Source organism: Bos mutus, chromosome 1 (genome assembly GCF_027580195.1).
Source record: "Bos mutus isolate GX-2022 chromosome 1, NWIPB_WYAK_1.1, whole genome shotgun sequence".
Taxonomy (NCBI): Eukaryota; Metazoa; Chordata; class Mammalia; order Artiodactyla; family Bovidae; genus Bos; species Bos mutus.
This window is the reverse complement of record NC_091617.1, coordinates 128,895,440-128,967,528: the sequence shown is the minus strand read 5'-3', so window position 1 is coordinate 128,967,528 and position 72,089 is coordinate 128,895,440. Positions and strand designations below refer to the sequence as shown.

The following is a 72,089-nucleotide window of genomic DNA, read 5'->3' as shown; positions in this document are numbered from 1 at the left end:
TTCAAAACTCCATTTCTGCAAACTGCTTGTGGACCTCAGCCCCTGGTGTTACCCCCAGAACTAACCAGCTGGTCTGTGCCTTCCCAAGCCCCCTTCTGGGGATGCAGCTGCCTAGTCCTGGTCCTTCTTTCACCAACTCACTGGCTTATGTACTCACACGTCTTTGATTCACACACCATGTCAGCTTGATTCCACGGAGCTTTCCCAGCACCTGCTGGCACTACAGGGGAGGCAGCTCACTTTGTTCACAGATTCTCTCAGAAGTTTGCTTCTTCAGCTCACCACACACACTCAGCCAGGACCAGGCCTTGCTCTGGGCCCGGGCTGAGGGCTAAAGGGCAGTCTGAAAGAAAGCCATGCAGGTAGGGTTCAGGGAGAGCTTCCTGGGAGAGTCAGGCTGGGAAGGAATTTGTCAGGGGGTGTTGCTCTTCTTTCCCCTTCTCTTACCCCGTTTGCTCACTCTTTCCCAAGTGTTCTTCAGCCTCTACTCTGGCCTTTCATGGATATTTCCCAGCTTTAGCCTTAAGGAATAGAACTAAGAGGACCCTTAGAAATCTAGTCTGATACCTGCCCATTTGACAAATGGGGATAGTGAGGTCTGTATGGGGGAGGGATTAGCACAGAGTCATGCAGCTCAAGGAAACATGATGGCTAGATACTTGTATTGTTCCAGAGTCAAAGTGAGCTCTTTGACAAGGCCTCTGAAAAAGGGAGTCTTCTCTCTCCTACCTGATTTTGATGGACAGGTTGGTGGAAAGATGGGAGTGGAATTAGTGGACCACAGGTTGATAAGCAATAATGTCCTGGATTCTTTGCCAATTTGATGGGAAAAGGGAGAAAACTCCAAGAAGTGTCCAAAGGCCCTTCCTTTCTAATGAGCATGACAGGAGCTGGTGGTTCAGTCATTGGTCCTGGCTGTGTTTTCAGTGGTCTCCATATAGGCTTAGATTGCAGGGCTTTAAGCCCGTGACAGCTTCAGCTTAATGAGTGGATTTAGAAAGACTCCAGCTCCGAATAAAGTTCATGTTAGAACCAGGTCTCAGGGAAACAGGGTGACAAATGATTCCCTGGCTGTATTCTTTGAGCACATCCACCCCCCAGCAGATGAGCCTACTGGAGAAGCACATACTCATAAAGTGTCGCATGGTAGCAGGGGAATCTGAGCACAGAGACCCTGAGTGACCCTTGATCTGTTAGTTGAGCAGCTTGGACTAGAATCTGAGTTTATGGATTCATCTTTTCTCCCCGCCTCCTTTTTTTTCTTGGTAAGGAATTTGATTTTTAACTTAAAAGCTGAGAAACGATTATTTATAAGCTGGAGAGTAAGATGATATAATTTACATTAAAATAGCTTTATTGAAATATAATTCACATAACATAAAATACCCTTTATTTTTTCTTTGACTGAATTAGAATTCTCTAAAGCCGTCTTTTTCTTTTTTTCATTTTTCTTACAAAATGGAGTTTGTGTCTCCTGTTGTTTGTTGTGTAGTTGCCTAGTCCTGTCTGACTCTTTAGCGGCTCCATGGAGTGTAGCCCGCCAGGCTTCTCTGTCCATGGGATTTCCCAGGTAAGAATACTGGAGTGGGTTGCCATTTCCTTGGCCATTCCTTCTCATACCCCTCAATGAAACAATGAACTTTTTGTGACGCTTACCACATTTTTCTAAGACTATTTGCTTGATAAGGAAATCATTTAAAATACTTTTTCAATTAAAAATGTTTAGATAGAGGGGCTTCCTTGGCAGTCCAGTGGTTAAGACTCCACACTTCCATTGCAGGGGGCGAGGGTGGGGCCAATTTTTTTTTTTTAAGATAGAAACCTTGCTTTGCATTTCTATTCCCATCATCTTGCATTTCCCCAGGTCAGAAAAACCTATATTTCTTCCTCTCTGAAGCAAATTATTCTTAAAGAAAAACAAAAGTAGGTAAGATAAAGGGCACAACTATTTAAAAGAGTTAAATCCTTTTTAACTGTTATATGCTCTTAGATTTTAAAAACTAATTTGAAGAAGGCCATAAAATGGATTGTTGAGTCCTTTTAAAAAACACTATTTTAACAGTGTTGTGTGTGTGTAATTGTCATGCTCAGAAAGCATTCTTTGTGGAAGTGAAGTACTATAGGTTCTTGGTACATAAGAGTTTTGGAGACAAGGTACTTATGACTGACGTCAGAACTAAAAGTCCCAACAGGATTGTCCATCCAGCACAATAGTCTTTCTTTATTGCTAACATTGACTGTGTGCTACTGTAGTCCTGATTGTCAGCTTCTCCACTGCATGGTTATCCTGGCCTACAGTATCTCCACTCCCGGCCCCTGCCCAGTCGCATCGGTCTTACTGCTCCCTCACTCTGGCCAAAGGAAAACAAGTCAGAAAATAATCCTTTTTAAAAAGAACAAATTTGAAGAATCTGTTTTCTTTCTCAACAACTAGCACAAATAGATGTGGTAACCTCAAACTACAACATTATATATAGAATTATGTACTTATATATATAACATGACATTATTATATAGAGTAAGGAAAGTAAATCATGATCTAGTGTTTCAAAAGAACTATCTTTAGATTATAATTTAACATGGAGAGAAACAAATCCCACCCAAAAGGGTTAAAAATGTTGGATTAAAATTAAAAACTCTAAGAGGAAACAAAAAACTACCTGGAGACAAAGGAAAAAATGAAATGCAAGTGCAAAAATCCAGAATCTATGGGACATAGCAAAAACAAAAACTTATAATAAGGAAGTTTATAGTGATATACCTATCTCAGGGAACAAGAAAAACCTAAAATAACCCACAACAGAAGCAGCAGTTAGAACTGAACATGGAACAGTGGACTGGTTCCAAATTAGGAAAAGAGTTTGTCAAAGCTGTATATTGTCACCCTGCTTATTTAACTTATATGCAGAGTACATCATACGAAATGCCAGGCTTGATGAAGCACAGCCAGAATCAAGATTGCAGAGAGAAATATTAACAACCTCAGGTATACAGATGACACCACCCTTATGGCAGAAGGCAAAGAGGAACTAAAGAGCCTTTGGATGAAGGTGAAAGAGAAGAGTGAAAAAGCTGGTTTAAAACTCAACCTTCAAAAAACAAAGATCATGGCATTTGGTTCCATCACTTCATGGCAAACAGATGGGGAAACAATGGAAACAGTGACATACTTTATTTTTTGGGCTCCAAAATCACTGCAGATGGTGATTGCAGCTGTGAAATTAAAAGACACTCCTTGGAAGAAAACCTATGACAAACCTAGACAGTGTATTAAAAAGCAGAGACATTACTTTGCCAACAAAAGTCTGTCTAGTCAAAGCTATGGTTTATCCAGTAGTCATGTGTGGATGTGAGAGTTGGACCATAAAGAAGGCTGAGGGCCAAAGAATTGATGCTTTTGAACAGGTGTTGGAGAAAACTCTTGAGAGTCCCTTGTACTGCAAAGAGATCAAACCAGTCCATCCTAAAGGAAATCAGTCCTGAATATTCATTGGAAGGACTGATGCTGAAGCTGAAGCTCCAGTACTTTGGCCACCTGATGCAAAGAGCCAACTTCTTAGAAAAGACCCTGATGCTGAAAAGATTGAAGGCAGGAGAAAGGGACAACAGAGGATGAGATGGTTGAATGGCATCACTGACTCAATGGACATGAGTTTGAGCAAGCTCTGGGAGATGGTGAAGGACAGGGAAGCCTGGTGTGCTATATCACATGGGGTCACAGAGTCAGATGTAACTGAGCAACTGAACAATGACACCATCACCTAAAGAATATACATATATATGAATATATAAAAATATGAATATATATATGATTGTATGTGTGTGCTAAGTTGCTTCAGTCATGTCCGACTCTTTGTGACCCTGTGGACTATAGCCTGCCAAGCTACTCTGTCCATGGGATTCTCCAGGCAAGAATACTAAACTGGGTTCCCATGCCCCACTCCAGGGAATCTTCCCCACCCAGGGATCAAATCCATATCTCCTGAAGCTACTGCATTGCAGGGGATTCTTTACTGCTGAGTCACCATGAAAGCCCATATATATGATTACTTGTATATAGATGTGAATATATATTTATATGTGATATAAACATAATAATGATATATTTATATATGTATAAATAATGATTCAATTACATATATACACACACACATATATAAAGCACATATGTATATAATCACGGCACAGTGATTCAGTTATGTATGTATTTATATATCTATATATATAGATATATATAGATAGATACACACACTTATGGATATATATATATATATATATACTGCTAAGTCACTTCAGTCATGTCCGACTCTGTGCGACCCCATACATGGCAGCCCACCAAGCTCCCCTATCCCTGGGATTCTCCAGGCAAGAACACTGGAGTGGGTTGCCATTTCCTTCTCCGATGCGTGAAAGTGAAAAGTGAAAGTGAAGTCGCTCAGTCCTATCTGACTCTTAGCGACCCCATGGACTGCAGCCTACCAGGCTCCTCCATCCATGGGATTTTCCAGGCAAGAGTACTGGAATGGGGTGCCATTGCCTTCTCCAATCTATATCTATATCTATATCTATATCTGTATCTATATCTATATATTTACTTTGGGAAAAAAAGCCAAAAGTCAAAATGCCAGATTGTATGATAATTTCATTTTTAATTTTTTTGGGAACTACCATACTGTTTTCCAGTTATATATGTATAAAACTGAATTTGCTGAACTGTGTTACATGCATAAATTAACATAACATTGTGAATAAGCTATACTTCAATAAAATAAATTTTAAAAGATGTCTGTTGCATTTCTATACATTAACAGTGAATTATCAGAAAGAGAAATTAAGAAAAATATCCCATTTACAGTTGCATCAAAAGCTGTTTAAACATAAATCTAATCAAGGAGGTGAAAGACCTGTACTTGGAAGACTATAAGACACTGAAAGAAAAGACAGTCAAAGAAAGAAAGTGAAGATGACAGAAATGGAAAGATATAATGTCATGGATTAGAAGAATTAACGTTGTTAAAATGTCCATATAGCCAAGGCAATCTACAGATTTAATGCAATCCTTATTATCCTACCCATAGCAATTTTCACAGAACCAGAACAAATAATTCTAAAATTTGTATGGAAACACAAAAGACCCTGAAAAGCCAACACAGTCTTGAAAAAGAAGAGCAAAGTAAGTATCACACGCCCTGATTCAAACTATACTACAAGGCAACAGTAGTTGAAACAATGTGGTACTGGCATAAAAACAACATGTAGATCAATGGTAAGAATGTGGAGAGAAGGGAATCTTCACGCACTGTCGCTGGGAATAAACATCGGTGCAGCTACTATGGAAAACAGTATGGTAGTTCCTGAAAAAACTAAAAATGAAACTATCATATAATCCAGCAATTTCACTTCTGTTTTTTCCCCCAAAGTAAATAAAGACACTAGTTTGAAAAGATACATACACCCGTATGTTCACTGAAGCATTGTTCACAATAGCCAAGATATGGAAACATCTTAAGTGTCCATCAGTAGATGAATAGATAAAGAAGATTTGTGTGTATGTGTGTGTGCATGCATGTGTGTATGTATGTGTATACATGTATGCATGTATATATATATATATATATATATATATATATATATATATAAAAACGGAATATTCAGTTCAGCTCAGTCCCTCAGTCGTGTCTGACTCTTTGTGACCCCATGGACTGCAGCACACCAGGTCTCCCTGTCCATCACCAACTCCTGGTGTTTACTCAAACTCATGTCCATCGAGTCGGTGATGCCATCCAACCATCTCATCCACTGTCATCTCCTTCTCCTGCCTTCAATACTTCCCAGCATCAGAGTCTTTTCAAATGAGTCAGTTCTTCACATCAGGTGGCCAAAGTATTAGAATTTCAGGTTCAGCATCAGTCCTTCCAATGAATATTCAGGACTGATTTCCTTTAGCATGGACTGGTTGAATCTCCTTGCTGTCCAAGGGACTCTTAAGAGTCTTCTCCAACACCACGGTTCAAAAGCATCAATTCTTCTGTGCTCAGCTTTCTTTATAGTCCAACTCTAACATCCATACAATGACTACTGGAAAAACCATAGCTTTGACTAGACAGACCTTTGTTGGCAAAGTAATGTCTCTGCTTTTGAATATGCTGTCTAGGTTGGTCATAACTTTTCTTCCAAGGAGCAAGCATCTTTTAATTTCATGGCTTCAGTCACCATCTGCAGTGATTTTGGAGCCCCCCAAAATAAAGTCTGTCACTGTTTCCATCGTTTCCCCATCTATTTGCCATGAAATGATGGGACTACATGCCATGATCTTCATTTTCTGAATGTTGAGTTTTAAGCCAGCTTTTTCACTCTCCTCTTTCACTTTCATCAAGAGGCTCTTTAGTTCCTCTTCACTTTCTGCCATAAGGGTGGTGTCATCTGCATATCTGAGGTTATTGATATTTCTCCCAGCAATCTTGATTCCAGCTTGTGCTTCCTCCAGCCCAGAATTTCTCATGATGTATTCTGCATATAAGTTAAATAAGCAGTGTGACAGTATCCAGCCTTGATGTACTCCTTTTCCTATTTGGAACCAGTCTGTTGTTCCATGTCCAATTCTAACTGTTGCTTCTTGACCTGCATACAGATTTCTCAGGAGGCAGGTCAGGTGATCTGGTGTTCCTATGTCTTTAAGAATTTTCCACAGTTTATTGTGTTCCACACAGTCAAAGGCTTTGGCATAGTCAATAAACCAGAAGTAGATATTTTTCTGGAACTCTCTTGCTTTTTCCACAATTCAGTGGATATTAGCAATTTGATCTCTGGTTCCTTTTCTAAAACCAGCTTGAATATCTGGAAGTTTGTGGTTCATGTACTGTTGACATCTGGCTTGAAGAATTTTGAGCATTACTTTGCTAGTATGTGAGATGAGTGCAATTGTGCAGCAGTTTGAGCATTCTTTGGCATTGCCTTTCTTTGGAATTGGAATGAAAACTGACCTGTTCCAGTCCTGTAGCCACTGCTGAGTTTTTCAAATTTGCTGGCGTATTGAGTGCAGCACTTTGACAGCATCATCTTTTAGGATTTGAAATAGTTCACCTCGAATTCCATCAACTCCACTAGCTTTGTTTGTAGTGAAGCTTCCTAAGGTCCACTTGACTTTGCATTCCAGGATGAGTGATCCTGGAATGATCACTCAGGATCATTCCAGGTGAGTGATCACACCATTGTGATTATCTGGGTCATGAAGATCTTTTTTGTATAGTTTTTCTGTGTATTCTTGCCACCTCTTCTTAATATCTTCTGCTTCTGTTAAGGTCCATACCATTTCTGTTCTTCATTGAAATATTACTCAGCCATAAAAAGAAGTAAATCTTGTCATTGCTACAACATGGATAGACCTAGAGGATATTTTACTAAGTGAAATAAGACAAAGAAAGAGAAAAATATTGTATGACTTCATTTATATGTAGAATCTGAAAAATCAAACACAATAACAAAACAGAATCATACAGAGACCAGAGAAGTGGTTTTAGAGGGGAGGAACTTGGAGAGATGTGTAAAACAGGTAAGGGAAATTAAGAGGTACAAACTTCCAGTTAAATAAATGTAACACGGATGAAGTGTACGGTGTGGGGAATATAGTCATTAATAATGTAATATCTGTATGGTGATAGATGGTAACTAGACTTACCATGGTCATCAGTTTTGAAATGTATATAAATATCCAGTCACTATGATGTGCATCAGGAACTAACATAGTGTTATAGGTCAGTAACACTTCCAAAGCAAACAAACTCATAGAAAAAGAGATCGGATTTGTGGTTATCAGAAGTACACTCAGATAATAAAGAATCTGCCCGAAGTGTGGGAGACCCAGGTTTGATCACTGGGTGGGGAAGATCTCCTAGAGAAGGGAATGGCTACTCACTCCAGTATTCTTGCCTGGGAAGTCCCTTGGACAGAGTAGCCTGGTGGGTGACAGTCCATGGAGTCGCAGAGTTGTATACTGCTGAGCAGCTAACACTTTCACTTTTCATTTCAGAAGTAGGGGGTGCAGGCAAGGGTATTTGGATGAAGGTGGTCAAAAGGACAAACTTTCAGTTATAAGACAAATCAGTACTAGAAATATAATGTACAGCATGATTAATGCAATTATGTTGTTATATACGAAAGTTGTTAAAAGAGGAAATTTTAAGAATTCTTACCACAACAAAAACTGTTTTGTCTTTTTCTATAATTTTGTGTGTAAGATGATAGATATTCACCAGACTTATTGTGGCAGTCGTTTCATGATGTATGTAAGTCAAACCATTACGCTGTATGCCTTAAATTTGTACAGTGCTGTGTCATTATATATCAATAAAACTGGAAGAAAAAACTAAAAATAAAACGAATACTTTATTTGTTCATTTTTGTATCTTTTTCTGTGTATGTGTGCAACATTATTATTCAATATATGTATATATTGCAAAATGATTATTACAATAAGTCTAATTAACATCTGTCACTACCCAGAGTTACACTTTTTTTTTCTTGTGCTGGAGAACTTTTGAGTTACTTCTTAGCAACTTTCAAATATATACTACAGTATTTTTAACTATAGACATCATGCTTTACACCACATCCCCAGGACTTACTTATTGTATAACTAGAAATTTGTTCACTTCGGAAGGCTTTCTTATTTTTCCTTGCTATTCTTTGGAAGTCTGCATTCAGATGGGTATATTTTTCCTTTTCTTCTTCGCCTTTTGCTTCTCTTCTTTTCCCAGCTGTTTGTAAGGCCTCCTCAGACAACCATTTTGCCTTTCTGCATTTCTTTTTCTTAGGGATGGTTTTGATCACTGCCTCCTGTACAGTGTCATGAACCTCCGTCCATAGTTCTTCTGGCACTCTGTCTATCAGATCTAATGCCTTGAATCTATTTATCACTTCCTCTGTATAATCGTAAGGGATTTGATTTAGGTCATACCTGAATGGCCTGGTGGTTTTCCCTACTTTCTTTAAGTCTGAATTTGGCAATAAGGAGTTCATGATCTGAGCCACAGTCAGCTCCCGGTCTTGTTTTTGCTGACTGTATAGAGCTTCTCCATCTTTGGCTGCAAAGAATATAATCAATCTGATTTCAGTATTGTCCATGTTTAGAGTTCATGGTGATGTCCCTGTGTAGAGTCATCTCTTGTGTTGTTGAAAGAGGGTGCTTGCTATGACCAGTGCATTCTCTTGGCAGAACTCTGTTAAGCCTTCGTCCTGCTTCATTTTGTACTCCAAGGCCAAACTTGCCTGTTACTCCAGGTATCTCTTGACTTCCTACTTTTGCATTCCAGTCACCTATGATGAAAAGGACAGCTTTTTTGGTGTTAGTTCTAGAAGGTCTTGTAGGTCTTCATAGAACCATTCAGTTTCAGTTTCTTCAGCATTAGTGGTTGGGCATAGACTTGGATTACTGTGATATTGAATGGTTTGCCTTGGAAATGAACCTAGATCATTCTGTCATTTTTGAGATTGCATCCAAGTGCAGTTCTGTCTCTTTTATTGGCTATGAGGGCTATTCCATTTCTTCTAAGGGATTCTTGCCCACAGTAGCAGATATAATGGTCATCTGAATTAAATTCTCCCGTTCCCATTAGTTTTAGTTCCCTGATTCCTAAAATGTTGATGTTCTCTCTTGCCATCTCCTGTTTGACCACTTCCAATTTACCTTGGTTCATGGACCTAACATTCCAGGTTCCTGTGCAATATCATTATTTACAGCATCGGACTTTACTTTCACCACCAGACACATCCACAACTGGGCATTGCTTCTGCTTTGGCTTAGCCTCTTCATTTCTCCTGGAGCTATTTCTTCACTCTTCTCCAGTAGCATATTGGGCACCTACTGATCTGGGGAGTTCATCTTTCAGTGTCACATCTTTTTGCCTTTTCATACTGTTCATGCAGTTTTCAAGGTAAGAATGCTGAAGTGGTTTGCCATTCCCTTCTCCAGTGGACCATGTTTTGTCAGAATTCTCCACCATGACACATCCATTTGGGGTGGCCCTACATAGCATGGCTCATAGTTTCATTGAGTTAGATAAGGCTGTGATCCATGTGATCAGTTTGGTTAGTTTTCTCTGATTGTGGTTTTCATTCTGTCTGCCCTGTGATTGATGAAGATAAGAAGCTTGTGGAAGCTTCCTGATGCTTAAAACTCAATATTAAAAAAACTAAGATCATGGGATCTGGTCCCATCACTTCATAGCAAATAGATGGGGAAACAATGGAAACAGTGACAGACTTTCTTTTCTTGGTCTGTAAAATCACTGCAGATGGTGACTGAAGCCATGAAATTAAAAGACGGTTGCTCCTTAGAAGAAAAGCTATGACAAACCTAAGCAGCATATTAAAGCAGATGTTACTTTGCCAACAAAGGTCCATATAGTCAAAGTTATGGTTTTTCCAGTAGTCATGTACGGATGTGAGAGTTGGACCAGAAAGAAGACTGAGTGCTAAAGAACTGATGCTTTTGAACTGTGGTGTTGGAGAAGACTCTTGAGAGTCTCTTGGACAGCAAGAAGATCAAACCATTCAATCCTAAAGGAAATGAATCTTGAATATTCATTGGAGGGACTGGTGCTGAGGCTGAAGGTGCAATACTTTGGCCACCTGATGCGAAGAGCCAACTCACTGGAAAAGACCCTGATGCTGGGAAAGATTGAAGGCAGGAGGAGAAGGGGATAATAGAGGATGAGATGGTTGGATGGCATCACCTAGTCAATGGACATGAGTTTGAGCAAACTCTGGGAAGTGGTGAAGGATCAGGAAGACTCGTGTGCCATACAGTCCATGGGGTCAGAAAGAGTCAGAAATGACTGAGTGACTGAACAACAACCACAACAGAAATTTGTACCTTTGGATGTCTCTTTCCAAAAACCCTTCCCTGCTTGCCTACCCCTGGCAATCACCAACCTTCTCTGTGTATCTGGGTTACTATTTTTTTTCCTTATATTAAGCATACAAGTACAATCATATAATATTTGTCTTTATCTAACATTTCAATTATCATAATGTCCTTGAAATCCATTCATGTCACAAATGGAAGAATTTCTTTCTTTTCTTAAATGACTGAATGATATTCCATATATATGTGTACGTGTGTATATTTCATGTTTTTTAAATTGAAGTATAGTTGATTTACAATATTGTTTCATTTGTATAGCATAATGACTCAGTTATATGTGTGTTTGTGTGTATTCCTTTTCAGATTCTTACCCTTTGTGTTATTGTTCAGTTGCTATGTTGTGTTTGACTCTTTGTGACCCCGTGGACTGCAGAACATCCATCCTCCCTGTCACTCACTGTCTCCCACAGTTGCTCAAACTCATGTCCATTGAGTCAGTGATGCAATCCAACCATTTCATCCTCTGCCACCCTCTTCTCCTTTTGCCTTCAATATTTCCCACCATCTGGGTCTTTTCTAATGAGTCAACTCTTCACATCAGGGGAACAAAGTATTGGAGCTTCAGCTTCAGCATCAGTCCTTCCATTGAATATTCAGGGTTGATTTCCTTTAGGATGGACTGGTTTGATCTCCTTGCAGTCCAAGAAACTCTCAAGAATCTTCTCTAGCACAACAATTTTGAAGCATCAGTTTTTCAGCGCTCAGTCTTCCATATAGTTCAACTCTCACATCTGTCCATGACTACTGAAAATACCATAGCTTTGACTATACGGACCTTTGCTGGCAAAGTGATGTCTTTGCTTTTTAATACGCTATGTAGGTTTGTCATAGATTTCCTTCCAAAAAGCAAGCTAATTTTATGGCTTCAGTCACCGTCTGCAGTGATTTTAGAGCCCAAGAAGAGAAAATCTGTCACTGCTTCCATTTTTCCCCCTTCTGTGCCTGCAATGCAGGAGACCTGGGTTTGATCCCTGGGTTGGGAAGACTCCCTGGAGAGAGCAATGGCTACCCACTCTAGTATTCTTGCCTGGAGAATTCCACGGACAGAAGAGCCTGGTGGGCTACAGTCAGTGGGGTTGCAAAGAACTGGACAGGACTGAGTGGCTCTCACTTTCACTTTCTCTGATTACTTATAAGGTTGATCATGTTTTCATATATGTATTGGTCTCTCATGTAACATCTATGTGCTGTGTGTTTATGTCTTGCCCGTTTTTTGGATGTTACTGAGTTTTGGGACTTTTTTTGAGGGGGCTTTTTTTTAATTTATGTGTTTTGATATAATCTTTTCCCATTTTGTGGCTTGTTTGTATTCACATTCTTTATAGTGCCTTTTGATAAACAGATTTTCTTAACTTTAATGTAGTTTCAGATATATTAGTTTTGTTCTTTATGCTTTGTAAATTTTGTGTATTGTTTAGGAAATACTCCCTATTCCAAGATAATTTTTGTATCTTCAAAGTATTTAAGTCTTTACTTTTCAAAATTTAAACTCTTTATCCTAATCCAGATTTGTAAAAGACTGTTCTCTATGGATAGGACAGTGATTCAATTTCAGTTTTTTCCTCATTGTGTAAAACACGTCAGCCTGGTGCTTTTATTGGAAGGTTCCTTTCTGAGATTTGCCTGGTGGTCCAGCAGTAAGGCTCTGTTTCCCATATACATTACCAAACGTAAAATAGATAGCCAGTGGTAGTTTGATATATGATACAGGGAGCTCAAGTCTGGTGCTCTGTGACAACCTAGAGGGATGAAGTGGGGAAGGAGGTGGGAGGGTTAGTCAAGAAGGAGGGGACACGCATATCTATGGCCAATTTATGTTGATGGATGGCAAAAGCCATCACAATATTGTAAAGTAATTATCCTCCAATTAAAAAAAAAGACTCCATGTTTCCATTGCTGGGGACATGGGTCTGATCCCTGGTCAGGAAACTAAGAGCTTACAAACTGTGCAGTTTGGACCCCAGAAAAAGTTCTTTCCTTTGAAGTGAATCATTTCCTGGGTATACTTCTTTGTTTATGTGTGGATATGTTTTTGATTTCTTTTGTTGCATTGATTTAATTGTCTCACCAGAAGGAATTTCACATAGTACTTTTAATACATTGTTTGATGCAAGACATTTAATACATAATAATACAATACTAATTAAATTAGTATATTTTCATAATAAGTTTTTGGTAGACAAAATATTTGTTTATGATCATTTTTGAAAAAATGGGTTTATTAAGCAAAGAATTCCAGGTCAAAACACTTGTTTTCTAGCAATACTGCTATTTTATTCCACTGTTTACTGCCTCCCATTGCTGTTTCTGAGACGTTGGTTGTCTGATTGTTTTTTTATTGTAGTCATCTTTTCTTTCTGCCTATAAAAAATACTGTCTTTGGATTGGTATTTTGTGGGTTTACAATACTCTGTCTAAATGTGTATTTTTAAAAAATTTATCAATCTTGAAAGTCGTTGTGCTTCCAGAACGAGGACGCTGGACTGTGTTCCAGAACTATGTATATTCTCACAAACAGGCTTCTTTTCCCTTTCTTCCATGCTAAAGTCATGAAGAATCTTCTCAGCATGCCTTTTACTCCTGTTAATTGTAGGAAGCTGTTCATCCCTAATATCTCAGATTAAAAATCTTCAGATACCCAGGACATGGCCTTTTCTCACTACCTTATATCCTTCTCCTTCTGGAACTCATGTTGTGCTCAGCTATGTCTGACTCTTTGTGGCCTCATGGACCGTAGCCCACCAGGTCCCTCTGTCCATGGAATTTTCCAGGCAAGAATACTGGAGTGGGTTGCCATTTCCTACTCCAAGGGATCTTCCCAACCCAGGGATTGAACTCACGTCTCTTGCGTCTCCTGCATTGGCAGCACAATCTTCACTGCTTACGCCACCTGGGAAGCCCCTCTGGAAGTCAAACTCAATCACAAAACTAAAAAGATCTTCAACTTCCCTGATATTCCCTTTAACTTTCTATTATAACTGAAACCTGTTTCTTCTGAGTACCTCATTTTTCCCTGGAGTCTTCACAAGTGGAGGCTTTTCCTCCTCACCCATGCCTAGTATCCGTAGCTGGAGATATAGTGTGTGTTCTTGCTCTTCATTGATGTTTTCCAATCATTTCTCCATTCTTCCTGAATTGCACATCATCAGAGTATAACCACTCTCTAATCTGGCTTAGTTTCAAACTCTGAGATTCCTCTCCCTCACTCCTTAAATTTTTAAGGAGTCACAATTTTTGGTGATTTCAAAATGCACATAGGCAGTTCTTCCAAAACATGGATGTATCTCTATCCTGCACCACTCCTCTACCAACTAGACACCCATAGCTCACTTCCTAGTAAATATCTCCACGGAATATGTAACAGGCAGTTCAAAGGACATATGTCCAAAATTGAACATATTTTTTCTATAGTTACTATCCTCAGGGTCTTTCCAATTTCAGAAAGTAACAATTCCATTTCCCCCCCAACCCACATCCCAAACCCTCAGGTTATGATAGAATCTTCTTACCTGTTACATGAAGAAATCCTGTTTTCTGTCTTCAGAATGTATCCAACTATGTGCCACTTCATATCTTGCTTTACTTTAATGTAAGGTACCGTTATTTCTTGTATAAATTACTGTACCCCATGAATGCAGTGATTTTTAACTATTTGTTCTTGACTGAATTCCTGGAGTTTGGAAGGTGCCTGATACATAGTCAGCACTTAATACATGTTTGTTGAATGAACGATGAGTAACTAAATTTTTTCTGTCATTTCTGGAGAACTTCTCATTCATTATCTCTGTGAATAACGGGGCTTTCTGTTCTTTCAGTGTTCCCCCTATCTCCAACAGTCATATAGTAGAACTGCTCCCTCTCTGATAATGTCTCTTAGTCTTTCTTTCATATTTTATGTTTTTGACTTTCTTACCTTTATGGATGATTTCTCTATCTCAATGTTTCCATTTTCTTTTAAAATTTTTAAAAATTTTATATTGGGGTATAGGTGATTTACAATATTGTATTATTTTGCAGTGTACAGGAAAATGTTTCAATCATACATATGCCTATATCCATCCTTTTTCAGATTCTTTTCCCATATAGATTATTGGAGAATATTGAGTAGAGCTCCCTGTGTTATACAGTAGGTCCTTGCTGAATATCTATTTTATACATAGTAATGTGTATATGGCAACCCACTCCAGTACTCTTGCCTGGAAAATCCCACGGGCAGAGGAGCCTGGTAGGCTGCAGTCCATGGGGTCGTGAAGAGTTGGACACGACTGAGCGACTTCACTTTGACTTTTCACTTTCGTGCACTGGGGAAGGAAATGGCAACCCACTCCAGTGTTCTTGCCTGGAGAATCCCAGGGACAGGGGAGCCTGGTGGGCTGCCGTCTATGGGATTGCACAGAGTCAGACATGACTGAAGTGACTTGACAGCAGCAGCAGCAGCAGCAGCAATGTGTATATGTTAATCCTAATTTCTTTCTTCCTCCTTTCTGTTTGGTAACCATAAATTTGTTTTCTAAACATAAGTTTGTGTGTCTGTTTCTGCTTTGCACATAAGTTCATTTGTATCTTCTTTTTAGATTCCATATTTAAGTGACATCATATGATATTTGTCTTTATCTGATTTACTTAGTATGGTAATCTCTAGGTCATCCATGTTGCTGCAAATGACATTATTTCATTTTTAAATGGCTGAGTAATATTCCATTGTTACTTTACTGACTTCCTTTGTGGCTCAGACTGTAAAGAATCTGCCTACAATGTGGGAGACCTGGATTCAATCCCGGTGTCGGGAAGATTCCCTGGAGAAGGGAATGGCTACCCACCCCAGTATTCTTGTCTGGGAAATCCCATGGACAGAGGGACCTGGAGGGCTACATGTGATTAACAAGGGATTAATTTCCAAAATACAAATAGCACATGCAGCTCAATACCAAAAAACAAACAACCCAATCAAAAAATGGGCATAACACCTAAACAGATATTTCTCCAAAGAAAAAATAAACATGGCCAAAAAGTAAATGAAAAGATGCTCAAATCACACTATAATTATTAAAGAAATGCAAATCAAAACTACAATGAGGTATCATCTCACACAGGTCAGAATGACCATCATTTAAAAGTCTACAGAGAGTTGGACACGACTGGGTGACTAACACTTTTCACTTTCATCCCATTTTGTATGTGTACCACATCTTTGTTCCTCAGTTAATAAACATTTAGTTTGCTTCCAATGTCTTGGCTTTTGTAAATAGTGCCGCAATGAACATTGGGGGGCATGTATCTTTTTGAATTAGTTTTCTCCAGATATATGCCTAGGAGTGGGATTGCTGGATCATTTGGTAGTTCTATTTTTATTTTTTTAAAGGAACCTCCATACTGCTCTCCATAGTGGCAGTACTAATTTACATTCTCACCAACCAGAAGAGAGTTCCCCTTTCTCCACACCCTCTCCAGCTTTTATTATTTGTAGACTTTTGAATGCTGATCATTCTGACCCATATGAAGTGATACCTCATCATAGTTTTGATTTGCATTTTCTAATAATTAGTGATATTGAGCATTTTTTCATTTGTTTTTTGGCTGTTATTTTTTCTTTGGAGAAATATCTGTTTAGGTGTTATGCCCATTTTTTGATTGGATTGTTTGTTTTTTGGAATTGAGCTGCATGAGCTATTTGTATTTTGGAGATTAACCCCTTGTTAATCACTTTGTTTGAAAATATTTTTTCCTATTCTGTGGGTTGTCTTTTCATTTTGTGTATGGTTTCCTTTACTGTGCAAAAGCTTTATGGATGATTTATCTAGTTTAGTGTTTCCATTTTCAATTCTGTCTAAAATTGTTTAACCCATTCATTGTATTTCTCACTTCCATGTTTACATATTTAATCCCTAGAAAAGAGATGGGAATACCAGACCATCAGACCTGCCTCTTGAGAAATCTGTATGCAGGTCAGGAAGCAACAGTTAGAACTGGACATGGAACAACAGACTGGTTCCAAATAGGAAAAGGAGTATGTCAAGGCTGTATATTGTCACCCTACTTATTTAACTTATATGCAGAGAACATAATGAGAAATGTTGGGCTGGAGTAAGCACAAGCTGGAATCAAGATTGCTGGAAGAAATATCAATAACCTCAGATATGCAGATGACACCACCCTTATGGCAGAAAATGAAGAAGAACTAAAGAGCCTCTTGATGAAAGTGAAAGAGGAGAGTGAAAAAGTTGGCTTAAAGCTCAACATTCAGAAAACTAAGATCATGGCATCTGGTCCCATCACTTCATGGGAAATAGATGAGGAAACAGTGGAAACAGTGGCTGACTTTATTTTGGGGGGCTCCAAAATCACTGCAGATGGTGATCGCAGCCATGAAATTAAAATACAGTTGCTCCTTGGAAGGAAAGTTATGACCAACCTAGACAGCATATTAAAAAGGAGAAATATTACTTTGCCAACAAAGGTCTGTCTAGTCAAGGCTATGGTTTTTCCAGTGGTCATGTATGGATGTGAGAGTTGGACTATAAAGAAAGCTGAGTGCTGAAGAATTGATGATTTTGAACTGTGGTCTTGAGAGTCTCTTGGACTTCAAGGAGATCCAACCAGTCCATCCTAAAGGAGATCAGTCCTGGGTGTTCTTTGGAAGGAATGGTGTTGAAGCTGAAACTCCAATACTGTGGTTACCTGATGCAAAGAGCTCATTGGAAAAGACCCTGATGCTGGGAAGGATTGAAGGCAGGAGACGAAGGGGATGACAGAGGACAAGATGGTTGGATGGCATCACCGACTCAATGGACATAGATTTGGGTGGACGTTGGGAGTTGGTGATGGAAAGGGAGGCCTGGCGTGCTGTGGTTCATGGGGTTGCAGAGTTAGACACGACTGAGCAACTGAACTGAACTGAATTTTCTTTAGTTTCCTTTTAGAGTTGCCATATCTTTGATATTTTGTCTCAGCTACACTTATGTTGCTCTCTTTTGTGTCCTCAAAACATATCCATTTTATTTAACATATTTTATATATGATAATTCATCAATCTCAGTCATTTGAGAAACTGGTTTTCCTTTTCTTTGTTTTGGATTATTTCTCATTTTTTCTTACTTATGGTAGTTTATTTCATTAAGTGTTCTTTGATTTTGGATTATGAGTTTAGAATCACTGGAAGGTCATCTCTGAGAATATACTTAGACATGAGTATAAGGTATACTCTCTGAGAAAATTAGTTTTACATTTGCCAGGTTAACCATCTACCAGAGAATATCTTCAACTATTAATAAACTGTCAGCTTCCCTTACCTGCTATTCTGTTTCATTCTACCTTGATCCAAGACGGAGACAGATACATTTATGTCCCATCTCCTTTTGTATTATGAGGTTTTTTCTTTTTTTTCCTTTTGCTTGTTAGATTACCTACTGGAGGTATTTTTTTTTTTTTTTTGAAGCCTGGGATTTTTTTTTCAGGGCTTTTTAACCACTGACTTTTATTTTCTCTCCCTCATTAATTGGCCATTAAAACCAAAGCTCTAGGTCATCATAAATGATAGGTGTTCCCTGTGTACCTTCTTGTTTTAGCATCTACTTTCCTGCCTGGGTTTCAGATATGTCATCATTTTTGGCCTTGGAAGATTTGTCTTACATTTTTGTTGTTGTTCAGTCACTCAGTTGTGAGTGACTCTTTGTGACTCCATGGACTGCAGCACGCCAAGCTTCACTGTCCTTCACCATCTCCTGGACTTTGCTCAAACTCATGTCCATCCAGTTGGTGATGCTATCCAACCATCTCGTTCTCTGTGATCCCCTTCTCCTCCTGCCTTCAATCCTTCCCAGCATCAGGGTCTTTTCAAATGTGTCAGTTCTTCATCAAGTAGCCAAAGTACTGGAGTTTCAGCTTCAGCATCAGTCCTTCCAATGAATATTCAGGACTGATTTCCTTTAGGATGGACTGGTTTGATCTCCTTGCTGTCCAAGGGACTCTCAAGAGACTTCTCCAACACCACAGTTCAAATCATCAGTTCTTCGGCACTCAGCCTTCTTTATAGTCCAGCTCTCACATCCAACATGACTACTGGAAAAACCATAGCTTTGACTAGACAGACCTTTGTTGGCAAAGTAATATCTCTGCTTTTTAATATGCTGTCAAGGTTGGTCATAGCTTTTCTTCCAAGGAGCAAGCATCTTTTAATTTCATGACTGCAGTCACTATCTGCAGTGATTTTGAAACCCAAGAAAACAAAGTCTGTCACTGTTTCCAATGTTTCCCCATCTATTTGCCATGAAGTGATGGGACCAGATACCATGATCTTAGTTTTTTGAATGTTGAGTTTTAAGCCATCTTACATTATTACTAGCTGTATTATGCCTTTAAAAATATTAAAACATTTTTTTCTGGGACTTTCTGTTGGCCCAGTGGTTAAAAATCCACCCTCCAATACAGGGGATGCAGATTTGATCCCTGGTTGGGGAACTAACATCCCACATGCTGCAGCGCAACTAAGCCTGTGCACAGGACCCCACATGCTGCAGGGCAACCAAGCCTGTGCAACAAGAGAAGCCCCCCATGTGCTGCAACTAGAGAAAGCCTGTGCACCACAACAAATAGCCCACATGCCCCAACGAAGACCCAGTGCAACTGAAAAAAATTTTTAAAAGGTCATATTTTAAAAAATCATAAAGAATAAAAATATTAAAATAAGTTTTATCCATCAGTTTCAAGAGTGTTCTTGAGGACATTTTGGACTCATTGGCCCACATGTTGCTAAAAATGGATGCCCTCAGTTATTTCCAATGTAGATTATGAGGCTCTTGCAATAGAAGATATAGTTTTGCAAAGAGTGCCATCTTCCCTCTTTACAATAATCAGATAATTAGGCTGGGACTTGAGTCTGATTAGCTGCTATCTTATAGTGCATAAGAAGGATGGATTGTTGAACTGTGGACAAGATAGTAGTACAGAAGATTTCATCTGCTGGAGGCAGAGAGCAATGATAGGAAATATTAAAGCATATTAAATAGAGATGTCTACTCTAAAAAGAAAGACACAAGCTTTCAGGGACCAGAAATAGAATAGAAAATCCAATCTCTGAATGGACAGCTGATATTCTGATGTATTTGTGGCACTGAGACTAAAACATATAATGGGAACTGGGATTTCTGTTCCTTCGAAGGGGCTGAAAATCAGCCCATTGCCAATCACGAGAGGTTGAAGAGGCAGTGATGAGTATTTCAAGGTTGTACCTGTGGTTGATCAGGAAAGATAACTGAAACTTTGGATGCCAGTTGTGATTTGTGACACATAATTGCTTGGGGATTAAACCTGTGACTTTCTAGAATTCCAAAAGCCTTGACTATGAGTTGTGGTCCACTAGAAAGTGGAAACTATAAAAAAATATAACTGGGATGTAGAAAATGAATTCTTACTCAAAATGCATCCACCAGTCAAATTACCAAGTACATGGGGGCAATTAAGTAGTGAAACAAAAAATAATAGGAGATTTTACCTGTGAGGAAATTGAATTAAGGGAGCCGTTTATTAATGTTTTAAAAATTTCAAAACATAAAGGGTAGAATAATATCCATGAAACAAAAATAGGAGTTATAATACTAAATGGGAAAGTTTTGAAAAAGAATAAAGGAATTAAAATCTTGACAAAATTTTTTGAAATAAATGTTCTTGTGGAAGTATAAACAGAATACTGAAAACTTGATGAAAGGATTAATTGGATTTAAAAATAGAAAGTTGGAATTGATAAGGCATACAGCACATGATCTTAAGATGTTAAGACTCATGGGAGATAGAGCAGTGCTATTATTTGTCTGATTGGATTTCCAGATATGGGTTCAGTTCAGTTCAGTCGCTCAGTCGTGTCCAACTCTTTGCAACCCCATGAATTGCAGCACACCAGGCCTCCCTGTCCATCACCAACTCCCGGAGTTCACTTAAATTCACGTCCATCGAGTCGGTGATGCCATCCAGCCATCTCATCCTCTGTCGTCCCCTTCTCCTCCTGCCCCCAATCCCTCCCAGCATCAGAGTCTTTTCCAATGAGTCAACTCTTTGCATGAGGTAGGCAAGTACTGGAGTTTCAGCTCTAGCATCATTCCTTCCAAAGAACATCCAGGACTGATCTCCTTTAGAATGGACTGGTTGGATCTCCTTGCAGTCCAAGGGACTCTCAAGAGTCTTCTCCAACACCACAGTTCAGAAGCATCAATTCTTTGGTGCTCAGCCAGATATGGGTATATGTGGGTTATTACAAGAGACAGAGCCTAAGATTTTGTGGAAGTTCAGGCAAGATAATTTCTCGTATTGATGGTTAACTAAACCTATCAAGCCAAATAAAAATAGCATCTACCTCTAGATATGTTACAGTCAAACTACAGGATGCCAAAGGGGAAAAAAACATTTTAAAGTGGGCTAAAATGTAAAAAAAAAACCAAAACCTTAGGAATAAGCCTGGCCAAGGAGGTGAAAGACTTACATGCTGAGAACTATAAAATGTTGACAAAGGAAATTGAAGATGATTCACAGAAATGGAAAGATAGCCCATGTTCTTGGACTGGAAGAATTCATATTGTTAAACCAGCCATACTACCAAGCAATGTACAGATTTAATGGGAGCCCTATCAAATGATCCATGACATTTTTTACAGAACTAGAACACATGACCCTAAAATTTATTTGGATCCATAAAAAACCCAGCATTGCCAAAGCAATCCTGAGGAAAAAGAACAAAGTTGGAGGCATAACCATCCCAGACTTCAGGCAGTAACACAGAACTACAGTAATCATAATAGCATGGTATTGGCAAACAGACATATGGATCAATGGAACAGAATAGAGAGCCTAGAAATAAACCTAGATACCTATGGTCAGTTACTCTTTGACAAAGGAGGCAAGCATATATAATAGAGAAAAGACGGTTTCTGCAGCCAGTGACTTAGGGAAAGCAGGATACCTGTATGTAAATCAGTGTTGGAAAAGCCCCTCACACCATACACAAACTCAAAATGGCTTACAGATTTAACTTTAAGATATGACACCATAAAACTCCTACAAAAGAACATAGACAAAATATTCTCTGACATAAATCATAGCAGTGTTTTCATAGGTCAATCTCTCAAGGCAATAGAAATGAAAGCAAAAATAGACAAATGGGACCTAATTAAACTTATAAGCTTTTGCATAGTAAAAGAAACCATAAAGAAAATGAAAAGAGCTTTCCGGCGGTGATGACCTCCTCACGAGAATATGCCTCTCGCAAAGGATCTTCTTCATCCCTCTCCAGAGGAGGAGTAGAGGAAACACAAGAAGAAGCTCCTGGTGCAGAGCCCCAATTCCTATTTCATGGATGTAAAATGCCCAGAATGCTATAAAATCACCATCTTTAGCCATGCACAAACAGTAGTTTTTTGTGTTGGCTGCTCTACTGTCCTCTGCCAGCCTACAGGAGGAAAGCAAGGCTTACAGAAGGAGGCTCTTTCAGATGGAAGCAGCACTGAAAGTCCCCTGTATCAAGGTGAACGGGAAACCATCCCAATAAACACGTTTTGGATTAAAAAAAAAAGAAAATGAAAAGAAAGCCTACAAAGTGCGAGAAAATATTTGCAACTTATGTCACTGACAAGGGCTTAATTTCCAAACTGTAGAAACATATTGTACAACTCAATAACAAAAACCCAAACAACCCAATCAAAAAATGGGCAGAAGACCTAAAAAGACATTTCTCCAAAGAACACATACAGAAGGCCAAAAAGCACATGAAAAGATGCTCAACGTCACTACTTATTAGACAAATGCAAATCAAAACTACAATGGTGTATCACCTCATACCAGTGAAAATGACCATTATTAAAAAGTCTACATATAATAAATGCTGAAGAGGGTGTGGAGAAAAGGGAACCCTCCTACAGTGTTGAAATGAATGTAAACTGGTACAGCTATTATGAATAACAGTATGGAGGTTCCTTTTTAAAAATTTTATTTATTTATTTATTGGCAGTGCTGGGTCTTTGTTGCTGCTCAGACTTTTCTCTAGTTGGGGTGAGTGGGCTTCTCATTTGGGTGGCTTCTCTTGTTGTGGAGTACAGGCTCTGGGTGCAGGGTCTTCAGTAGTTGTGGCTCGTGGCTCAGTAGTTGTGGTTCCTGGGCCCTGGAGCACACACTCAGTAATTATGGTACAAGGGCTTAGTTGCTGTGCTGCATGTGGGGTCTTCCCAGACCAGGGATTGAATCCATGTCTGCTGTATTGGCAGGCAGATTCTTTACCACTGGACCCCAAGGGAAGCCCAGGAGGTTTCTTAAGAAACTAAAACCCGTTGCCATATGGTCCAGCAATCTCACTCCTGGACAAATATCCAGAGAAAACTCTGATTTGAAGAGACACATGCACCCTAATGTTCATGGTAACACTATTTAAAATAGCCAAAACATGGAAACAGTCTAAATGTCCATCCACAGATGAATGGATAAAAGAGATATGGTATATGTATACAATGGAATACTACTCAACCATAAAAAGAATGAAGTAATGCCATTTGCAGCAATATGGATGGACCTTGAGAGTATCATACGAAGTGAAATAAGTCAGAGGAAGACAAATATCATGATATCACTTATATGTAGAATCTAAACTGATACAAATGAATGATTTACAAAACAGAAGCAGAATCAGAGACATAGAAAACAATCTTATGCTTACCAAAGGGGACAGTGGGTGGGGGAGGGATAAATTAGGAATTTGGGACTAGCAGATACAAACTACTATATATATAAAGTAGATGAACAATAAAGTCCTACTGTATAGCATGGGGAACTATGTTCAATATTCTGTAATAAACCATAATGGAAAATGAAAGTCACTCAGTCCTGTCCAGTTCTTTGCAACCCCATGGAATTCTCCAGGCCAGAATACTGGAGTGGGTAGCATTTCCCTTCTCCAGGGGATCTTTCCAACCCAGGAATTGAACCCAGGTCTCCTGGGTTCTGGGCAGACTCTTTACCAGCTGATCCACTAGGGAAGCCCAAGAAGACTGGAGTGGGTAGCCTATCCCTTCTCCAGCAGATCTTCCTGACCCAGGAATCAAACCGGGGTCTCCTGCATTGCAGGATGATTCTTTACCAACTGAACTATCAGGAAAGCCCCAAACCATAATGGAAAAGAATATGAAAAATAACATATATATCTGAATCACTTTGCTATACACCAGAAACTAACACAACAATGTAAATGAACTGTACTTCAATAAAAATAACAAAATTTTTAAAAATGCTAAAATGAACAACTGAATCAAATAGAAAAGGAGTAACAACTTAATTGGCAGAGACCTCTTGCCTGCAACAACAATAAAAAATGAAAGAACAATGGAGTAATAGCTTTAAAGTACTTTAATGTCACATTAAAATTAGGAATAATATATAATAAAACATTTTCAGTAATAAGAGACTTAGGAGAGTATGCTGCATTAAAAACATGTTGAGCCAGGGGTCAAACCCAGATCTCCCCCATTGCAGGTGGATGCTTTACCAGGTGAGCCACAAGGGAAGCCCATAATGTACAACACAGGATATCCATATCTGTCATAAACCATAATGGAAAAGAATATGGAAATATATGTTTATATAACTGAAACACTTTGTAGAACAGAAATTAATACAACACTGTAAATCAACTATATTTCAATAAAACATTTTGCTATTTTTGTATCTATTAAAATATTAAAAACAAACATGTTGAGATTTACAAAACCAAGATAGTTTACTATAATGTGATATAGTGGAAAGAACAATTTTTAAAGGATATTCTTCACCAAGAAAACTGAGGCTAGACTTTGAGAGTGGAATGTAAGAATAAAATAGTAGAGAAGAAATGGTAAAGCATGTTGGTTTATATAAATAGTAATATATATATAAATACCATTAGATTTTATTTCTTTTATAAAAATGTGAAGTAAATGTAATAAATTAATGTTTTAAAACAAGTTTGATATAAGAAAAAATTCGAGGTAGAATTCTAAATGGAAGAGAACTTCCTCAGGTTAAGAGGAAACTAAGAACAAACATCATGCTATTATGTTTGACAGCCATCATACTATTTTGCAGTTTTCCAAGGGAGCAGCTCCAAACACCAAGAAAGAGAAAGGCTCTGGCTAAATATCTTTATAAATTCATGAGAAAACATATAAGGAAGGAAATTAACAACATGAGAAATCCCCAGCAATTTCCTGTTTGGAGAAGCTATAGGGTAGTAACCGTACGGTGCAAGAGAGAGTACAATTTGAGAGAAAATAACTGATGCGAAAGGAAGGGGAATGGAGAGGCCTGAGAATGATGCGTAAAAAAGTCCAAACGTCTGAAAACACATTGTCCGGTATCCCTGGACAGATTTTCCATTTCAAAGATGAGGTCTAGAATCTGCTTTCTCTTCTTGACGTCTTCTCCTGCCACTATAGCCAGTCTGGAGTGAAAAAGAAATTGTTGGTACAAGGCACATGAGATGCTTAATTTCCAGGTTGTAGGACTTTGAATGTCAAGGACACTGGGAAGTCCATTGGGCCGCCAGGATGGTAGCTACAATTGTGTCCTTGTGGCCCAGAGTGTAGTTCATTCTGGAAACAGACATCTCCGAGCCTTGGGCGCAGGACCGTGAGGGCGCGGGGGGCGCTCGTGAGGGCTCGGACTTGGAGAGGGCGGTAGAGACTGGAGTGGTGAGTCAGGGAAGGGCTCCAGAAGGTGCATGTCTAGGTGGTTGTCGTGGTGAGGAGAGCATCTCTCTGGACTAGGGTTAGGCGCCCGAGGCCAGAACTCTGGGAAGAAGCCCTGTGCGTCGGAGCGCCACACCCTGGCGTCTGGGCTGCGGAGCCCAGCGATGAGGCCGCCTGCCGGATCCATCTCTGGTGACAGGAAGTCAGAGCCCGAGTCGGCGTCGTCCCCGTTGGTCTCTTCTTCGCAAGCGACCTCTGGCACAGCTGCGCAGAATCCCGGTTCCAGAGCCGTGTACTCCCTGGGAGGGCTCAGGAGAGCGGCCCGTTCAAGGACCTGTCCCGACGGGCCTTCCACCCTCGAGCTCAAGAGGGCCTCGGGGACCAGTGTGAGGATGAAATCTCCGAGAGCCACTTGCAGCACGGACGTGGGCTCGGGCTCCAGCACCAGATCTACGTCGTCCAGGGGCAGATGCAGGGCACAGCCAGCGGGCAGAACCAGCACGCGTGTGAGAGCGCCCGCAGCCGTAGGTCCTGTCAGGTTGTCCACGCTGGGCGCCGTCTCGGACTCGGACTCGGGGCGCGCGCGCTCCTCCGTTCGGCGGCGCTTGGCAGGGCTGGTTTCTCCGGCCTGGTTTCCCCATCGGTCTGAGGCGTAGGCACCGGGGCTTCGAGGCCTGCTGCCCATCAGTTCGACAGAAGGACGGCACTTCTGGGGCCTGGCAGAGGGCAAAGAGGCGCTCAGTGCTGCACGCTGTGACGCGGTGCGGGCCAGCTGGGGCGCAGGACGGCGCGATGGTGGGCGAGTCCTCAGAGCTCCGGGACTGCCTCCCTGTGGTCTTGCAGTCCAGGCTTCAAGGGGATCGGCGTCGGGCGCTGGGCTGAGCCTCTCGCCTTCTAGTCTTCAGCACCTCACACCGATTAGTCAGTGCACCAGACGGCCAAAGATATGGCACGCGACGCCAGTGGAATCCTCGTCGTAAAATGTCACGCTAAGCCCCGCCCCTCGGAGGCCCCGCCCCCTCGGAGGCCCCGCCCCACAGAACTCGCGGTATCTGTGCCGCCCAATAGTCAGGGCTGTAGTTGATAGGTCACAGTAGGGAACTACTTTTATAGTCCTCCAGGGGACAGAATATTTGTGTGCCTCATTTTTAGGAAAAAAAAAAGATACACCAATAACAGAACTGTAAATATTAGTTACCTTTAAATTAATGTTTTCCTTTGATTTCAGGCATGGTAGAGAAAGAAACCATGGTCGGCTTCCTTGGTAACTCAGTGAAGTATGGCTTGCAATGCAGGAGACCCGGGTTCGATCCCTGGGTAGGGAAGATCCTTTGGAGCAGGGCATGGCTATCTCCTCCAGTATTCTTGCCTAGAAAATCCCATGGACAGCGGAGACTGGAGGGCTACAGTTCATGGAGTTGTGAAGAGTCGGACATGACTGAGTGACTAACACACACACAGAGAAAGACAACCGCTCAAATAGACCACCCCCTTGGCAGCATAAAACAGACCTATCTAAATGCTCCATGAAAATCCTTTAAAGCTTGGTTTCTGAAGAGTAAATAGAAAATACTCATATCTGTTTAGGTAAAATTCCGTCTTAATATTAAATAAAATATTTGTGGCAGTTTCTTCCTAAAGGTAAAAGGCTGTTAAAAAATAAAACTATCTTGGGATAATTAAATTGTTTTATTGAGTATTTATTATGTATCACTCATTTTACTGAGTTTTGAAAAACAATCGTTTTCTCGATTGAGCCAATACTTTGTTGAGGTATGATTGACATACAGAAAGCTATACATTTCAAATATATACAACTTGAGTTTGTGTATAAGTATACACTGGTGAAACTATCACCACAATCTAAGCCATAAACGAACGGGCTTCTCTGGTGGTGCGGTCGGTAAAGAATCTGCTCATAATGCGGGAGACTTGGGTTCGATCCCTGGTTTGGGAAGATCCCCTGGAGGAGGGCATGGCAACCCACTCCAGTATTCTTGCCAGGATAATCCCCACAGAAGAACCTGGCGGGCTGCAATTCATTGGGGTCGCAAAAAGTCCAAGGAGACTGAGAGACTTAGCACAGCACAGCATATATCTATGAACTGCGGAAGTGTCTTCCTGCCGTCTTTGGAAAAAAGTGATTTTTTTTTTTGTTTTGGTATCCACAACACCTGAAGTTCAGAGTAAAAAAAAAAAAGTTATTATGTACCAAGTTTATGTTAGATGTAGGCGTCCAATGCACACTTATCTGGTTTTAAATCGTGAACTCTTAACTCATGTATTTATCACATACACCTAGGACTGCAGTACTAATTGATTCTCTGTGTGCCTTTTCAAGCTAATAGGTAATGACTTTCTTCTTTTTTCCCCAAAATATTTTTCACAGTTTGCATTCCTGTGAGCAGAGTATGTTTCCATTTCACTGCATCCTTGTGAACATTTCTTATTTATAGACTCTTACCTGTTTTCCAACCTAGTACAGTAAAATGTTATCTCACTGTGTTTTCATTTTGCATTTATGATTGCAAATGAAGGTGGATCATTTTTCCACATGATTATTAGCCAATATTATATCTAATTCTTTGAAGTATTCCTATCTTCTATTTTTTTTAACCTTTAAAAAATTAGGATTCAACTCTTCCTCCAGCTTTATGCAGTGCTGATTCTTTCTTCTTCAAAGACCAATTCAGACAGCACTTTCTTGAAAAGGGCATTTCTGGCCATTTTATTTGAAATGGCATTCTTGACTTACTCCTTATATCATCTTTCTCTCTATAGCCTTCATAGTATTATCATAATCTGTAAATAAACAAAATATTGTTTAAAAAATTGAGGTTCAGTCATACTACATGCTGCTGCTGCTGCTAAGTCGCTTCAGTCGTGTCTGACTCTGTGGGACCCCAATAGACAGCAGCCCACCAGGCTCCCCCGTCCCTGGGATTCTCCAGGCAAGAACACTGGAGTGGGTTGCCATTTCCTTCTCCAGTGCATGAAAGTGAAAAGTGAAAGTCAAGTCGCTCAGTTGTGTCTGACTCTTAGCGACCCCATGGACTGCAGCCCACCAGGCTCCTCTGTCCATGGGATTCTCTAGGCAAAAGTACTGGAGTGGGGTGCCATTGCCTTCTCCCATACTACATACCAGTCACTTATCAAATGTGAGTGTAACAAGTGTCTGTATCAGAGTCTTCAAATATTTTAACACTAGATTCACTGTAATTCTCACTCATCCCACATCTGTTGTAATTTGTGGTGAGTTTAATATTCTCATGGATCTCGCCCCTTACCACCCCCTCTCCCCCAGTCTTGGCTTCTTAGTTCTCTTCCCCTTCAGTGCTTTTGTCCTCCTTCCTACTTCATTGACTCAAACTCTTGACATTGTCATTATGAAACCTATTTTGCAGTCATCAGTTAGATCCATTCCATAGGTCCCCAACCTCTGAGATCCAATGCCTGATGATCTGATATGATAATAATATAAATAAAGTGCACAATAAATGTAATGCACTTGAATCATCCCCAAACCATCCACCAACCTCGTCTCATGGATAAATTGTCTTTCACAAAACTGGTTCCTTGCAGCACTGTTTACAAAAGCTAGGACATGGAAGCAACCTAGATGTCCATCAGCAGACAAATGAATAAGAAAGTTATGGTACATATACACAATGGAATATTACTCAGCTATTAAAAAGAATGTATCTGAGTCAGTTCTAATGAGGTGAATGAAATTGGAGCCTATTATACAGAGTGAAGTAAGTCAGAAAGAAAAAAAACCAATACAGTATATTAACGCATATATATGGAATTTAGAAAGAAGGTAGTGATGACGTTATGTGCAAAACAACAAAAGAGACATAGATGTAAAGAACAGACTTTTGGACTCTGTGGGAGAAGGTGAGGGTGGGATGGTTTGATAGAATAGCATTGAAACATGCGTATTAACCATATGTGAAATAGATGACCAGTCCAAGTTTGATGCATGAGATAGGGCACTCAAAGCCAGTGCACTGGGATGACCCAGAGGCACAGGATGGGGAGGGAGGTGGGAAAGGGGTTTGGGATGGGGGTCATATATATGCCTGTGGCTGAGTCATGTCAATGTATGGCAAAAACCATCACAATATTGTAAAGTAATTAGCCTCCAATTAAAATAAATAAATAAAATTTAAAAACTGTTCCTGGTGGCAAAAAGATTGGGGACCACTGCATAAGACTATAACTTAATAGTAAACTGTAATCTGCCTTCACTGGTCAAGCTCACCTTAACTGTTTGTACAGAACTTGCATATCCTCCAAGCATCATGTAGCCTATAAGAATAAGTTGTTAAGATGTTTCCCCATGTTCTTTTTCTGGAAAATGGAGTCAGCTATTGTCCTGTTTGAACTCCAGCTGATTAAGACTGGTTGGGACTACCAATTCTCCTCCTGGCTTGGGAGAGTGTTTGATCAGTGACCTTTTGAGATCAGAGGGCCAAAATTCCACCCTCAGAAAATACTAATGCCATAATTTTCTGAACATGAATCCTATGAAACAGCATGTAGCTTAGTTGCACCTGCCCAGAATGACGATATCTCATCTTTTTCTTATTTCTAGTCACCTTTTCCCATGCTCTGTATGCCTCAGGTCACCCTAATCTTTATCCCATATATGTTACAAACCCCTGGCCTTTGGTAAGATGGATTTGAGGTTTATTCTCCTGTCTCCTTGCTTGAATGACTTGAAAATAAACCCTTTCTCTGCTGCAAATCTCCCGTGTCTCAGAGTTTGACTTCCTGCTTGTAAGGCAAATGAACATGATTCAGTAACAGTTACTCCAAATTGTGACCCCTCTATTAACAGCTCAACCTCTCGGGTGTAGTTTGGTCCCAGCGGAGAAAGTGAACCTTTGGTTCAGTTGATGGAACTCTCTCCATGAGTGCTGACCTGCTCCAGGGATCGATGTAGAAGTTGATCCCACAGCAGCTGTTGCTAAGATCCTCTGTACCAAGAGCCCTTCTTTTGTACCCTGCAGGCAGGATCTCCTTTGAGGTGTTCTCCTTTGAGTCTGATGTGAGCTGTGTGTTTGTTCTCAATGACCTTTTTTCCACAGAGGTATTTGTTTCCTCTCTTCTTCTCCTGTCTTTGTCTCAGGAGAGGACCACATTCCCTTGGGAGGGATACTGGCGGTGAGGATTCCCTGAGTCCAGGGCGATGATGATGAGCTCAGATATGAAAGTGCTGAGTTTGTGAGAACAGCCCAACTGAGATGGCACAAGCAGGGACAGGAGCCACCAGGTGGAGGGCCCCATTCTGGCCAGGCCAGGAGCTCCGAATGTCTGCCTGTGTTCTGGAAAGCTGTAGGTTTGTCCTTGTGTCTTTTGCAACCTGGCACATGCACCTTCAGTCTCCTGAATGGAATCCTTGTTACTCCCTGAGCCAGAGGTGAGAGAGGTGAGACATTCAAGATGGCTTGCAGTATGCTTTGTGTTAAAGCAAGTGTTCCTTCCCATTTTTTGGAACCACCATCAGCCTCCCCTACCCCAGACCCCACCCCTGGCACCATGGTCCCTACTTTCTCTGGCTTTAAGCTCCACTCCCCCACCTCTCAGTACCCTCTTTCTCAAGAACACGAACAGGGTATCTGCTTCCATCACCTGGAATTTACAGAGGTTGGTGCCTTTGGTGTCCATGTTCACCCTGTGGAAACTCAGGCTCCCAGCTGAGCCTGAGTGCCCCAGCTCCTGTATACTTTATTAGCACCTTGGGCTTTCCTCATAGCTCAGTCAGAAAAGAATCTGCCCGCAAAACAGGAGACCTGGGTTCGATTCCTGTGTTGGGAAGATACCCTGGAGAAGGAAATGGCGACCCACTCTAATATTCTTGCCTGGAGAATCCCATGGGCAGAGGAGCCTGGTAGGCTACAGTCCATGGGGTCGCAAGGGTCAGACATGACTTAGCAACCAAACCACCGCCACCACACCTAAATTACCACCTCAAGGGAACTTGTTTGCCCTTGGCCAGGAACACAGAAGTTCCATCCATGCAAACCAGTTTTGACCAGTGAAAGTGAAAGTCACTCAGTCGTGTCCAACTCTTTGTGACCCCATGGAATTCTCCAGGCCAGAATACTGGAGTGGGTAGCCGTTCCCTTCTCCAGGGGAATTTCCCAAACCAGGAATCAAACCCAGTTCTCCCACATTGCAGGCAGATTCTTTACCAGCTGAGCCACAAGGGAAGCCCCTGTGGCAAAACTACTCATTTTGACCAGTAGTGCAGGGCAAACCCCTGAATGCTGGCCATGAAAATTTGAATTCCCCTGTTTCCTTTGTCACCAACCATGTGGGTTCCGACCTTGATCACCCACTGCCCTTGTACCTGAATGCTTCCAAATATGAGTGAAAACAAGTGGCATGATCTTCCACTCCTATCCAATGAAATCTTTGATAGATGCTTACATTGAATTCCCAGGTTTTTCGCTGAAGGAATTCTGAGGCATTTTCCTGGGATGTGGGCTAAGAATCTGAAGCTTTACCACAATTGGTCATAGGATGCCACTGTCGGCCAATCACAGAGCACTACGTTCAAAGGCCATGGAGAGAGGCCTCATGGAAATGGAACTCTGGAAAAGAATTCGATCCTGCCCTAAGAATAAGAGTATACATGACTCAGTGGTGTGAAAAGGGACAAAGCGAGCCAGTGTGGGCTGAAAGGATGGGGTGGAAACAGAGTGGTTTCACTGTCGTCGGCAACCATGCACAAGTATTTCCAATTTCAAAGTCAATATGGGGAGTTTCCCCCATGAACACTGGAAAGAAAGCTGAGCCACACCTTCCTCTGGCCACAAGATTGGGGGCATAGATGTGCCTTTCCAGTGACACTTAGATCAAAGGTGCTGCGGTCTGCATGACCTGGAAGGGATCCTGGCTGGTCTGACTCAGCTCTATGTGTTCTGTGTTCCTGGGCTGCTGGGTTCATCCTTGTGCATGACATTTCCATCATCAGTCCACTGGGCTCTGACAGCTCTGCTCTTGGGTATAGTTTTGTTTCAAGTGGAGAAAGTGAACTTTTCGTTCAGTTGATGGCACTATCTCCATGAGCATTGGCCTGCTCCAGGGATAGAAGCAAAAGCTGATGCTGCAGTGGCTGCTGATAAGATCCTCTGTGCCAAGAGCCCTTTTCCTTTGCACCCTGCTCAGAGGATCTGACCATCATTGACTGTTTCGGCCCAGGGAGACTTCAGGTTGCCATGATGGACTCACCTCAGACTGGGGTAGAAATAAAAGAGGCCTGGTCGCTCCTGGGGTGTCAGTGTGAATAGTGATCTACAGGTCCTTGGGGCTTAATGGGGAATGGGTTTTCTGGTAAAGTTTCTGGTAAAGTTTTTCTGCCTCTGAGGTCCACTTTGGGAAACCAGAGCATGTGAACCTGGATGCCTAGCCTTAGAGTGGCAGTATCATTTGGGAACCCAGTAAATGTAAGGTAATTCTCTAAAGGTAGTTCTCTAAAGTGAACTCCCAGCCAGGAAGGTAGCAGTGAAGATGTCATGGACCTGCATGGGACTTCCTGTGGTCTGGAATGGATGCTGCAGGAGGCCTCATTTCTGTTCTCTGTGACCCAGACCCACAGGGCTCGTTCCTAGAGTCCTGGCCTCGGCTGACCAACCTTAGTCCAGAGAGAGGCTCTTCTCACCATGATGACCACCTGGACTTGCACCTGCAGGAGGTCTTCCACGACTCCGCACTCCAACCTCTACCTCCCTTTCATACTCTGGGTCCCGTGGAGAACCTCCAGTACCCTCAAGATTCTCCGCCCAAGGCACGGAGAAGCCTAACCCTGAAATGAACTGACCTCTCAAATTACACCCCCTACAGGGTTGGGGACCAGATTTGAGTCTTCTGATTATAGCTCTCTGTACATAGCTCACCAACAAACATCACGAGGCCAGATGACTTTTGGAAGCATGCTACATTGCAGGGTTTTGCATCAGTTGCAAAATCAGCATTTAGCTGACTAGAACGCTGGTAAGGAAGCTCATCTGGGCAAAGAAAAACCTCCTGAAATACAGCCTGCTTTCAGACAGACAGCTGCTTAGGTTTTTCTCTAGGGAGGTCACCCTGAAGTAGCTCTACCCCACTCTCATTCCTAATGTCCCTTCAGCCCAAGTCCCAGAACTTTTCTCTGAAAAGCTGTCCTTTCCCAGGCACTTTACCTCTGCCCCTTCCCCTCATATTACCGCCAATAGAGTAATATTTAATCTCTTGTTTACAAGATTTTGTCCCTAGTGTCCATGCTAGTTTATGACAACCGCAGTCCAGTGTGAGCTTCTCTGGATGACTGCTATAGTTCCTAATGTGTGTGTGTGTGTTGAATGTAGCCAATATCCACTGAAGAGTGTGGGCAAAGTATTTGGTGGATACCAAACACAAAATTGTGAAGCACGATCACATGCCCTCCTCTTTGTGAATGCTGAGGTTGGCAAATGGTTGAACTCTGTTACTGGGTTTGTGGGTTTTTCATAAAATTTGTGACCCCATCTCTCTGAAGCCAATTGTTTCCCATTGTTTTATTCTGATATATATTTAAAATAGAAATCTGTCCTCATGTAAAGTCTGTGATTCTCCAGATTCTGTGTTTTTAATAATTTTAAGACCCCAATGGGGGATTTTCAGTATGACACAGGGAACACAAATCCAGTGCTCTGTTATAATCTAGAGGGTGGGATCAGGTGAGAGGTGGGAGGCAGGTTCAAGAGAGAGGGAACATATGTTTACCTGTGGCTGATTCATGTTGATGTTTGGCAGGAAAAACAAAACAAAACAAAACAAAACCAGACTGTTGTAAAGTAATTAGCCTCCAATAAAAAGTAAAAAAGAAGACTTCACATGTGTTCTGTCCATTGTGACTGGCACTTAGAAACAGTTGGTTCTTAGGTTGACCTTTACTTAATCCTTCAGTCATGTCTGACTCTTTGTGACTCCATGGACTGTAGCCCACCTTGCTCCTCTGTCCACGGGGATTCTCCAAGCAAGAATGTTGGAGTGGGTAGCCTATTCCTTCTCCAGGGGATCTACCTGACCCAGGGATTGAACAGAGGTCTCCTGCATTGCAGGCAGATTCTTTATCAGCTGAGCTACCAGGAAAGCCCTAGGTTGAAATAGTATCCTGCAAAACAGCTTCATGTTGGCCATGACTTATGGATAGATTCTCCTGCCTGACTGATAAAGACAAAAGTATCTCTAAATCATGAGTGTTGTATCTTTGTATTGTTTACCTGCCTCTTATCCTTCCTCCTTTCTTTGATTGGATATTCCTTGCCAAGGGCAGAACTGTGGGTTAGGTAGGGGCTTCTGGGTCTCATGCCTGGTGTCATTGGGAATGCTCTAGGATTACCATGAAGCAGGACCTTTCTCTACGTGATTTGTAAGTGTTCTAGTACTGAAATGATAGTTTGTAGTTTGTATTCTTTGTGATCCTGAAACCTTCAGAGTCTTATTTTGTGTCTTTGTGCTTGAGGACAGAGACTTAGTCAAATTATTCCAAATGTTGGCATTTCATGGTTTGTGGGAGCATACAGCAGCTACTGGGAATTTGAGGGTCTTTAGGAGTCCATGGAGAAACCTAGCAGAAGAGCCAATGAGAGGAATTTGGGGCTTCAGGAACTGGAAACCTTGAATGCCCATGGTAGGTCTTAGGAATTGAAGATGGATGAAGAAGAGCATTCCAGAAGGGTAGGGTCTAGGGTTTGATGGATGGGTTAGTGTATTGATGGTTTGATTGGGTTATTTATTAAAGTGGAGGTGATTCACCTTTTTAGATTAGATTAAGATAGACTACAAGTGATTCATCATCTTTCCCAATCCTGGGCCTTTACAACTTATTACAAAGTCAGGGCAGTCATTTCCTGTTTGGAACAATACCTAGTGCAGATCTTTATTACATACTTATTTGTGTCCCTGCCCCCTTTCCTGTCCTAGTTGCTATGGACTAGTTTGTTTATCTTTCAGTCTGTTTCACAGTTGCACCTGCATTCATCCATATTCTTTTTTATACATTCCATGTTGATGATATCATACAATATTTGTCATTCTCAGTCAGCCTTGTATCACTAAGCATGTTAGTGGTGCTAGGTTCGTCCAGGTTCCTGCAGATGGCAGAAATTCACTCTTATTCTTGGCAGTGTAATATTCCATTTGGTGGGTATGTGTGTGTGTGTATGTTCCTCCTCTTCTGTATCTATTTTCTGTGGATGAGTACTAGGGTTGCTTCCATGTTTGCCTATTGTCTGTACCGGTACTATCAACATCCGGGTTCATGGCTCACTTCTAAGGAGTTTTTGTTGTTTTCTGGATGTATACTCAGGAATGGAATGTCTGGGTGACACAGTGTCTCTCCTGTAGTTCTTGGAGGAACAATTATGCTGCTTTGCATAGTGGTTGTCCCAATAATCATTTCTAGCAACAGTGTCTGGGGATTCTCTATTGCTCACATCCTAGAGAATATTTCTTTTTTGAAGACTTTCAGATTCTAGCCATTGTGACAGTTGTGAGGTGATATGTTGTTTTGAAATTGCATTCCTCTAATTATTATTGATTTGGGACATCTTTTAACAGGGCTTTTAGGCATCTGCCTCTCTTCTTTGGACCAAAAAGTATATTTGGATCTTCTGTCTATGTTTGGATTGGGCTGTTTGTTTATTTTTATTCTATGGATATATAGTAGCTGTTTATAGGTTTGGAGTCATCATATCACTTGCAGATCTTGTGTCCCATTCCATAGGATGTCTTGGGTTTGTCTCTGGTTTCCTATGTTGTGTGAAAGCTTTGAAGTTCACCTAGGTCCCATATGTTTAGGTTTGCTTAGATGACTTTTGTCTTAGGGGACAGATCCATTTACAAAGATATTGCCCTGGTTTATGTCTAAGAGCCAATATCTCATTGAAGATTTTAACAGATTCAGAACTCTCTCATAGGCCTGTAACTCATTTTGAGTTTATGTTTGTTGAAGGTGTATGATAGTGTTCTAGTCCCATTGTTGTCCATGTAAGTGTCCAGTTTTGCCTGCAACAAGTGCTGAAGAGACTGTCTCTTGCCTGTTGTGTATTCATGCCTTTTAGACAGCAAACTCATTGGCTGTAGCTGCCTGTATATACTCTGGGCTCATGTCTTGGATCTGTATTCTGTTCTGTTGACCTCCATATGTGTTTCTGTGCCAGTACCATGCTGTTTTAATTTCTGTAGCTTTGCAATTTGGTCTGAAGTCTAGGAGTGTTGTAGCTCCAGCCTTCTTTTTCATTGTTTATTCTTTCCTGACTTGCTTTGTCAGGTTGGGTCCTGTGTAGCTCCCTATCACATTTGGAATATTTGTACTAGTTCTCAGAAAAACATCTTGGGTGTTTTCTAGGCATTTCCTTCAATCTCTTCTTCAGATAGTATGGTCATTTGAACAATAGCAATCCTTACAATCCCAGAGCTAGGGATGTCTTTCGATATCTTTGTGTCATCTTCCATTGCCTTGGTCAGTGTTTTCAAGGTTTTAGAATATAGTCTTTCAACTCCTTGGTTAGTTGTATCCAAGGTGTTGAATTTTTCTAGAGGTAGTCAGAGATGGGATTCTTCTCCTCTATTTTTTTTTCCATTTCAGACAATTCCTTCCTAATGTATAGAAAAGCAGCAACTTTCTGTCTTTAATTTTGTGGATTCATTAGCTAGCACTTGTCATTTTGGGGTGGAGACTTGTGAGTTTTTTCTTTAAGGAATCATACCATGTACTAATATTGGCAGTTTTAGTACTTCCCATCCATAGTGGGTACCTTTTCCTTCTTATTTTTGGCCAATTGCTGGGGTTAAAGCTTGCAATACTCTGTGTAATAGAAGGGGTGAGGGGCATCCTTGTGTGGTTTTGGGAGGTGGGAATAAAGGATTGAGTTGTTCCCTTTGAGTGCGAAGTTAGGTGTATGTTTGTCCTCAGGGGCCTTTATTCCACAAGGTAGTTGCTTCCTCTCCCCTCCTGCTGCCTGTCCTTGTCTCAGGACAGGGCCACCTTCCCTCTGGAGGGAAGTCACTGTGAGGATTCCCCAGGTCCAGGACAATGATGAGCCCAGATGTGAAAGTGCTAAGGTTGAGAGAAGAGCCCACCTGAGATGGCACCAAGCACGGACAGGAGCAACCGAGTTGAGGGCCCTGTTCCTCACCAGATCACAGGCTCTGAACCCTTGTGTGTGTCCTGGGGAGCTTTGGCATCTTTGTGTCTTTTGCACCCTCCAGTCTCCTGAATGGAAACCCTATTTCTGAAGGAAGGAGAGGTGAGAGGCATGGGACTTTCAAAGGTTGCTTGTAATATGCTTCAGCTTTAAGGCAGATGTTCCCTCCCTGCTCCTTGGAACTATAACCAGACTCTGGTCCCAGCTTCCGGCCCCATGGGCCCTACTTTCCCTTGCTTAAAGCTCCCACATCTAGCTCTCAGTAACCTCTTTCTAAAAAATACAAGCATCGGTCTGCTTTCATCTCCTGGAATTATAGTTTGGTGCCTCTTGTGTTCAGGTTCATCCCATGGGAACTCGGGATCCCACCAGAGCCTCCGGGAACCCAGCGCCCATGCACCTTCCAGCACTTACACCTGAAACATCACCTCAGGGGAATTTGTTGACCCTTGGCCAGGGATAGTGGAGTTTCAGCCATGAGACCCAATTATGACCAGTAGTGCATGGCAAACGCTGAAGGCTGGCCATGGACTTTGGAGTATCCCTGTTGCCTTTGTTACCATCCAGCAGGGTTCTGACCTTGAAGACCCACCACCCTGGTACCTGAAACACTCCAATGCTGAAAGGGAAGAAGTGTTTTGACTTTCAACACTGGCATCCAGTGACATGTTTGGTGAGGGGCTTACATTGAATTCCAGGGTCCTTCACTGCAGGAATTCTGTTCTGTGTTCCTGGGTAGCCGGCCAGGAATCTGAAGCTTTATCCTGATTGGCTAGAAGATGCCTGTGCCCACCCATCACAGACCACTAGGTTCAATGTCCTTGGAGAGAGGCCTGATAAATAAAATTCTGTGGAAAGGAATTCAATGCTACCCTAAGAATGAGAATATATAGGAACTGCTATGGTGTGAAAAGATAAAAGTGAGCCAGCATGTGCAGAAAGGAGAGGGAGTGGGCAGGGAGGTCTTTTCCTCTTGTCTGCAACCCTGCGGTAGTATTCTGCATTCCAAAGACAATGTGGGGTGTTTTCCCACTGGGAACGCTGGAGAGAAAGTTGAGCCACACACACCTATGCTTGGGCAGGAGGACGGGTGCCATAGACAAACCTTTCCTGTGACATGTGGATCAAAGGCTTTGCCTTTGAGCCTGTTGACTGATCAGGTGCAGTTGTGCGGGTTCCTGGATCCTGGGCAGATGGGTTCTTCCTTGTGCTTGACATTTCCATCATCTGTCTTTTGGGCTCTAAAAGCTCCACCTCTTGAGTGTAGTTTCTGTCCTAGCAGAGGGTGTGAAACTTTGGTTCAGTTGCTGGAACTCTCTCCAAGAGCACCGACCTGCTCCAGGGATAGAAGTAAAAGTTGATCCTGCAGCAGATGCTGATAACATTCTCTGTTCCAAGAGCCCTTTCCCTTTGCACCCCGCTTGGAGGATCTCACCGCCCCTGACTAGTTCGGCCCAGGGAGGCTTCAGGATGCTATCCCAGACTCAACCCCAGGCTGGGGCTGAAATAAAAGGGCCCAGGACGTGCCTGGGGCAACGAGTCAGTGTAAGTAGGGACCTAGAGTTCCTTGGGACTCGATAGGGAGTGGGGTTTCTGGTTAAGTTGTTCTGCTTCTGAGGTCCGCTTTTTGAAACGAAAGCACGTGACCCTGGGCGCCTAGCCTTAGAGTGGCAGAATCATTTGGGGACCCGGTAATCTTAGGGTAGTTCTCTAGCGGTAGTTCTCTAAGGTGAATTACCAGTCGTAGTCAGGGCTGTCAATCAGGCAGATTAGGTCCAGCGAGTTCTCAGGGCGGAACCTGGAAGGGGGCGGAGCCTAAGGGCAGGGATGTATTTATTGCGGTGCGGGACGCGCTGGCCTCACTTGCAATATTGGCCATCGCTGGTGGTTGGGCCAAGGAGTGAGCTTCGGTGACCAGGGAGCTAAAGTGCTGAACGCGGCTGCCCTGCGTGCATGGACAGTGAGTCTCCCGGGAGTTGGCCCCAGATATCTGAGGACTTGCTCAGCATCACCGGGTCCTGTGCCCCAGCCAGCCCGTGCCGGTTTGCCTTACAGGTCTTGGAGACCTGTCGCAGAGAGCAGGACCGAGAGCCTCGTTGCCCTCTGTCAAGTCTCGGGTGTGCAGTCCTTCGGTCGTTGTGATGGGCACCCGGCCCCTCAGCCCCAGCGCCTCCCCTGACGATCTGTGGGGACCGCAGGCCGACGGACCCGACCCAGCCAAACGCCGCCGAACAGAGGAGCTGGAGTTTCTGGAGTCCGAGTCCGAATTTGAGCTTGAGCCTGAGCCTGAGTCTGAGTCCGAGTCCGAGTCCGAGGTGGCACCCAGCCTGGCCGACTGGATGGAGCCCCCCATAGAGTGTCCGCCCACGGCCCAGCTGGTTGTGCCCACTGGCTTTGCCCTGCACCTGCCTCTAGAGCACGTCGACCTGTTGCTGGAGCCGGACTCCATGTCCATGGTGCAAGTGTCTCTCGGAGATCAAGTCCTCATGCTGATCCCCGAGGCTCTCCTGGACTCGGACGTGGAAGCGCCGAGGGTACAGATCCTGGAACCGGCCGCTGTCCTGAGCCTTCCCGGCGAGTACATGGTCCTGGAGCCTGAATTCTGCCCAGCTGTGCAAGAGGTCACCTTCCAAGAAGAGGCCAATGAGGACGACGCTGACCTGCACGTCAACTTCCCGCGGCCTTGGATGGATGTTACAGGCAGCCCCGTCTCTGTTCTCTGGGACCCAGAGCTGCAGGGCTCCTTCCTAGAGCCCTGGCGTCAAGAGATCAACCTTAGTCCAGAGAAAGGCTCTTCTCACCACGACGATTACCTGAACTTGCACCTGCGGGAAGCCTCCCACGACTCCCCACTTCAACCTCTACCTCCTTCCCCTAGTCCTGGTCCCGTGGAGCGCCCGAAGCGTCCTCAGGGTCCTCATTGCAAGGCACGGAGAAGCCTGATCCTGCAATGAACTGATCCCATCCCCACCCACCGCCAGGCTGGGGACCAGATCAGAGTCTTCCGATGAGGGCTTCATGTGCAGTTGACTGCTGGCAAGCATCTCAAGAGCCAGATGAGTTTTGGATGCTTACTGTGTTGCAGAATTTTCCATCAGTTGCAAAATCAGCATCTAGCTGACTAGAACACTGGCAAGGAACTCACCAGGACAAAGAAAAGCCTCCTGAAATACAGCTTTCTTTCAGAAGATCAGACAGCTGCTTAGGGTTTTCTCTAGGGAGGTCACTCTGAAGTATCTCTACCCTGCCCCACCCCACCCCCAGTTTCCCTTCAAACCCTTGTGCCAATGCTTTTTCTCTCAAAAGCCATGCTTTCTCAGGCAACTGCCTCTGCCTGTTCCCCTCATATTCCAGCCAATGGAGTGATATTTAATCTCTTGTTGGTAAGATTTTGTCCCTAATGTCCATTCTAATTTATGAGAACTTCTGTGCAGTGTGAACTTTTCTGGATGGCCCCTGTTGTTCCCTGTGTGTTTATGTGTCTGTTGAATCTAGGAAATATCCACTGAAGAGTGTGGACAAAGTGTTTGGTGTACACCAAACACAAAACTGAAGAGAGATCTTGTGCCCTCCTCTTTCTGAGTGCTGAGGTTGTCAATGGTTGAATTCTGTACTGGGTTTGTGGGTTTTACATAAAATTTGTGACTCCCTTCCCTAAAGCCCACTGTTTCCCATTGTTTTTATAATAGAAATCTGCTGTTATGGAAAAGTATAATTCTCCAGAATCTGTGTTTTGAATTGTTTTAAAACACTCACATGGGAAATTTGCTGTATGACACAGGGAGCACAAATCCCATGCTGTGTTACAACCTAGAGGGGTAGAATGGGTGGGATGTGGGAGGGAGGTTCAAGAAGGAGAGGACATATGTATACCTATGGCTGATTCATGTTGATATTTGGGAGAATGAAAGCGTATTGTAATTAGCCTCATACGAAAAATAAAAAAAGAAGACCCCACATGTATGTTATCCATTGTGACTGCCACTTAGAGACAGTTGGTTCTTAGATTGACTTGGTATCCAAAAAAACAACTTCATGTTGGCCATGGTTTATGCATAGATTCTCCTGCCTGACCAATAAAGACAAAAGTATCTCCAAATCATGAGAGTATTGTGTCTTTGTATTGTTTACCTGCCTCTTATCTTTCCTTCATCTTTTGATTGGCTATTCCTTGTCAAGGGCAGAACTATGGGTTGGGTAGGGGCTTCCAGGGTCTCATGCCTGCTGTCAATGGAAGTGCTTTTAGCATTATCACGAAGCAGGAGCTCTCTCTATGTGATTTGTAAGTGTTCTAGTACTGAAATGATGGTTTGTAGTGTTTCTGATCCTGAAAATTTCAGTCTTGTTTTGTGTCTCTGTGCTTGAGGATAGAGACTTTGTCAAAGTATTTCAACTGTTGGCATTTCCTGATTTGTGGGGACATAAAGCAGCTACTGGGAATTTGAAGTCTTTAGGAGTCCATGGAGAAACCTAGCAGAAGAGCCAATGAGAGGAATTTGGGGCTTCAGGAATTGGAAACCTTGAATGCCCATGGTAGGTCTTAGGCATTGAAGATGGATGAGGAAGAGCATTCCAGAAGGGTAGGGTCTAGGGTTTGATGGATGGGTTAATGTATTGATGGTTTGATTGGGTTATTTATTAAAGTGGAGATGATTCACCATTTAGATTAGATTAAGATGGACTACTAGCAATTCATCTTTCTGGATCCTGGGGCTGTACAACTTATTACAAAGTCAAGGCAGTCATTCCCTGTTTGGACAGTACATGCTAGTTTGCAGGCCTTCCCCTTCCCCTCACCTCTTTTTGCCCCTGCTTCCTTTCCTCTCCTAGCTTATATGGACTAATTTATTTACTCTACTTTTGAGTCTGTTTAACTGTTGCACCTGCATTAATCCATATTCTTTCTTTATACTCTCTACAGTGGTGATGTCATACAGTATTTGTCATTCTCAGTCAGCCTTCTGTCACTAAGCATGCTAGTGATGCTAGGTTTGCCCCGTTTCCTGAAAACAGAAATCCACTCTTACTTCTAGCCGCATAATATTCCATTTGGGTGTGTGTGTGAGTTTACTTGTGTGTCCCTCCTCTCCTGTATCTCTTTCTGTGGATGGGTACTAGGGTTGCTTCCATGTTTGGGCTATTTTCTGTAGTTGTGCTATCAACATCCTGTTCATGGCTCACTTTTAAGGAGAGTTTTTGTTGTGTTCTGGATGTATACTAAGGAATGGAACGTCTGGATGGTACAGAGTCTACCTGTAGTGCTTGGAGGAGAATTTATTCTCTTTTGCACAGTGGCTGTCCCAGTTGTCATTCCCAACAGTGTTTGGGGATTGCCTATTCCTCATATCCTAGAAAATATTTCTTTTGGAAGACTTTCAGGTGTCAGCCATTCTGACACCTGTGAGGTGATAAGCCATGAGTTTTTGAAAGTGTTTTTCTCTAACAATTAGTGAACTGAAGCATCTTTTCACATCATGTTAGGCATCTGCCTTTCTTCTTTGGACCAAGGAGTTTATTCAGATCTTCTGCCTGTGTTTGGGTTGGGTTGTTTGTTTTTATCCAATGGTGCTGTCAAAACCACCACCAGCTCCCCTGGAGCTACATCCCACCCCACCTCACCTCTGTCCCTGGCCCCATGGACCTCACTTTTCCTCCTCCTAAGCTCCCCAATCTCCACACCTGAGGACCAGGATAGAACCTTCTGGTGATGGCTCTGTGTACATTGCCCTCCTGGCAATCATCACAAGAGCCAGATGACCTTGGATGCCTGCTGCCTTCCAGAATTTTGCCTTGGTTGCAAAATTAGCATCTAGCTGGCTAGAATACTGGTAGAGATCACCTGGGCAAAGAAAAACCTCCTGAAATACAGCATGCTTTTGGATAGCTGCTTAGGGAGGTCACCCTGAGCAGCTCTATCCCACCCCCACTCCCAATTTCCCTTCTAACCTAACTCCCATCACTTTTCTCTCAAAGCCATCCTTTCCCAGGCACCCTATCTCTGCCTCTTCCCCTTGTATTCCCACCAATAGAGTAATTACTTGATCTCTTGTTGACAGGATTTTGTCTCTATTATCCATGCTAGTTTATGACAACACTCTGCCCATTGTAAGCTTTTCTGGATCACCAGTGTAGCTCTTGTGTGTGTTTAATCTAGCCGATATCCACTGAAGAATATCCACGGAAGAATATGGACAAAGTGTTTTTTGGATACCAAACACAGAATTTTTCAGAGATCATGTGCCTTCCTCTTTCTGAGTGCTGAGGTTGGCAAACGGTTGAACTTAGTTACTGGTTTTTAACAAAATTTGTGATCCCCCCCAAGCCAACTGTTTCCCTTTCTTTTCTTCTGATATGTTTTTACAATAGAAATATGCTGTCATGGAAAAGTCTGTAATTCTCCAGACTCTGTATTTTTTAAATGTTTTAAGACCTCACATGGGGAATTTACTGTATGACATAGGGAGCACCAATCTAGTGTTCTTTGACAAGCTAGAAGGCTGGGATGGGTTGGGAGGTGGGAAGGAGGTTCAAGGAGGGGACATATGTATACCTATGGATCATTCATGTTGATGTTTGGCAGAAAGAAACATAATGTTGTAATTGTCCTTCAATTAAAAATAAAACCTAAGAAAAGAAGAACCCAGGTGTATTTTGTCCATTGTGACTGGCATCTAGAAACAGATGGTTCTTAGGTTGACCTATTACTCTGCAAAACAGCTTCACTTTGGTCATAGCTTATGGGTAGGTTCTCCTGCCTGACCAAAAAATACAAGAGAATTTTCAAATCATGAGAGTACTGTCTTTATTTACCTGTCCCTTATCTTTCTTTCATCTTTTGACTGGATATTCTTTGCCAAGTGCGGAATTATCGGTTAGATAGGGGCTTTGAAGTCTCATGCCTGGTGTCAAGGGAAATCCTTTTAAATGTTACCATGAAGTAGCACCTTTTTGTATGTGGTTTGTCAGCATCCCTTCTAGTACTGAAAACCTTAGTTTGCAGTTTTTCTGATCCTGAAATCTTAGGTTGTTTCGTGTGTCTGTGTGATGACAAAGACTTGGTCAAATTATTATTCCAAGTGTTGGCATTTCATAGTTTGCGGGTACACAAAAAGCAGGTACTTGGAATTTGGGGGTCTTTGGGGGGGTCCATCAAAAAAGCTGGCAGAAGGGCCAATGAGAGCATTTTGGGGGCTTCAGGCATTGCAGAGGACTTGGAAATTGAAGGTGAAAGAAGAAAAGCAGTCCCAGTAAGGATGCATCCAGAGTTTGATGGATGGGTGGATGAATTGATGATTTGATTGGGTTATTTATCAATGATTTCCCCTTACAGATTAGATTTAGGTGTAGAGATGAGTGATTCAGCAGTCTGACTGCTCCTAGGTTTCTACAACTTATTACCAGGTCAAGACAATAATTCCCCTTTGGAACAATACCTGCTGGTTCCTAGGACTTCATCTCCTACCTCTTTTGGCCCCTGCCCACTTCCTTCTCCCATTTGGTAATATTCGTGTGTTTACTTTACATTTGAGTCTGTTTCAGTGTTGCACATACATTCATCCACATGTTTTTTTACACTGCCCATGTAGGCAATGCCATACAGTATTTGTCATTTCTGTCACTAAGCATGTTAGTTTGGGAGCCAAATAAAAGAGGCCAGGACATGCCTGGTGGAATTTTGGGGGGGGTGGGGTGGGGGTGGTGGGGGTGGAGAGAGTCAGTGGGAATAGGGACCTACAGGTCCTTGTGCCCCTATAGGCAATGGGTTTTTGGGTTAAGGTTTTCTGTCTCTGAGGTCTACTTTGAGAAAGCAGAGCATGTGACTTGGAAACCCAGCCTTAAGAGCCTCGGGAATATTCGGGGACCCTGTAAACATAGGGTAGTTCTCCAAACATAGATCCCTAAGGTGACCTTCCAGCCAGAGCCAGGGTTGTCAATCAGGCTGCTCTGGTCTGGAGAGTTCTACCCCGCGGAACCTTAGAGGGGGCGGAGCCTAGGGGCTAGGTTGTATTCATTGTGCCACGTGCTGGCCTCACCGCAGCAGCTTTCGCCATCCTGGGTGTGTGCGCCGAGGAGTGGGCTTCGGTGACCAGGGAGCTGAAACGCTGAACGTGGCTCCCCTAGTAGCGAGGGCTGTGGGTCTCCCAGGAGTTGGTCCGGGACCTCTAAGGACTCCCCAGCAGCGCTCTGTCTTGGGGTCCAGCCAGCCCACTCTGGCTTGCCTCGCCTGTGGTCAAGACCTGTCACAGCATGCAGGACCGAGCTCCTCGCTGTCGAACGGAGGTGCAGGAGCACCCGGAGTCCGAATCCGAGCCTGAGCCCGAGTCCGAGGTGGCACCCAAACTGGACGACGGGAGAAAGCCCCAGGCTGAGCGCGAACCCACCGCTGAGCTGGTGTGTCCGCCGGCTGTGCCTTGCTCTTGCCCCTGGAGCATGTAGACCTGCTGCTGAAGCAGGAGTCCACGTCCGTGGTACAAGGGTCTCTCGGAGATCACATCCTCATACTGATGCCCGAGGCCCTACTGGGCTCGGACGTGGGTACAGATCCTGGAACTAGGCTGCTGTCCTGAGCCCACCTGGCAAGTACACAGTCCCGGAGCCAGGATTCTTCTGCCCACGAGGAGTACGTGGACCTGCATGCCGAGTACCTGCCCCATGGGATGGATGCTGCTGGTGGCCTGCACTGTTCTCCGAGACCTAGATGCACAGGGCTCCTTCCCAGAGTCCTGGCTTCGGGCAACCAACCCTCGTCCACAGAGAGGCTCTCCTCACCATCACGACCTAGTGTCAATTGAAGTACTCCTAAAGTTTACCATGAAGTAGGAACTTTCTGTCAGTGCTTTGTGGGTAAGTCTTCTAATACTAAAGATATTAGTGTGCAGTTTTTTGGATCCTGAAAATATAGGAGTGTTGTTTTGTGTGTCTCTGGTTGAAGACAGAGACTTTGTTGAATTATTCTGAATGTTGGCATTTTATAGTTTGTGGGCAGACATAAAGCAACTGCTTGTAATTTTGCGGTCATGGGGATACAAGGGGAAACCTCGTTAAAGAGCCAGTGAGAGCAATCTTGAGGCTTCAGTGATTGAAAACCTTGAATGCCCCTGGGAGGAGTAGGGGATTAAAAGTGTAAGAGGAAGAATCCCAGCAGGTTCTCATACAGTTTGCTGGATGGATGGATGGGGTTGATTGGGTTATTTATTGAAGTGGAGGTGATTTACAGTTTCAGATTAGATTCAGGTGTATAGACAGTGGTTCCTGTACAACTTATTACAAGATTAAGGCAATCATTCCTTGTTTTGAACCATACCTGCTATTTTATATGACTCCATTCTCTACCTCTTCTTGCACTTGCCCCCTTCCCTCTCTCATTTGGTAAAGACTAGCTTGTTTACTGGAGAAGGCAATGGCACCCCACTCCAGTACTCTTGCCTGGAAAATCCCATGGATGGAGAAGCCTGGTGGGCTGCAGTCCATGAGGTGGCTAAGAGTGGGACACGACTGAGTGACTTCACTTTCACTTTTCACTTTCATGCATTGGAGAAGGAAATGGCAACCCACTCCAGTGTTCTTGCCTTGAGGATCTCAGGGACAGGGGAGCCTGGTGGGCTGCCGTCTATGGGGTTGCACAGAGTTGGACATGACTGAAGCGACTTAGCAGCAGCAGCAGCAGCTTATTTACAGAGTTCTGTCAAGAGAATGCAGTGGTTATAGCAAACACCCTCTTCCAACAACACAAGCGATGACTCTACACATGGACATCACCAAATGGTCAATACTGAAATCAGACTGATTATATTATTTGTAGCTGAAAATAGAAAAGCTCTATACAATCAGCAAAAACAAGATTTGAGCTGTGGCTCAGACCATGAGCTCCTTATTGCAAAATTCAGCCTTAAAGTGAAGAAAGTAGGGAAAAGCACTAGGCCATTCAGGTTTGACCTAAATCAAATTCCTTATGATTATACAGTGGAGGTGACAAATAGATTCAAGGGATTAGATCTGATAGAGTGCCTGAAGAACTATGGATGGAGGTTCTTAACATTGTATAGGAGTCAATGACCAAAAGCACCCCAAGAAAAAGAAATGCAAGAGGGAAAAATAGTTTACCAAGGAGGCCTTACAAATAACTGAGAAAAGAAGAGAAGCAAAAGGCAAAGGAGAAAAGGAAAGATATATCCATCTGAGTGCAGAGTGTTAAAGAATAGCAAGGAGAGATAAGAAAGCCTTCTTCTTTTTTTTTTTTTAAGAAAGCCTTCTTAAGTGAACAATGCAAAGCAATGAATGGGAAAGACTAGAGATCTCTTTAAGAAAATCAGAGATATTAAGGGAATATTCCATGCAAGGATGGGCACAATAAAGGACAAAAATGGTAAGGACATAACAGAAGCAGAAAATATTAAGAAGAGGTGGCAAGAATACACAGGAAAAACTGTACAAAAATGTCTTAATAACCCAGATAACCATGATGGTGTGGTCACTCCCTAGAGCCATACATCCTGGACTGTGAAGTCAATTGGGCCTTAGGAAGCATTACTGAGAACAAAGCTTGTGGAGATGATGGATTCCAGCTGAACTATTTCAAATCCTAAAAGATGATGCTGTTAAAGTGCTGCACTCAGTATGTCAGCAAATTTGGAAAACTCAGCCACAGTGGTCACAGGGCTGGAAAAGTTCAGTTTTCATTCCAATTCCAAAGAAGGGCAATGCCAAAAATGTTCAAACTGCTCCACAGTTATGCTCATTTTACATGCTAATAAATTGTTGTTCAAAATTCTTCAAGCTAGGTTGCAGCAGTATGTGAACCTAGAACTTCCAGATATTCAAGCTTGGTTTAGAAAAGGTAGAGGAACAAGAGATCAAATTTCCAACATTGGTTGGATCATAGAGAAAGCAAGGCAATTCCAGAAAAGCATCTACTTCTGCTTCACTGAATATACTAAAGCCTTTGACTGTGTGGATCACAACAAACTGGAAAACTCTTAAAGAGATGGGAATACCAGACCACTTTACCTGCCTCCTGAGAAACCTGTATGCCAGTCAAGAAGCCACAGTTAGAACTGGATATGGACCAACTGACTGGCTCAAAATTGGGGAAGGAGTATGACAAGTCTGTATATTGTCACTCTGTTTACTTAACTAATTTGCAGAGTAATCATACGAAATGCTGAGCTGGATGACTCACAAGCTGGAATCAAGATTGCTGGAAGAAAATATCGACAACCTCAGATATGCATGTGATACCATTCTAATGGCAGAAAGTGAAGAGGAACTAAAGAGTCTCTTGATGAGGGTTAAAGAGGAGAGTGAAAAGCTGGCTTAAAACTCAACATTCAAAAAATGAAGATCATGGCATTTGGTTCCATCACTTCATGGCAAATAGAAGGGAAAAAAGTAGAAGCAGTGACAGATTTTATTTTCTTGGGTTCCAAAATAACTGCAGACAGTATCTTTAGCCATAAAATTACAAGCTGCTTGCTCCTAGGGAGGAAAGATGTGACAAACCTAGACAACATATTAAAAAGCAACATATTAAAAGACAACATATTAAAAAGATATCACTTTTCTGACAAAGGTCTGTATAGTCAAAGCTGGGGTTTTTCCAGTAGTCATGTACAAATGTGAGAGATGGACTGTAAAGAAGGCTGAGCACCAAAGAATTGACACTTTCAATTTTGGTGCTGGAGAAGACTCTTGAGAGTCCCTTGGACAGCAAGGAGATCAAACCAGTCAACACTAAAGGAATTTAACCCTGAATATTCTTTGGAAGGACTGATGCTGAAGCTCCAATACTTTGGCACACCTGATGTGAAGAGCCAACTCATTGGAAAAGACCCGATGTTGGTAAAGATTCTGGGCAGGAATAGGTAGTGACAGAGGATGGGATGGTTGGATGGCATCATCTATTCAATGAACATGAGTTTGAGCAAATTTGGGATATAGAAAAGGACAGGTAAGCTGAGGGTGCTGCAGTCCATGGGGTCTCAAAAGTCAGTCACGACTTAGTGACTGAACAATAACAATAAGCTTGTTTACTCTATGTTCAAGCCTCTTTCACTGTTGCTGACCATTTGTCTGTATTCTTTTTTAACATTCCCTGTCCATAGTATTATACAGTATTTGTTATTCTTGTTTGGGCTTCTGCCACTTAGATTGTTATAGGCTAAGTTCATCCGAGTTCCTGAAAATGGCAGAATTTCAGTCTTCTTTCTGGGACAGTATTATTCTGTTTTGTGTGTATGGTTTTTTGCGTTTGTCAGCCCTCTTCTGTATCTATTATTCTGTGGATAGGCACTAGGGTTGCCTCCTTGTTTTGCCTATTGTCAATACTGCTGCTGTAAACATCCAGGGCCTCATTGACTTCTAGTGAGAGTTTTTGTTGTTTTCAGGATGTATACTCAGGAATAGAATGGTTGGATAACATGGTGTCTCCAACCATTTGTAGTGTTTGGAGGAAACTTTATTCTGTTTTGTCTAATGGTTGCCCCAATTGTTATTCCCAGCAACAGTGTCTGGGGATTTCGTATTCATCCCTTTATAGAGTCTATTTCTTTTTAAAAGACTTTCATATGCTATCCATTGTTAACGTTGTGAAGTGACATGTCATGGTTGTTTGAAATTGCATTTCTATCGACTAGCGATGTGGAGTATTTTCTCTTATGTCATGTTCATCTGCCTCTCTTCTTTGGACCAAGAAGTGTATTCAGAACGTCTGCCAATAGTCTGATTGAGTTTTTTGGTTGTTTTTATCCTACAGAGCTGGAGGAACTGTTTATAGGTTTGGATTGGTCATATCACTTGCAGGTATTGTGCCCGATTCCATAGGATGCCTTTTGGATTTGTCTGTAGTTTCCTTTGCTCTGTGAAAGCTTTGAAATTCAACTAGGTCCCACGCATTCAGAATTGCTTAGATGACTTTTGCCTGAGGAGACATATGCCTTGACACAAATGTTGCCTTCATTTATGTCCAAGATCGTGTCTCATTGAGGAGTTTTATGGATTAAGGTCTCACTTGGAGGCCTGTCACCCATTTTGACTTTATGTTTCTTGAAGGCCTGTAGAAATATTCAGCTCTCTTTGTTGTCCATGTGGGTGTCCAGTTTTGCCTGCAACACATGTCGAAGAGACACTCTTGCTGTTGTATATGGTACCTTTTACGTTGTGAATTCATTGACTATAGGTGCCTGGGTTTACTTTGGGGTCATGTCTGGGATCTCTTCTGTTCCATTGAGCTCTATGTCTGTTACTGTGCCAGTACCATGCTGTTTGAATTTCTGTGGCTTTGCAGTTTGGTCTGAAGTCTAGGAGGGTGGTAGCTTCAACCTTGTTTTTTGTTTCTTTTTTCCCCATGTTTGCTTTGGCCATCTTGGGTCTTGTGTGGCTCCCTGTGAATTTTAGGAATATTTGTACTTGTTTGAGAAAAAGGTGTTTTGCTAGGGTCTGCCTTCAATCTTTTGATTGCTTCAGGCAGTATGGCCATTTGAACAATATTAAGTCTTCTAGTTCAAGAGCTTGTGATATCTTCGTATTTCTCTTGTCATCTTTCATTGCCTTTGTCAGTGTTTTAGTTTTCAGAATTCAGGTCTTTCTCCTATGAGTCAGTTTTATTTTGAGGTATTTAATTCTTTTTATGGGATTAGTACTGGCATTCTTATTGACTGGATTATAGATGGCTTTCTTCTTCTCCTACATTCCTTTTCCCTTAAGTGAATATCTTCTTCCTGTATAAAAAAGCTATATTTTCCTGTGTATTAATCTGTATGCTCCACATTTGTGGAATTCATTTATTAGTGCCTATTGTTTTGTGGTCAAGATGTTAGTATTTTCCTTTTTAAAGTTCTTGCCATCTGCAAATATTAATAGGTTCCCTCTTTTTTATCCAGTGTGGGTGCCTTTTATTTCTTATTTTGCCTGTCTGCTGAGACTAGTTTTTCCAATACTTTTTAAAACAGAGAAACTGTTCAGGGGCAGTGTTGTCATTCTACTTCAAGGCAAGAACAACAGTGTTGCTATACAAGAAATTGTTGAAACTGCCCTTTCTTATACCACATTTTCTTGTAAAGGCCTATAGTGCATTTTGGAGAATGTCTCTCCAATAAAAGACAGAATAGGTAATGTACTTTGCTGGTAACAGTATGAATTGTAATAAGGTTTTACACATTGCAAAGAAAGACCCACAATACATGGCCATTCCAGGAAGAAGACAAATTCCCTGTGTTATGTATGTTAATAGATTGAAAAGGATCTCCTCACATCAACACTGGATTAGGAGTTGGTGGGAGCTGAAGTCAGCTACAGTCTTGTATATAGTGTTTATATTTTAAAAAGATATATCCAGGTATTATTTTTAGGTGAATAAAAATAAATAGGATTTTTAAATCCTAGTTATGCATTTTTTTGGAATAACCAAATGGCCCTCATTAATGTTAATGTCAAGAGCACCCTTGGTCCCAAAGTTCTGGACCTGTGCCTCAGAGTGCCAAATGAAGGAAGAAAGCATTCACTATGCTCAGATGCCCAATGCTGAGAAAACTCAGTCCTACTTCGGGGTGTCTATCTTTTTCTTGGCTTCTGTACTCAACTTTCCTCACTCTTCTCCTAACTGGACCACTGGTAGCCATCTTGTACCCTGTCTTGTACGCTACCCAGAACTGGGATTTATTTGGTAATTCTGCCTCATAGTGGTTGAAGAAGTTCATACAGATTGAATAGTTTGTTTTGATTGACACCAAGAAAGACCAATGAGTGGGCCTGAAAATCCACTCTGCCAGTCATTGAGCATCGTAGAGTAAAGAAAAATAAGGTAAAAAGAGACAACTGATCTGGTACCCAGCAAGTCATTTATGAATTATATAGATGTTCTGTCATGAAAACACCTAGAAAAATAATTTCTTTTTTATTAAAAAAAATCTTCTCCCAGTCTCTGGGTTATCTTTTCACTTTCTTGGTGGCATCATTTGCAGGACAACTTTTTAAACTGTTTTTCATTTTATTTTTGGTTGCACTGGGGTTTCACTGCTTTGTGGGGACTTTTCACTAGTTGTGGGAATGGGGGCCACTCTAGAGTTGTGGTGGGTGAGCTTCTCATCATGGCTTCTCTTGTTGTGGAGCATAGGCTCTAGGTGCACAGGCTTCAGTTGTTGTAGCACTTGGGCTCAGTAGTTGCAGAATGGGGGCTCTAGGGCACAGGCTCAATAATTGTGGCATATGAGCTTAGCCGCCTTGTGGCATGAGGAATTCCCTGACCAGGGATCCAAACTGTGTCTCCTACATTGGCACTCAGATTCTTCTCCACTGTACCACCAGGGAAGTCCTGGAAAAGTTATTTTTAACATATCTGGCCCCTTTTTAGGATGATGATGAGGATACTGTTTACCATTTCATTCACTGCATGTAGGCTACATGCTGGGCACTCTTCAAGATACTGAGAACAGGGCTATGATATCACTGAGAAAAACAGATTATAAACATAATAAAGAATGAATAATTAATATTTACTAGACACTTGCCATGGAGAAGGCAATGGCACCCCACTCCAGTACTCTTGCCTGGAAAATCCCATGGATGGGGGAGCCTGGTAGGCTGCAGTCCATGGGGTCGCTGAGCGTTGGACACGACTGAATGACTTCACTTTCACTTTTCACTTTCATGCATTGGAGAAGAAAATGGCAACCCACTCCAGTATTCTTGCCTGGAGAATCCCAGGGATGGGGGAGCCTGTTGGGCTGCCATCTTGGGGTTGCACAGAGTTGGACACGACTGAAGAGACTTAGCAGCAGCAGCAGACACTTACCATATTACCTACATTGTCTCACAACCACCCTACACAGTAGATGGCATTCTCCCCTCCTCATATGTAAGGAAGCTAAGGTTACCAAAGGTGAAATGACTTGCCTGCGATCACACAGTTATAGAGGGGCTGACCAGAAGAAGAAACTGGGAGTGTCTGTGCCAGGCCCCCAGTAACTGTCTTTGTTTCAGGACAGGACCACAGTCCCTTGTAAGCAGAGTTCAGTGTGAGGATTCACAGGGCCCCGGACAATAATAAGCCCAAGTTCTGATAATAAGCCTACTGATGTCAGGAGAGCAGTGGATAAGAGGTGGCACCAGCTGAGGCAGAAACCACTCTGCTCAGGGTCCCAATACTCGTTATGCCAAGAGCTCCAAACCGTATCTTCTGTCCTAGCAAGATTTTGGCTCCTCCATCTGTCGCTTAAAACATAGCATGTCCACACTCACTGCCCTGAATGGAGTTCCCATTGAATGTTCTCTGACCATGGGATGTTCAAGCATTGTCAAAAGAATTCTCTGGGACCAAAGCAGATGTTTCCTGCAAGTTCCCCAACATCTCCTCACATCTTCCTATCCTGCATTCTGTACAAACAACAGAGGAACAGCAGCTGCTCCCATCACCTGGGAATATAGAAGTAGGTGCCTGTGGCATCCATGTTCACCCAATGAGAACTCATGTTCCTGGTAGCCATGCCCTTAAAACTGTGTACAGCCCCTGCATGTTCCCTCAGCAAGCCTCCTGATCTATATAGGGAATTTCTTAGCCCATAGGCAAGACACTGTAATGTAACCATGAGAGTGGATGCAGGAAGGAGTATAGGGGAAACCACTGAAGGCAGGCCCAGGAAGGTTGAATTTCCTTCTTGACTTTGTCATCAACAGGCTGGGATGTCGCCTCGATTATACACTGCAGTGTTCCTGAACCCCTCAAATGCTGAATGAAAACAAGTTCTGTCATCTTAAACTCGGGCCCCAAACAGAAGCTTTGTGGAGCTGCTTAAGGAGAATTCCTATGCCCATGGCTCTCGGAAGTCTGATCAGTGGTTCTGGGATGTGGCATAGAATCTGCATTTTACACTAACTGGCTAGAGAAGGGCAGTGTCTGCCAATTCAAAGATCACTAGCTTGAATGTCCATCAAAGGAAGCCTGATTTTAACAGGATTCTGTATGAAGGAATATTATGTGGCCCTAAAAATGAGACCATATAAGCTATTTTGTAAAAAGGGACAAAGTGAGCAATCATGTGGTAAAAGGACACAAAGGGAAGTATTTTACCTTCTTCTGAAACTATATGAAAGAATTCTCTATAGTAGTAGTAGTAGTGTTCCAAAGTAATTATTGATTTGTTTTCTTCTATTAACTCTGGATAAGTTGTGGATCCACACCTTCCCTTGGCCACCAGGATCTGTAGCATAGGTGCGCCTTTAAAGTGACACCCAGATTAAAGGCGCTGCTGCCTGCATCACCTGGAGGGGAGCCTGATGGGTCAAAGGATCCTCTGCTACTTCCGGGATCCTGGCCAATTGGTTCTTCCTTTGGCATGACAATTGAGCTGCAACAGATACACCTCTGAGTGTCAGTTCAGTTCAGTCGCTCAGTCGTGTCCGACTCTTTGAGACCCCATGAATTGCAGCACACCCGGCCTCCCTGTCCATCACCAACTCCCGGAGTTCACTCAAACTCATGTCCATGGAGTCGGTGATGCCATCCAGCCATCTCATCCTTTGTCATCCCCTTCTCCTCCTGCCCCCAATCCCTCCCAGCATCAGAGTCTTTTCCAATGAGTCAACTCTTCACATGAGGTGTACAAAGTACTGGAGTTTCAGCTTTAGTATCATTCCTTCCAAAGAATACCCAGGACTGATCTCCTTTAGAATGGACTGGTTGCATCTCCTTGCAGTCCAAGGGACTCTCAAGAGTCTTCTCCAATACCACAGTTCAAAAGCATCAATTCTTCGGTGCTCAGCTTTCTTCACAGTCCAACTCTCACATCCATACACGACCACTGGAAAAACCATAGCCTTGACTACACGGACCTTTGTTGGCAAAGTAATGTCTCTGCTTTTGAATATGCTATCTAGGTTGGTCATAACTTTCCTTCCAAGGAGTAAGCGTCTTTTCATTTCATGGCCGCAATCACCATCTGCCGTGATTTTGGAGCCCAAAAAATAAAGTCTGACACTGTTTCCACTGTTTCCCCATCTATTTCCCCTGAAGTGATGGGGTGCCATGATCTTTGTTTTCTGAATGTTGAGCTTTAAGCCAACTTTTTCACTCTCCTCTTTCACTTTCATCAAGAGGCTTTTTAGTTCGGTGTGTAGTGTAGGTCAAATTCAATACAATAAACTCTTGGATAAGTGATGGAAGTATAACAATGACCATCTTGCTAAACTGATATATACATGAGTTGATCGTGCAGCACTTGCTAATAAGACACTCAATTCTAACATCGCTTTCCCTTTCAATACCGCTGCAAGGATCTGGCAGTCATTGAGAACACAGGCGTAGACTTAAGGATGTCATCCAAAACCTTACCTCACTATCGGACCAAAAGAAGATAAGAGGTCACTACCAGGGCGACGTCTCAGGGGATGAAGGAACTACATTTCAGGGTCCTGGTGCAGCGTTCCAATGGTGAGACTTCAAATGTAATCGGTTTTCCGGTTAAGGTTTTCCTCATCTGAGGTCAACAAGAGGAAAGCCAAAGACTTCACCCAGGAGTGGCACGATTGCTCCGCCCCCTTCAGGCCTATAAAAGCATCTACACTGAACTACCCACCAGGGTCAGGACTCTAGGGCTTCCCAGACTACTCCATTTCTGTAGGCGGAGCCTAGGAAGGGGCGGGGCTTAGCGTGAGGTTGCTTAGCGTGAGGTTGCTTAGCGTGAGGTTGCTTAGCGTGAGGTTGCTTAGCGTGAGGTTGCTTAGCGTGAGGTTGCTTAGCGTGAGGTTGCTTAGCGTGAAGCTGCTTTGCGACTCTGGTTCCGCCCGCTTCACTCACGGCACCTTTGGCCCACTCCTGTGCAAACCCGTCCACGTGAGGAGCTGAAGCTTCAGACTCGCAGGACTGAACTCAGCAGCTTCCCTAGAAGCCACGACTGAGTGACTCCCCAGAGGCAACCCCAGAGTTCCGAAGACTCGTCCTGCGTTCCTGCGCCCCACCGCCCCTCGTCGGCCTCACCTGTCAAGCCGACCTGTCACTGCCTGCACAAGCCCTCTGTCGCCTTCTGCCAGGTCCCAGGCCCGCGGCGACATTCACATGATGGGCTGCCGACCGCGCAGCCCCACCGCCTACCCTGAGGACACGTGGGAACCGCAGGACGGAGGACCCGGCCCTGCCAAGCGCCGCCGAACCGAGGAGCCCGCGCTCCCCAAGTCCGAGCCTGAGGCGGCGCCCAGCCTGGATAACTTGACCTGGTTCCCGACAGCGGGCACCCTCATCTTCATGGCTGTCCTGCCGGCGGGATGTGCTCTGCACGTGCTCCTGGACGACGTCGAACTGCTGCTGGAGCCCGAGCCAACGTCTGTGTGGCAAGTGTGTTTCAGAGGTCGCATCCTCATGCTGGTCCCCGAGGCCCTCCTGGGCTCGGGTGTGGAAGGGCCGTGGGGGCAGGGCCTAGAACCGGGCGCTGTCCTGAGCGCTCCCGGGGAGTACGTGGCCCTGGAGCCGGGACTCTCCTGTGCCGCTGTCCCAGAGATCGCCTGCCAGGGAGAGGCCAGCAGGGAGGACGCGAATGCTGACGCTGACTTCCTGCTGGGCGGGATGGATGCTGCCTCAGTCCCAGTCGCTGGGCTCCGCTCTTCTGCTGGAAGTTTGACTCACTTTGACCTGTTCGACCTAGTCTCAGAGCTCTCCCCTCGGGCCTCCAATCCTAGTCCAGAGAGAGGCTCTCCTCAGCACGACGACAACCTGGACTTGCACCTTCCGGAGCCCTTTCCTGACTCACCACTCCAACCTCTACCTCCTTCTCCGAGTCCAGGTCCCCAGGCGCGCCCCTGTCGCCCTCCTGGTCCTCCTTGCAAGGCCCGGAGATGCCTGTTCCCTGAATCCACTGCCTCCCACAATTCCTGGACACCTGAGCCGGCACCAGGACAGAATCTTCCGATGTTGATTGTGTATATATTGAACACACTGTAAGAATCACATGAACAGATCCTTTTTGGATACAGGCTGCAGATTTTTCTTAAAAAATTTTTTTAAATTTATTTTTTAATTGGTGGAAAATTGTTTTATAATTTTGTGTTGGTTTCTGCTATACAACAATGTGAATCAGTTACAATTTATATATATTTATAAACATGCCTTCCTACCTGAGCCTCCCTTTTCTCCCCTCATCCACCCCTCTAGTTCACCAGGCTGTGCTCACTGTGTTATTTAGCAACTTCCCACTATTTATCTATTTTATACATGATAGCATATATGTGTCAATGCTACCTTCTCAATTCGTCCCACCCTCACCTTTCCCCACTGTGATCACAAGTCCATTCTTTAGGTTAATCATTGCCATTTTTCTAGATTCCATATATATGTGTTAGTATAGGATACTTGTTTTTCCCTTTCTGACTTACTTCACTTTGTGTAAGGGGCTCTAGGTTCATCCACCTCAGTGCAATTGACTCAAATCTATTACTTTTTTACGGCTGAGTCATATTCCATTGTATAATATACCACGTCTTTATCCATGCATCTGTTGATGGACCTAGATGGGTTGTTTCCATGTCCTGGCTATTGTAAATTTTGCTGCAGTGAACACTGGGGTACAGTGACTTTTAGAATTGTGGTCTTCTCAGTGTATATGCCCAGTAGTGGGATAGTTGGGTCATGTGGTAGATTTATTCCTAGTTTTTTAAGGAATATACACAGTGTTTTCCATAGTGGCTGTATCAGTTTACATTCCCACCAAAGTACAGGAGGGTTCTATGTAGTGGGAATAAAAACAAAAATAAATACTAGGGACCTAATAAGACATAAAAGCTTTTGCACAGCAAAGGAAACTATAAACAAGATGAGAAGATAACCCTCAGAATGGGATAAAATAATTGCCAATGAAGCATAGAAAAAGGATTAATCTCCAAAATATATAAGCAGTTCATACAGCTCAGTATCAGAAAAAACAAACAACCCCAATCCAAAATGGGCAGAAGACCTACAGAGACATTTTTCCAAAGAAGACATACAAATGGCCAATAAACACATGAAAAGATGCTTCATATTACTCATTATTAGAGAAATGCAGATAAAAACTACAACAAAATACCACCTCACACCAGTCAGAGTGGCCATCATAAAAAAATCTACAAAGAATAAATGCTGCAGAGAATGTGCACTGTCTAATTTTGACCAGTGGTTGCCTAAACACCTGAAAGGAGCTCACTGGGCAAAAAAAAAGGCATCTTCAAATGTAGCCTTGTTTCAGGCAGCCTTACTGTTGCTTAGGTTTTCTCTAGGGTGGACACTCAAGCAGTTCTATCCCCCAGCTTTCTTCAAAGCTAAACCACAGCACTTTTCTAGTAAATATTAAAAGCCATCTTTCTCAAGCATCCTACCATCGCCCCTTTCACTTCTTTTCCTGTCAATAGAGTAGTTTATAAATTTCTTTTGTTTACAGGTTTTGGTCCTAGTGTCCATCTAAATTAATAATGTGACAACCCTCTACCCTGTTTTACCTTTTCTGGATGGCCTGTGTGGGGATCTCACTACTGGTTCTATGGGACAAATGTAATTGGATACAAGCCAGAATGGGGAACAATGATTCTGGGCTCTTTTTTTGAATGACTAGGTTGGCAAATTAACTCTATTGCTGTTTTTGTGGGAGTATTTTCAAAAAATGGACTCCTCTCATAGCTTAGTCGGTGAAGAATCCACCTGCAATGCAGGAGATCCTGGTTTGATTCTTGGGTCCAGAAGATCCCCTGGAGAAGGAAATGGCAACCCACTCCAGTATTCTTGCCTGGAAAATCCCATGGACAGAGGAGCCTGGCGGGCTACAGTCCATGGGGTCACAAGAGTTGGACACGACTTAGAGAGTAAATCACCATCATTTTCCAAAAGAACTTACTATTTCCATCCTTTTCTTCTTATATGTTTTTAATATAATTCTCTTATCATAGAAAATTTATAATACTAAAGATTTTTTGTTTTTATACTTTTATGAGTCAATATAGTTTGTACATTGTTACTAGCTTATAGAAATAATTTGTTCTTATATTGGTCTGATATCCAGCAATATTAATTATAGTAATCACTTCTCTGTGGATTCTCTTGCTTGACTGATAAGGATAATATCTCCAAATAATGAGAGTATTGTCTCTTTTTCTTTTACTAAGCCTTTTACATCGAATTTTTCCTTAATCTTCTTTATTGGTTATTGAAGTAATGACCATTACTTCAAATCCAGGGTGACCGATATAGTTAATAGGATTATCCCTTTCTCTTCTTTTGAAATATGGTTATATATAATTTTATATTAGTTTCAGGTATACAAAAATAGTTCAATACTTTTATGGATTATATTCAGTTTAAAGTTATTACTAAATAATGAGCATGTTTTCTTATGTAATATGTCCTTGTTTCTTATCTACTTTATATAGTGTAGTGTTTAATCTCTTAACCTTATACCCTGTCTTATCCCTTCCTTCTCTTTCCCACTGTTAGCCACTTCTTTGTTCTCATTATCTGTGAGTCTATTTTTGTTTTATTTTATGCATTTGTTTTATTTTTTAGTTTCCACATATGAATGATAACATAGAGAGTATATATCTTTCTCTGTCTGACTAATTGCATTAAGCAGAATACACTGTGGGTCCATGCACATTGTTGAAAATGGCAGAACTTCACTCTCTTTATGACTGAGTAATATTCTTCACATCTTTTTTTTTCCCTTTTAAACCTATACATTTATTGATTTGTCTGCGTTGGGTCTTAGTTGCAGCACATGACACCTTCATTGTGTTGTGTGGGATCTTTCCTTGCAGCGCGTGGACTCTCCAGCTGTGGCGCCCAGGCTCAGTAGTTGTGGTGGGCCGTCTCTGGAGCACATGGACTCAGTAGTTGTGGGTCAGGGGCTTAGTTGCACCACAACATGTGGGATCTTAGTGCCCTAATCAGAGATCAAACCCATATACCTTGTACTGCAAGGCAGATTCTTAACCACTAGACCACCAGGTAAGTCCCCTGTACTGTGTGTGTTTAGTCGCTCAGTCATGTCCAACTCTTTGCTACCCCATGGACTGTAGCCCATCAGGCTGTCCCCTCATCTTCTGTATTCATTCATCTATAATAGTGAGATCACAGATTTATTGAGCCCTGAAACATCAGATGGAGACAACTGGATAGATAGATATGAATAACGAATCCCCAGATCTTTTTTAATCCTCTTGGCCCACAGAAGTGGCCCACCACTCTCTATGAAAACTTACACATCTACCTTGCTCTAAGATGATGCAGAAGCCTCTGCCTGGCAAGGCAAAGTGCACCAACTTCAAGATTTACCCCATCTTCTCTCTTTGCCATTAGACAATAACTGAAGTTAAGTATAATATAATACAACAGAGGATCAAAAGGTTCAGAGTAATGGGGATGATACATTGGATATACTACCTAAAGCTAAATAATGTGTCAGCTAGTGGGAGTGTGGCAGGGCCTAGAGGGACACTGTGTAACTAAGCAAAAGAAATGTACTGGGGAGGCATCAGCATCATTGAGTTCAGTGGGCCATGGTTGGCTAACAGGAGATGTCATTAAGCAGCTAGAAACTTGGTAGCCCTGGGGATCATAGGATCTGAGAGACTGAATATACAAGCTAACAATGACCAGACAACTTATGACAACAGAATTCTGACCCACAAATTTTGCAGCAAGCAGCCCAGAAACAAAACTGTAACCTCTATGGTAACTGGCCCCAGTAATCAGAACTTGGTCAATAACCGCCAGCTTCCCTAATTTTCATCCCTCCTAACTCAGGACAATTCTAAGAAAGTCAGATATATTATACTTAAGGCTACAGAGTTCACAAAATCAAATCAATTACATAGATTCCCTCCTTCTAGTTAGCCTGCCTCTGGCTTTCCCCTGCCAACAACCTCTGTTCAAACATATCTGAAGTTCTCCTTTTTTTCCACCATAAACATCTCTCACTCCTTTACCTGCCTATCAGCTCTCAAATGCAAGTGATGGGGCTGACTCTTTTGCTATATAACAACTTCTGATTAAATAGCTTCTGCTTGTTCTCCTGAACTCTCTCATTGGTAAATACCCCAGATAAATTTCTCGACACCATATCTGACCCTTTATGAGCTAGAAATTTCACTGACATAGAAAAAATGAGAAAAAGGAAAAACAGGTAAAATAGTGGAAGCAGAACACAGTAAAGAAGTTGCCTGCAGTGCAGGAGACTTGGGTTTGATCCTTCAGTGAGGAAGATCCTCTGGAGAAGGGAATGGCGACCCACTCCTGTATTCTTGCCTGGAGAATTCCTTGGACAGAGAAGCCTGGCTGGCTACAGTCCATGGGGTCACCAAGAGTCAGACAGGACTGAGCAACTAACACTTTCACTTTCAACCTATTAAAATTTAGGTACATTCTACCAAGTCATTACCAAACTTCCCCCAATATCCCTTGACACCAAAAGGAAGAGCTCAAACGTAGAGTTGAATGCCTTATATAAAAGGTCTTCCCATACATTGCCTTTGTAACATTCTCATCCACCAGGAAGTGAAGGCAAACAGACAAGGATTTTTATTTGTTCAAGATCTTAAGGCCATCAACAAAATATGTATACCTTACTAGCTGACAAAAATTAACCCAAATACAATCCTCTTATCACTTCTACCTGAAGCCACTTGCTTCAATTCTATTGAGTCTTTGCTTTGCCTTTTTTCCAATGTGCCTCTAGACCAAGACAGTCAATATGATTTTGCTTTCGCTTGGAGAGGATAATAACATACCTGGACAGTCATGCCCCTGGAGTACACTGGAGCCCACTCCTATTTTTCCCTGGTCTCATTCATGATTTAAAAGATCTAACTTTCCCTTGTGATTTAGTCCTATACACTGTATAGATAATCTACTTTGTTCAAAGAACAACGAAACCTGTTCAAAGATTTTCATTGACTTGCCCCAGGATATAGTAATAGGGAAACTGTGTTTGGGAGAGGTGGGGTATAGGGAACTGTGTGCCATTTGCTCAATTTTCAGTAACATAAAATTGTCCTAAAAATATATTACTTTTAGAAGGTAAGGAAGAAAAACCATTTGAGAAGTTAACTTCAAAAAAGAATATACATTTTTTAAAAGTTTGATATCCTCAAGATCTAAAGGAAAGAAGAACCTGCTTGATGTAAAAAATGAAGATTTTGTTAGAAGTCTGTTGGAGACAAGTTGCATACATCACTAAAGTGGTTAGCTTAGTGTTTAACTGCTTCCCTAACCTCTGAAAGAGATGGGAAGACCACCTGACAGACCACCTGACCTGCCTCTTGAGAAACCTATATGCAGGTCAGGAAGCAACAGTTAGAACTGGACATGGAACAACAGACTGGTTCCAAATAGGAAAAGGAGTACAGCAAGGCTGTATACTGTCACCCTGCTTATTTAACTTATATGAAGAGTACATCATGAGAAACGTTGGGCTGGAAGAAGCACAAGCTGGAATCAAGATTGTCAGGAGAAATATCAATAACCTCAGATATGCAGATGACACCACCCTTATGGCAGAAAGTAAAGAGGGAAAAAGGCCGTGTAGCTTCGCTGTTACTCTGAGCAGAAAACAGTCGGTGGAGAGGTACAAAGATGCAGAGCAATAAAACTTTTAACTTGGAGAAACAAAACCACACTCCAAGGAAGCATCATCAACATCACCATCAGCAGCACCACCAGCAGCAACAGCAGCAGCCACCACCTCCACCAATGCCTGCAAATGGGCAGCAAGCCAGCAGCCAGAATGAAGGCTTGACTATTGACCTGAAGAATTTTAGGAAACCAGGAGAGAAGACCTTCACCCAGCGTAGCCGGCTCTTTGTGGGCAATCTTCCTCCTGACATCACTGAGGAGGAAATGAGGAAACTGAGAAATATGGGAAGGCAGGCGAAGTCTTCATTCATAAGGACAAGGGCTTTGGCTTTATCCGCTTGGAAACACGAACCCTAGCGGAGATTGCCAAAGTAGAACTGGACAACATGCCACTCCGTGGAAAGCAGCTGCGTGTGCGCTTTGCCTGCCATAGTGCATCCCTTACAGTCCGAAACCTTCCTCAGTATGTGTCCAATGAACTGCTGGAGGAGGCCTTTTCTGTGTTCGGCCAGGTGGAGAGGGCTGTAGTCATTGTGGATGATCGAGGCAGGCCCTCAGGAAAAGGCATTGTTGAATTCTCAGGGAAGCCAGCTGCTCGGAAAGCTCTGGACAGATGCAGTGAAGGCTCCTTCCTGCTAACCACATTTCCTCGACCCGTGACTGTGGAGCCCATGGACCAGTTAGATGATGAGGAGGGACTCCCAGAGAAGCTGGTTATAAAGAATCAGCTATTTCACAAAGAGCGAGAGCAGCCACCCAGATTTGCACAGCCTGGCTCCTTTGAGTATGAGTATGCCATGTGCTGGAAGGCACTTATTGAGATGGAAAAGCAGCAGCAGGACCAAGTGGACCGAAACGTCAAGGAAGCTCGTGAGAAGCTGGAGATGGAGATGGCGGCTGCTCGCCATGAGCACCAGGTCATGCTAATGAGGCAGGATTTGATGAGGCGTCAAGAAGAACTTCGGAGGATGGAAGAGCTGCACAATCAAGAAGTGCAAAAACGAAAGCAGCTGGAGCTCAGGCAGGAGGAGGAGCGCAGGCGCTGTGAGGAAGAGATGCGGCGGCAATAAGAAGAAATGATGCGACGACAGCAGGAAGGATTCAAGGGAACCTTCCCTGATTTGAGAGAGCAAGAGATACGGATGGGTCAGATGGCTATGGGAGGTGCTATGGGCATAAACAACAGAGGTGCCATGCCCCCTGCTCCTGTGCCAGCTGGTACCCCAGCTCCTCCAGGACCAGCCACTATGATGCCAGATGGAACCTTGGGATTGACCCCACCAACAACTGAACGCTTTGGCCAAGCTGCTACAATGGAAGGAATTGGGGCAATTGGTGGAACCCCTCCTGCATTCAACCATGCAGCTCCTGGAGCTGAATTTGCTCCAAACAAACGTCGCTGATACTAATAAAATTGCAGTGTCTAGTTTCCCAAAACCCTTAAAAGAAGGACCCTTTTTGGACTTAGCCGAATTCTACTCTGGAAAAGTGTTTGGGATTCCTCCCAATAGTTTAGGTCTTCCCTGCCTGTAGTACTCTAGGGAGTATGTTGGAGGCAGAGGGTAAGGGAGGGGTGATATTTAACAAATCAGTTCTATGTGGTATATCCTTTCACTAATCAATTCTGTGTGGTGCATTCCTAAAATCTCATGTGATTGTTGAGAGCCTGCGAGGGCCAGGGAGCCATGGCAAAATGGATCCAGTTAGAGCCCCCATTAATCTTAATTATTCCACTCTTTGTCCACCCTGTTCTATTTGCTTTCTTGTTCTTACCCCCCCCGCCACCCCAGTCGGTAAAGAATCTCCCTGCAGTGCTGGAGACCTGGGTTCGATTCCTGGGTTGGGAAGATCCCCTGGAGAAGGAAATGGCAACCCACTCCAATATTCTTGCCTGGAGAATCCCATAGACAGAGGAGCCTGGCAGGCTACAGTCCATGGGGTCGCAAGAGTCGGACACGACTTAGTGCACTGTCTCACCCCAGAGATCCTGCCACATATACCACGAAAACCAAACATCCCCCAATGACCTTGGCCCCACTGTTCCAATCACTCCCAGGTGGGAATTCAGGCACATGTCCACAGAGGTCACAGACAACATACATACGGTTCTGTTATGTCCCATATATTACCCTTTCATGTCCCAAGGAAGACATTTTCTCTTAGAGATTTTCATTTAGTGTATCTTTAAAAAATCTTGTGTTAAACTTGCCTCCATCTTTTTCTTGGGTAAGGACAACCCAGAAATGGCCCTTTTGTGTCTGTGATGTTGCCATTCACAGCTTTCTTGATAGGCCTAGTACAATCTTGAGAACAGGGTTGCTGTATGCTGAGTGTCAGACGGTAGCTCTTAGCTTTGCCTATCTTAGGTAGTTATGCTGTGCATTTTTTATTGGTGTACCATGTTTGATTTGTCCCTAATACCTTTGAAGTTTTTCTGAGAAATGAATAATGCAACATGAACTTATTAAAATACATTTTAAGCCTTAAAAAAAAAAAGAAAGTGAAGAGGAACTAAAAAGCCTTTTGATGAAAGTGAAAGAGGAGAGTGAAAAAGTTGGCTTAAAGCTCAACATTCAGAAAACGAAGATCATGGCATCTGGTCCCATCGCTTCATGGGAAATAGATGGGGAAACAGTGGAAACAGTGTCAGACTTTATTTTTGGGCTCCAAAATCACTGCAGATGGTGACTGCAGCCATGAAATTAGAAGACGCTTACTCCTTGGAAGGAAAGTTATGACCAACCTAGATAGCATATTCAAAAGCAGAGACATTACTTTGCCACCAAAGGTCCGTCTAGTCAAGGACCTATGGTTTTCCCAGTGGTCATGTATGGATGTGAGAGTTGGACTGTGAAGAAAGCTGAGCGCTGAAGAATTGATGCTTTTGAACTGTGGTATTGGAGAAGACTCTTGAGAGTCCCTTGGACTGCAAGGAGATCCAACCAGTCCATTCTAAAGATCAGCCCTGGGATTTCTTTGGAAGGAATGATGCTAAAGCTGAAACTCCAGTACCTTGGCCACCTCATGTGAAGAGTTGACTCATTGGAAAAGACTCTGATGCTGGGAGGGATTGGGGGCAAGAGGAAAAGGGGACAACAGAGGATGAGATGGCTGGATAGCATCACTGACTTGATGGACGTGAGTTTGAGTGAACTCCGGGAGTTGGTGATGGACAGGGAGGCCTGGCGTGCTGCAATTCATGGGGTCGCAAAGAGTTGGACACGATTGAGCAACTGAACTGACCTGAACTGAACTGAACCTCTGAAAACAATCAACCTTAAAGTCACTAACTATATTCTCACTCTTGACCCTGTTGGAAAGGTTTATCCCACTTATCATAGAGTAATAGCTATTACCACCCAAAACCAGTGCTCTGCAACAATCTGGAGGGATGGGGTGGGGAGGGAGGTAAGAGGGGGTTTCAGGAGGGAGGGAACATATGTGTGCCTATGGCTGACTCATGTTAATGTATGGCAAAAGCCATCACAATATTGTAAAGTAATTATCTTCCAATTAAAATAAAAAACCCCAAAACAAACACAAATTTGTTGATATTTCTGCTGAATAAGTTCTCTCTTTGCGACCCCATGGACTCTAGACCACCAGACTCCTCCGTCCATGGGATTCTCCAGGCAAGAATACTGGAGTGGGTTGCCACTTCCTTCTCCAGGGTGAATAAGTTCTGGCCTCCTCTTTTGATTTCATGGCTCCTCACTCAGTACAGACATTACTAATGACAAAGCAGACACTTTCAATCAGCCAATTAATATCTTTTGAGATACTATCACTCTCACCCTGTCCCATTACTATTCTTTACTGCAACACTCTTAATCCAGCCACTCTCCCTGCACTATCAAAAGAAGGGGGAACCTCATGGTTGTCTTACTTTAGTTAGGAAAATCTCTGTACCTCACTCAGATTTATTAGAGACTCCTCCTGAGACTAAAGAGCCTCTTGATGAAGGTGAAAGAGAAGAGTGAAAAAACTGGCTTAAAAATTCAACATTCAAAAAGCGAAGATCATGACATCTGGTCCCATCACTTCATGGCAAATAGATGGGGCAACAATGGAAACAATGACAAACTTTATTTTCTTGGGCTGCAAAATCACTGCAGATGGGGACTGAAGGCATGAAATTAGAAGATGCTTGCTCCTTGGAAGAAAAGCTATGACCAACCTAGACAGCATATTAAAAAGCAGAGACATTACTTTACCAACAAAGGTTCCTCTAGTCAAAGCTATGGTTTTTTCAGTAGTCATGTGTGGATGTGAGAGTTGGACCATAAAGAAGTTTGAGCACCCAAGAACTGATGCTTTTGAGCTATGGCGTTGGAGAAGACTCTTGGGAGTCCCTTGGACTGCAAAGAGATAAAACCAGTCAATCCTAAAGGAAGTCAGTCCTGAATATTCATTGGAAGGACTGATAATGAAGCTGAAGCTCCAATACTTTGGCCACCTGATGTGAAGAGCTAATTCACGGAAAAAGACCCTGATGCTGGGAAAGATTGAAGACAGGAGGAGAAGGGGATTACAGGAGGTGAGATAGTTGGATGGCATCACCGATTCAATGGACATAATTTGAGCAAGGTCTGGGAGATGGTGAAGGACAGGGAAGCTTGGCATGCTGTGTAGTCCATGGAGTCACAAAGAGTAGGACACGACTGAATGACTGAACAACAACAACCTCCTGAGATACTGACCTAATACTGTTGATGGATCATACCTGAAAACTAAAACTGGAGGTTATCAAGCAAGATATTCTATCAGTACTCTATACAGCCTTCTACCTGAGGTAAAATCAGTCCAGACAGCAGAAGTTATTGTACTTACTATAGCTTGTCAACCAATCAGACCAGAAATTAAGTATATAGCAGGTATGCTTTTGGTGTAGTAAGTGACTATGGGCTGCTTTGGAAACAAAGGGAGTTTCTTGCCTCTGCCAGTATCCTCTCAAAAGTGGACAAGTTAAGGACCTTTTAGATGAAGTTCCACTTCCTTGAGGTAGCTACAGGAAAGGCTGAACCCCATCTAGAGAGAAACAATATGGCAGCTAAGGGAGATACTTTAGCAGATCAATATGCCAAACAAGTACCTTACCCAAAATTAAGTTTCTGTGAAATCTCTGGAGGAATTCAAAGCAGCCTATCATATTAACTATTGGTCTCTAAAAAGGAAAAATGAAAAAAAAAATCAGGTACCTTTCATTGGAATAATCTGTGGTGCTCTCAAGAGAGATGGAACAAAGTGATTTCAAATATGTATAACTAATTTTATAAAGAAACTACTCATAATGATATAGACAAATGGGTTACTATATTAAATCAGCATTAGTGGGGAAATATTGTTAAAAAACCCAACTCATTACAATAACATCAAAAAGAATAAAATACTTAGGAATAAAACTTTATCAATGAGGCAAAAGACTATCGGGTATTCTTTGCACCCTTGTTGAAGATCAGTTGACTATAAATGTGTGGGTTTATTGCTGAATTATCTATTCTCTTCCTTTTGTCTATATGCTGGTTTTTATGCAAGTACCATACTGTTTTGATTACTGTAGGATCGGGTAAATCATTTCCAGGTTGAACATCTACAGTCTTTTCAGTTGCTAAAAAGCTACTTGATACTGTGTTTCCAACTTGGAACATACCAGTGACCAAGGCATGTAACTATCATAAAAGAGTTCTGTAAGGCATTGTCTCTTACTCAAAAACTATACTTACCAGGCTTAACCTCATAGAGAGGTTAACCAATGGTATCCTTAAATAAACATTAGCAACACTTTAAGAAAGTGTCCCTTGGCCAGTTGTACTCCTGCTGGAACTTTTGAAGCCATACTTTCCACTTCCTTGGGGACACATTACTTATCCTCCTGTGGACTGGTAACTGGAAAGCCCATGAATTTAAGAATCTTATCTCCAATTCTCCATTTTTATAGTTTTTACAGGACCATGTTTTTGACAGATTACATATGACTTGGAAATAACCTCAGATGTGTTTTAAATAAAATTGTGGTAATATACATAACATAAACACAACACAAAAGACACATAACTTTTTTTTTAAGTCCCAAATTCTTTTTTTTTAATTAATTTATTTTAATTGGAGGCTAATTACTTTACAATATTGTAGTGGGTTTTGTCATACATTGACATGAATAAGCCATGGGTGTACCTGTGTTCCCCATCCTGAACCCCCCTCCCACCTCCCTCCCCATCCCATCCCTCTGGGTCATCCCAGTGCACCAGCCCTGAGCACCATGTCTCATGCATTGAACCTGGACTGGTGATCTGTTTCACATATGGTAATATACATATTTCAATGCTTTTCTCTCAAACCATCCCACCCTTGCCTTCTCCCACAGAGTCCAAAAGACTGTTCTCTACATCTGTTTCCAAAGCAGCCCATAGTCACATACTACACCAAAAGCATACCTACTATATACTTAATTTCTGGTCTGATTGGTTGACAAGCTATAGTAAGTACAATAACTTCTGCTGTCTGGACTGATTTTAGCTCAGGTAGAAGGCTGTATAGAGTACTGATAGAATATCTTGCATATAGGGTCATCGTTACCATCTTCTAAGTTCCATATATATGCATTAGTATACTATATTGCTGTTTTTCTTTCTGGCTTACTTCACTCTGTATAATAGGCTCCAGTTTCATCCACCTTATTAGAACTGATTCAAATGTATTCTTTTTAATGGCTGAGTAATATTCCATTGTGTATATGTACCACACCTTTCTTATCCATTCGTCTGTTGATGGACATCTAGGTTGCTTCCATGTCCTGGCTATTATAGACAGTGCTGCAATGAACATTGGGGTACACGTGTCTCTTTCAATTCTGGTTTCCTCAGTGTGTATGCCCATCAGTGGGATTGCTGGGTCATATGGCAGTTCTATTTCCAGTTTTTTAAGGAATCTCCCTACTGTTCTCCATAGTGGCTGTACTAGTTTGCATTCCCACCAACAGTGTAAGAAGGTTCCCTTTTCTCTACACCCTTTCCAGCATTTATTGTTTGTGGACTTTTGGATAGCAGCCATTCTGACCAGCGTGAGATGGTACCTCATTGTGATTTTGATTTGCATTTCTATGATAATGAATGATGTTGAACATCTTTTCATGTGTGTGTTAGCCATCTGTATATCTTCTTTGGAGAAATATCTGTTTAGTTCTTTGGCTCATTTTTTGATTGAGTCGCTTATTTTTCTGGAATTGAGCTTCAGGAGTTGCTTGTATATTTTTGAGATTAATTATTTGTCAGCTTCTTTGTTTGCTATTATTTTCTCCCGTTCTGAAGGCTGTCTTTTCACCTTGCTTATGGTTTCCTTCATTGTGCAAAAGCTTTTAAGTTTAATTAGGTCCCATTTGTTTATTTTTGCTTTTCTTTCCATTACTCTGGGAGGTGGGTCATAGAGGATCCTACTGTGATTTATGTCAGAGAGTGTTTTGCCTATGTTTTCCTCTAGGAGTTTTATGGTTTCTGGTCTTACGTTTAGATAAAAGGCACATAACTTAAAATTTACCACCCTACCCATTTTAAGTGTACAGTTTAGTAGTCCTAAGTATATTTACCTTGTTATGTAACCAGTCTCCACAAATTTTTTATGTTGCAAAATGAATAGTCTGTACTTTTAGAACAATTCCTCGTTGCCTCCTCTCTCCAGCCCCTGGAAACCACCATTCTACTTTTGTTTCTGTGAATTTGACTACTCTGGATACTTCATATAAGTAAAATTATACAGTGTTTATTTTTTGTAACTGGTTTATTTCACTTAGCATAATGTTCTCAATATTCATCCATGTTATGGTATGTGTCAGAATTTCCTTCCTTTTTAAGGACGAATGATCTATTGTATGCATCTACATTTTTTTAAAGTCAATTCATCCTTCTATGGACATTTGGGCTGCTTCCACCTTTGTTTTTTGTGAATAATGTTGCTACCAACAGGAGTGTATAAATATCTCTTTGAGGTCCTGTTTTTTATTCTTTTGGGTATATAGTCAGAAGTGGAATTCCTGGATTATACAGTAGTTCTATTTTTAATTTGTTGAAGAATTGACAAACTATTTCCTATAATGGCTGTACCATTTTCATACTGACCAACAATGTACAATAATCTTAAATTTTCCACATGCTTGCCAAACACTTGGTTTTTTTCTTTTCTTCTTCTTCTTTTTTTTTTTTTTTTAAATAACAAACCTTCTAAGGTGACATCTCATGGTAGTCTGTATTTTGCTAATGGCACCCCACTCCAGTACTCTTGCCTGGAAAATCCCATGGACGGAGGAGCCTGGTAGGCTGCAGTCCATGGGGTCACTAAGAGTCAGACATGACTGAGCGACTTTACTTTCACTTTTCACTTTCATGTGTTGGAGAAGGAAATGGCAACCCACTCCAGTGTTCTTGCCTAGAGAATCCCAGTGATGGGGGAGCCTGGTGGGCTGCCGTGTATGGGATCGCACAGAGTCGGACACGACTGAAGCAACTTAGCAGCAGCAGCAGCAGTGATGTTGAACACCTTTTTCATATGCTTCCTGTATGTTTACAAATATTTGTATATTTTCCTTGGAGAAATGACTATCAAGACTTTTGCCCATTTAAATGTCAGGTATTTTTTTCCTGTTGAGTTGTAGTTCTTAATGTATTCTAGATATTAACCACATAGAAGATATGCAAATATTTTCCTATTCTATAGGTTGTTTT

At 42.4% G+C, this 72,089-nt stretch overlaps 3 protein-coding genes and 2 pseudogenes across 3 annotated transcripts; 4 read left to right on the top strand and 1 right to left on the bottom strand.

Annotated features, from left to right (window-relative positions):
* The first annotated feature begins 22,154 nt into the window (after positions 1-22,154).
* Positions 22,155-22,416, top strand: LOC102278024 (small ribosomal subunit protein eS27-like; annotated as a pseudogene).
* Positions 22,417-25,516: 3,100 nt separating this feature from the next.
* LOC102280271 (proline-rich protein 23B) lies at positions 25,517-26,302 on the bottom strand. The gene has a single exon (XM_005908942.2). The coding sequence runs from the start codon at positions 26,300-26,302 to the stop codon at positions 25,517-25,519; it is 786 nt and encodes a 261-aa protein (XP_005909004.2).
* A 545-nt stretch (positions 26,303-26,847) lies between these two features.
* Positions 26,848-40,753, top strand: LOC102280548 (proline-rich protein 23C). Its single transcript, XM_005908943.1, has 2 exons — positions 26,848-26,881; positions 39,855-40,753. The coding sequence occupies exons 1-2, from the start codon at positions 26,848-26,850 to the stop codon at positions 40,751-40,753; spliced, it is 933 nt and encodes a 310-aa protein (XP_005909005.1).
* A 16,094-nt stretch (positions 40,754-56,847) lies between these two features.
* LOC106701501 (proline-rich protein 23C) lies at positions 56,848-57,723 on the top strand. The gene has a single exon (XM_014482645.2). The coding sequence runs from the start codon at positions 56,848-56,850 to the stop codon at positions 57,721-57,723; it is 876 nt and encodes a 291-aa protein (XP_014338131.2).
* A 5,598-nt stretch (positions 57,724-63,321) lies between these two features.
* On the top strand, positions 63,322-65,091 carry LOC102278294 (non-POU domain-containing octamer-binding protein pseudogene; annotated as a pseudogene).
* Positions 65,092-72,089: the final 6,998 nt, after the last annotated feature.

What these genes read in the sequence shown, in the direction of transcription:
- LOC102280271 (XM_005908942.2), bottom strand. Translation starts at nt 26,302, where the DNA reads ATGGGCAGCAGGCCTCGAAGCCCCGGTGCCTACGCCTCAGACCGATGG.
- LOC106701501 (XM_014482645.2), top strand. Translation starts at nt 56,848, where the DNA reads ATGGGCTGCCGACCGCGCAGCCCCACCGCCTACCCTGAGGACACGTGG.
- LOC102280548 (XM_005908943.1), top strand. Translation starts at nt 26,848, where the DNA reads ATGGTAGAGAAAGAAACCATGGTCGGCTTCCTTG. An exon ending in AACCATGGTCGGCTTCCTTG is followed by an intron (nt 26,882 to 39,854) that starts GTAACTCAGTGA and finishes TTTGCCTTACAG; the next exon opens with GTCTTGGAGACCTGTCGCAG.